Below are 72,089 nucleotides of genomic sequence, written 5' to 3'. Positions count from 1 at the left end.
TGTTATGTTTGTGGAAGATTTGGACACTTATCTAATCAATGTAGAACACACACCGGCATAGGATATGGAAAAGCTATTCAGAAAAACAATGTGACTTGTTATGCTTGCAACAAGATTGGACATATTGCAAAATTTTGTAGAAGTAAGACATCACTAGAAAATAACAAAGGACCTAGCTTGAAAGGTAAAGAAAAATTTGAAGAGGTAAAGCAAGAATTCTCAAAGCAATGGATCAGAAAGTTAGATTAGAATGTTGATGGGAATACTCCTCCACTAGCAGAATAGAGTATCACTCCACCGACAGGATACTCTTCATTTAACTGAAGGAAAATCCTTTGGGGGTTTGGAAAATAATTGAAAAACATGCTAATATACCCTCGGTTGATGGTGAGAAGTTAAATTACTTCTTTGCCGGCAGATGAGTAAGTTTGACTTAACCGACAGGCATTAAATGTGGTAGTTGAAGAAAATAACATTATAAAGTAAGTATTTTGGATCCTTTTTCCATTCATCAAGCATTCAAATCTTCGAGAGAACAAAAATTTCCTAGCGAAGGCATCCTTAGCAAAAAAGTGAAGCAGTTCATCCAAGCACTCATCCTAAAGGAAGATTGAGGTATTTATAACTATGGCTTCTTCATCTGCACCTGAATTTATTGCAAACCCTACTGTGATTGAGGTTATCAAGCGTCCTAGACTCGTATTCAAACTTATTCCCAAAATTGCGAAGAAGGATGATACCCTAGGAGCATTTTTCGAAAATACCTAAGGGAGTAGTTTATGCAAAGGATCCTAGAATATACATACATTGTCATATTGAGGAATTAGGAGATGATGAAATCAAGAACATATATAGGACTATAATCTGTGATGGAAATGGTAATATCAAATCAAAACACAAGGTAGTGGAAACCCTAGGTTTTGTGGATATTCTTAGAATTCCTAATTTTCTTGAAGATGTGATAAGAATAGTCCTAAGTAGAGTCCATGGTGAGTTCTTTTGGTTGGATTCCATCCATAAGATCACTAAAGAAGCAGTTAGGGCAGTAACAGGATTACCTTCCATTGGTAGCAGACTTGATAGAGCTAAGAAAGTTTCTAATGACACTGTGACAACCTTAACCGGCGCAACATTTGACAAAAGATCCCTAAGAGTCAATGATGTGAAGGACATCAATGTCAGATTTGTCAGTATGATTCTTGGCTATAAGGCTACACATGCAAATAGGTTAAACTCAGTATCCAACCTATGTATTAAAAGTGCATATGATATAGTGAATGACAATAAAAGAATAGATGTTTGTGAATGGCTTAAAGATGAATTGATAGACAACCTGAAGAAAATCAAAGGTGATAAGAAGGGAACTTTCAGATTTGGAAATTTGCTTGTATGTTTAATGCTATACATTACCAAGGAAGTACTCGGTATTGGTAAGAAATACTTTGGTTTTGATATACCGGTAGGAAAGCAACTGTTGGACACATTGAACAACATGGGAGATGACAGAGAGAAACATACAAATGAACATTTTCAAGAACTGAAGGCTCAAATGAAGACAAGAATAAGGCTATCTCAAGCAATTGTTGACAAATATCAAAAGGAGATATGCTTTGTAATTAAGAAAGATGAAATCTGGATGGAGGCATTTGTCCCTATAACTCTTTGGGTAATCGAGATGGGATATGAGACCGATGATAACATAATTGAGACCTATGCAAAAGCCCTCCTTGAAGCACCAAAAGAACCATCTGAGAAAGTTTTTGGCAATGCAAAAACAATTAAGAGTGGCATCCAATCTCAGAAAAGAGTCAAGAAAACTAAACAAATAGTGAAGAAAGGCACAAGACAAGCTAAAGCAATTAAAGAAGATGTACTTAACAAAACTAGTATCAAGGAAAGTGAGGTGGAAGGACTTCAACCAGAAGCTCATCTTTCACCAGTTGCAACTTCTTCTGAAAGTGATATACCGACTGAGTTCAAAAGGGTAGTAAGGAAAAGAAAACCCTCATTAGCACCATCACCTACACCCAGAAGAACAAGACAAAAGCAACAGGCAGTTAGGCCTCTAGCTAAGAAGTTAACTCCCAATAAAAAGAAGGTAAAAAAGGCTATTGCTCCACTGGACAAACTTCTAAATGAAATAACTGAGGATGGAAAATTGAAAAATATTAGCAAGCTGTATAACACACTTTCTAATGATGATAAAGAGAGCATAGAGAATATTGTAATTTTACACTTAGACATATACAAGATATACCCAATGATATACCACAGTATCAACACCACTGGCAATTCCAGGAGAAGCAGCAGAATCAACACTACTGATACTCCCCATATCGGATTCATTGATCCCCATAATCCTTCCTGCAGCACCAATAATTTCACCTCCAAAGGTACATCAACTGATCACACTTGTAGTGTTTAACTCAAAGGATATCCCCGTATGGTATAGAAATTGGATACTAGAAAGTGACGCATAAACTGAATCATATGTGTGCGAATTTGATTCCATACAACTTAATACTTTAGATGAGGAAGACACAACACCACCTCCACCCCGCAAAGACATCCCTATTTACGAAGAAGCACAGATAAAGACCTCTTGGGTTCTTGAGCTAGAAACATCTTCTACAGACCCTATGTCACATCCTATGCCTAATTATGATAGGGAGAGTACCATCAACAACCTTCACCACAATGTCTTAACCCTCACTGATACATCTAACCAACTTAACCTAATTGATGAGGTAATGCCCATTATCCATCCTGAACTCATCGAATGGAACCAACCTAATCCCCCATGTCTTGACCATTTCCAAAACAATGAGGCAATCATTGACTTTTTGGAACTACGGGATAACATACCAAGCGAGGATCACAAAGTTGGATTCGCCATAGAACTTAATAGTGCAACATACTTTGGGGCGGATGCCAAACCTTTCAGCTGCAAAAATATAACAATAAAACATGGATTTTCTAGTGAAAACCACACTGTGGCACTGTTTGATCCCACAAAAGTAAAAATAAAGAGCGTATCCAATGGTGAAAACCTCTTTGAGGCACCGGAGGATGAAAGGTTTGACATTCTCCCTTCTAGTACACAACAAAAATGATCAACAATTCTCATTGAGGAAACCAAAGAATACAATGTGGGGACTCCTGAAACTCCTCACCACATACATCTAGCATCTCTTTTAACTCCAGAGGAATAACCTAAGTTTGTAGAGTTCTTCCAGAAGCGTCAGATCAACTTTGCATGGTCTTATGCATACATGCCTGGGCTTGATCGTGATTTAGTCATGCATCACCTCACCATAGCAGAAGGAGCCAAACCTGTCAAGAAGAAGCTTCGCAAGGTGCATCCTCAGATTGTAGTACTAGTCAAAGTAGAACTTAAGAAACTCCTAGATGTTGGTTTTATCAGACCAATTGATTATGCAGAGTGGATATCCAATATTGTGCCTGTCGACAAACCAAATGGGGGCATCTGTATCTGTACTGACTTCAGAGATATAAACAAGGCATGTCCTAAAGATGACTTCCCCCTACCAAACATCAACATAATAGTGGACCTAACAATAGGACATGCCATGCTTTCACTCATGGATGGCTTTTCAAGATACAATCAGATAAAGATCGCACCACAAGATCAACATAAGATGACCTTCACATGTCCATGGGGAACATAGTGCAGGAATGTAATGCCTTTTGGTCTAAAGAATGCAGGAGCAACCTATCAATGAGCAATGACCACCATCTTCCATGACATGATGCATACCATAATGGAAGATTGTGTTGATGACTTACTGGCAAAATCACTCACAAGAGAAGGTCATCTGGAAATATTAGAGAAAATCTTTGATAGACTAGAACAATATCATGTGCGACTCAACCCAAAGAAATGTGTCTTTGGAGTAACCTCGGGGAAGCTTCTAGGATACATTGTCTCAAGCAAAGGCATTGAGGTCGACCCAGCAAAGTTCAAAGCAATCATGGACATGCCACCACCAAAGAACATCAGTCAGCTAAGGACATTGCAAGGACGACTTCAATCCATCTGAAGATTCATTGCACAACTGGTAGATAAGTGTCACCCATTTACACACTTATTACACAAGAACATCCACTTTCAGTGGGATACCAGATGCCAGTAAGCATTCTAGATGCTTAAAGATTATTTCATGAATATGCATTACTGATCCCACTAGAGCCAAGTAGGCCTTTATTACTCTATATATCAGCAACAAGTACAACATTGGGTGTACTATTGGCACAACACAATGTAGAAGGGAAAGAGTGTGTTGTTTACTACATCTCTCATACACTGGTTGGCTATGAACTCAATTACACACCTATTGAGCGAGCTTGCCTAGCAGTAATCTTGGCAGCCACTAAACTGAGGCACTATCTATTGACACATAAAGTACAACTCATTGCAAAGATCGATCCACTCAAATACTTACTCAGTAGAGAAGAATTGATAGGTCGCTTGGCCAAATGGGTGATGATTCTAAGTGAATTTGACATTGAGTATGTGGACCATGAAGCTATCAAAGCACAAGTCATTGCAGATCAGTTGGCCAATGCTCCCCTCATAGGCAATCATCCTCTCATTTCCAATTTTCTAGACGAAGAGATATTCATGGTCACAACAGCACAACCATGGAAACTATACTTTGATGGTTCATACACTAGGCATGGCTTGGGGGCAGGCATTCTATTTATCACACCTCAAGGTGACAACATCCCAAAGTCTTACAGGCTCACATTTCTGTGTACAAACAACATAGCTGAATATGAGGCCTTGATCACAGAACTCAGGCTAGCCATACAATGGAAGTTACAAGAACTACAAGTATATGGCGACTCCCAACTGGTCATTCAACAAGAAATAGATGAATATCAAACCAAGGATGACAAACTCATGATGTACAAACAAATGGTGGACAAATTAAAAACATCATTCACTACTATCACCTTTGAGTAGATACCCAGAGATCATAATCAAGCAGCTGACCCTATGGCGACCATTGCATCTCTTCTAGATCTTTCATAGAATTCAACACACTATGAGTTCTTGGTCGAATAGCTTTGGATTCCCGCTTATGATATCCCTGAATCCGAGATGATATGTCACCTTATTGGTTTTGAATCCCCATGGTACGGTGAGTTTTACACCTACCTCCACAATCACACACTTCCTCCTAACCAATCGAATAACTAACGTAAAACCTTCATTCGCCAAACCGCTCGATATACCACTATTGCTGAAACCCTATACCGACGCAGTCTTGATGGTACTCTCCTTCAATGTCTAGAATAGGATGAGATAACAAAGGCCTTGGAAGAGGTACATGAAGGAATTTTTGGAACTCATGCAAGCGGTCTATCACTAGCCAAGAAACTCCTACGTATTGGATACTATTGGCCATCCATGGAAAAAGACTCCTACTACTTTGTCAGAAAGTGTAAAAAATGCCAAGTTCATGGAGACCTGATACATGCACCAGCACAGGAATTGCAACCAATCACAACACCATGTCCTTTTTGTCAATCGGGACTTGACCTTGTGGGTAAAATCCATCCATCTTCATCCAACAACCACAAATTCATTATTACCGCCACCGAATTCTTCACAAAGTGGATCGAAGCTATTCCACTTACCCAAGTCACCGGGAAGAAGATTGCCTCATTCATCCTTTATTACATCATCTGCCGGTATGGTGTACCCATGTCCATCATCACAGATAACGGACTTCCTTTCAAAAATCAAGATGTTTGTGAGCTCTATGAGAAATTCCACATCCAGCATCACTTTTCCACTCCCTATTGCCCACAAGGTAATGGTTGGGCCGAAGCATCGAACAAGAATATATTAAGAATCCTCAAGAAGATAGTCAATGATGTTGCTCGTGATTGGCATGTTCAATTGAATCCAACACTATGGGCATACTGAACTAGCATTCAAACCCCCATAGGTGCAACTCCCTACTCACTAGTCTATGGCGTAGAAGCTATCTTACCTATTGAGGTTGAGATACCATCTCTATGAGTTTCCTTATACAATATCATAGATGATGAAGCATATAGAATATCCTATCTCCAAGATTTAGAGCTACTTTATGAGAAATGACAAGCTGCATACATTCACCTCAAGGCCTATCAGCACCGCATGAGCAGAAGCTATAATCATCGGGTTAGACCTCGTACATTCGAGGTAGGTGATCTTGTTCTTTGAGATAATTCTCGTAACCAACCAAACCAAGAACATCAGGGAAGTTTGAATCAAATTGGCTAGGTCCATATGTTATTACTATTGTATTTGGGTCTAGGGCATATTAGTTGGCTACTTCAGAAGGAGAACCGCTAGCAGATCCGATCAATAGCATGCACCTTAAAAAGTTTTATACATAAGTTGTACAGAGCATTAGGCTCCCATGCATATTAGGAAAAACACAAAAAAAAACAAAACATTCAGATAAACGTCCTGAAGAAAATACAAAAAAATCAAAATAGTAAAGAAAAATCATGCATCCAAATGGTGAACAACCACTCTGGTGGCACCTTGGGTAAGTGTGATGGTGAAAACCTGGCAAATAGGTGCCACTAGTAAAGGCCATGGCTCCATTATCTTTTAGATTTGTTGCGATCACATTCATTTTGTCCACTCATCCATCTATCCAAACCATGGCTTGTTATTGATCTGCAATCCAGGATAGTACTTTATGCATCTCGCATCCCACTTTTTCATTGTCATGTCTAAAAACTGGGGGCAATGCCCTTAATCTAGTTGATGGAAGTGGATTCTACATTATTTTGTGATTCATTGAGTTCTTCATTCAAAACTATCTCACAAAATCCAAAAAAATTCAAAACAATCACAAAAACTCCAAAAACATTCAAAACAATCACAAAAACTCCAAAAACATTCAAAACAATCACAAAAACTCCAAAAACATTCAAAACAATCATACAAAATACCAAAAATAGTAAAAAATTATCTTAGAAAATCCAAAAACATTCAAAACTATCTCACAAAATCCAAAAACATTCAAAACAATCACAAAACTCCAAAAACATTCAAAACAATCATACAAAATACCAAAAATAGTAAAAAATTATCTCAAAAAATACAAAAACATTGAAAAACTATCTCACAAAATCCAAAAATATCAAACAAACAAAAACATGGCAACACACTATACATACGTTTTTCAAAGCAGATACCAAACCAAACATTGTGAAATACTCCAACGATGACCACTTATCTGATTAACCAAACAATCAACATCAAACACACAAACTCTTAACAAGGATGTATCCTTCCTTACCAAAAACAAAGACAAATGACATTTTTCTTTGACAAGAAAATTTTGTTTAAGCTATCAAGTACTTGGTTGATTTGTAGGTTATTCATTCAGGTTCCTACAACATTGTTTGTGTATCTTCTGCAAATTATTCCGATGAAGTACTGGGGCATGTACTAATGGTGTCTACGTGGGAAGTTCACTAAGCTACGTGATCATAGGCAAAATACAATTATAGATCACTATGGCTTGCTGACTATAGTGTACACCTCGACCATATGAGCATGAACCATTATCGAGGGTCCATATTCTTTATTCTTTATATATGTTGTTTGCTTGTAGGTACCATGCACCATCCTTGATTCCTACCACCTCATCCAAAATGGTTTATCTTTGATTACAGTATGAACTTGTCTCAGGATATGATCGGCAAAAGATCAAGGAGGACGTTCCAAGTCATGCATGAAAGGAGATAATCCTTGTCTGTTCCGCAATTAATACTCAGGTCAACTTGATCCATTATATCAAGTTGCTTGTATTAACTTGCTATATCAAAATCCATGTAAGGAATACTCAAGTCATCTTGAATCATTATGTCAAGTTGCTTATATTTTTCTTACAACATTTCAAAGCTCAATGATGAAAAATAAAGCACTATGGATCGTCATTCCATCTCATCTGTATATATTGCATTTCGTTGCATTCCATCCATCCATACATTCATAAATAGCTGCATATCATTCATACATAGTAATGACAATGGATGCGTACTGTGGGATGCAAAATTCTTTCTTCTATTAAAAAGTAATCAATTAGAAACAAGGGAAATCATGAATCCCTTCTAATCAAAGAATTTAACAAACAATACAATGAAATAATACAACCAAGCAAAATAGGAATTATAAATGAAATCAATAAAAACTCCCTATTCTATAACTGCGTAGAAATTCCATTGCTCTTCTCCTTTTCGTGGTATGATGGCTCTCAGATATTGCGTTGGTAACCTGCAAGTGACACAAAGATTCAAAGTTCATGATTGTTGAAAATGGAGATTGGATGCTCAATTTATAGAAAATTGGAGAAGATTGATTGAAAGGTGGAACAGATTGATCAAGAGGTGTGAACTCAAGTGAGCTCAAATGAAAGTTGATAGTTGAACTGCTGATTATAGGAGTGAAACCCAATAGATTGAATAGATTAATTGAGTCAACTGATTGAGAAAAAGCTGATTGAAGGAAGAAAAAGAATGATTGGTGGAAATAAAGAAGATGACAAAGAAAGCTTAATTTAGAAAAAGCTAACTGAAAGATGGAAATATAAGTTGAAGAGATAAATGATTTAATTAATCTTGCATTTAGATTTAGATTATTAATTTAATCTTTGCATGAGATATTATTCAAATAATTGAATTTATTAATTCAATTTAGCATTTGAATATATTTAGAACTTAACTTTGATTTTCAATTTGGTTTTTGAAATCATGCACATGTAATTGAATTTGGAAGAATATGAAATTAAATGAAATTAGAATTTGGGGATTTGGAATTGAAGAATTAATTAGTTAATTAAATAATTTAAAGAAACTATTTAATTATGTAGAAATGGAATTTAATTAAATAATAAAGATTATTTAAATTAAAGGATTAAATCACAATTAATTAAATAATAAATATTTAATTAATATTTAGAAGAGGGTTGAATGATTAGATGATTAGAGATAGAAATTGAATAATTAGCAATTTATTTAAATAATAAAGATTATTTAAATTGGGGAATTAATCATAATTAATTAAATAATAAATATTTAATTAACATTAGAAAATGATTAAAATGATTAAATGATGATAGAATAGGAAAATAGAATAATTAGTAAGATGATGAAGAAATATGAAATTAGAAGAATAAGATTAATTAACTTAATTAAATAATTAAAGAATTATTTAATCAATTAGAGGAATAATTAGTACATGATCAATGAGACATTTTTAGGTGTCTACATTTTCCCCTCTTTGAGACAAAGTCAGAACGACATTGTTTCAAAGAAAACAAAAAATTCTGCCCCAGTATGCCTTGGTATTGCTGTATAGTGTAAATATGCCCCCTCGGAAAAGGTGGTCGAAAAATTCAAAAATTGAGACCATGTTTTCGATACTAGTTTAAAGAGCAAGCGTGTGAAATTTCGTGTCATTTTGAGATCGTTTGAGTAGGCTACAAGTTGTTTGAAGCTGGCGGGGACCACGGGCGTCAAGGTGTCTTAAAACCCTAATCTTGAGCTATAAATAGAGAATTCTAGATTTTCATTTGCTCATTTGTGATTTGGTAGTTCCTTGGTTTCTTTGCAATTTATGTGCTTGTTTCTGAGTATTTGATCATCATGGCTAGTTATAGAGCTCGATTGCACTTGTCAGACCGAGTACGTTCATTTCAGAGACCTCCTGGGACTGGCGGCATGGTATTTTTCATTGTTTTTCTAGATTTTTGCCTGTTTTTATGCCTGGTTTTCAAAAATTGTCCTTGATTATTTTTTGCTTTGCGTTACGCAATCAATTGTCGAATTTCATGCATTAGTGTTAAGTGTACCGCAAATGCTTTAAATGTTACGCATGCATCGTAAGTGTCACACATTAGCTTTAACATGCCGCATTTGTGTGTATCATTATGCATAAGTGTTTTTTGTCACACATGCACCCATTTTCTCATGCATTAGCTTTAATCATCATGCAAGAGTTATATTTATACCACATAAGTCATAACTGTTACGCATTTGTTGTATATGTAAGTTTTTATCATGCCTTTTAAAATATTTTAAGTTTATCTGGATCCGACATCTGATATTTTGATCATTTTCTTGGTGCAGGAGAACATTGGAGTGTTATACTGTCGACAGAGCAGACTTAGTGGACTTTATCTTCGAGCTGACCTACCGGATGATGAGATTGAGCATATTCATCAGCTTGGTCTTTACCATGTATTGCATTTGCCAGAGGTTACGGCCAACAGGGCCATGATTACAACTTTGATAGAGCGGTGGCACTCAGAGACGTGTTCATTTCATCTTCCGACTGGTGAGGCATCCATTACCTTAAAGGATGTATGGCGTATACTACATATTCCCATTCATGGTGAGAGAGTTATATATGACCATGATGATGGAATTGCTGGGCTATGTGCACTTTTTGAGTGTGAGATTCGGGATTTGCAGATCAGTGGCCGTTATGAGATCCCTTGGGCCTGATTAGACTATGATGACTTGACCATTATATTATGCAGTATTGTCGGTGGTTTACTGATACCTGATCGACGAGGTCATGGGTTTCCAGTTGGATGGGGCAGAGTGCTTCATGATATGATTATGCATCATCGACTGTATGCTTGGGGTCCTTGTCTACTTGCCATGTTGTACTATCAGATGCATGGTATTGTGTATCTCGGATACCATTCTATCAGTTGTGGTGTTACTTTGCTTTAGACATGGGCATGGGAGCACATTTCTATTTCTAGGCCTGTCATTCATGTAGACTTGCAGCTTGGTGAGCCTTATGCCTTCAGGTATACAGTAGGTATCAGACACAGGGGTTCGGGGAACACCTTGTACTGGAGACATCAATTGGATACATTGCAGCATTTCATTTGGAGACCTTACTTAGATTGCCTTGGTTGGCCTGATGATGTAGTGCACTTGTCTTTCTGCCGACAACAAAGATATCTTATTGGGAGGACCTTTGAGACTCAGTGGATTATAGAGATGTATCTTCCTAGGCGGGTTCTCAGATAGTTTGGTGAGGTACAGGTGACACCAGTGGTTACTGCATATTTTTCTCATGTATCGCGAGAGGTATCTAATTGGGGTATGTGTATTCAGCCACATGTTGCTTCTATTGAGTTTGATTCTTTGCAACCATTACTCTAGGGTTGGGGTAGAGGTGGAGTGGATCCAGGGATGACAGTGGAGTACGATGCATGGTTTTCTAGGCACGGGCCAGTGCCTTTGACTGATCCTGCTGTTCCTATTACAACACAACAGATTTGCCATCCTAGACAGTGGTTGAGGATAGATGCAAGGGAGAGAGCCAGAGGAGGAGAGGGTGGAGCTAAGGGAGGAGATGGTGGAGATGAGCGAGGAGATGGTGGAGATGATGGAGATGAGGATGTAGACATTGGTGGGGGCACCGAGTCTATTAGGAATGAGGATGATGATGATTCTTTTGATTCATCGAGCAGCAAGGATGGAGATGATGATGAGGATATGCCAGAGCTGGAGGATGTGCCTGGTGCTGAGGATGGGAGTGGAAAGGTTGACGATGAGTTGGAGACTCTCAGAGCCCGGGTTCAGAGTTTGGAGGACGAGGTCACCAGACGAGATATCGAGTGAGATTGTCTGCAAAGGGAGAGAGATGAGGCAGTGCATATATGTCAAATTACTATGGATGCCTTTGATCAACTTTTTAGAGAAGGTACAGATGCGCGTGACCAGGCAGATAGGTATTTCACTGCTACACAGGAGTCTATTTATTATCGGCAGGCATATGAGAGAGTCATCCCTGAGGGTCAGAGAGAGCCTAGCTTTAGTGCATACATGGGGAGGAGATTGAGTAGTTCTACTTCACAATGGACTAGCAGTGGTGGTGTTATGGGACCACCTTGACATCCTAGGGCAGGATCTAGTGGACAGGATCCATCTGCTGACAGAGGCAGTGTTGGTTGATCATGTTATCTGAGCCTTCGGGCTTATTTATTGTATTCACACACATTATCATTTTTGAGCTATATATATGGCATGCGGGTTTTTGGAAATGATCTATGTATATTATTTTCCATGTATGTTTTATATGATGTTATGAGTTGTATGATGCATATCTACTTGAATTCTATATGATTCTAAATGCAATGGTAGTACATGTATGTGGTAATGATGTAAATGAATTTAAATGAATCTATAATGAATGCAAATGAACACTATAATGATGAAATGCAAATGAACTCTATAATGAATGTAAATTAATCTATAATGAATGTATGTTTTTTGTATGATAATGGTCGAACCAATTTTAACTCAGATATAAATTGAAGAAATGTTAGATAGATTGATAGAGAGAAAAATTGATGATAGAAAGAATGTTAGAAAGAATGGGATTTAGATAGAAAATGAGAAATCAACAAACTATCAATAAGAAATTGAGATGAGAATAAGAATGAAATTGAATGAATCAGGAACCTGTGTCACATATTTTATTGCATCAATATATATTCATCACTGAGCCTTATTATTGAACAATGAAGCTTTAGCACATTAGGGCATAAGGAACCAAGATGTAAGGATATCTCATTGAAGAAACAAACACGTAGCAGAGAAGGAGTGAACCCTCCATTTTGGGAATTGCGTTAGGGGTTGAGGTATGTGTGGTGATTTCACTTTGATGTGAAGGCTCTTATCATAGACACCCACTAGAGAAATTTCCCTAGAATTTCATCGGTTCACACCACAAACAACAAACAAAGAAAAAGATAATGTCCATCATAGCTCCTCTAGTCACTTGTGGACATCCTTGAGTACCATAGGAACATTATCTGTCACCAAATGATAAAAAGATAAAGACTGTCCTAGACAAAATTCAGTAGCTATACTGACCTTGTGCCTTCGTTCTTAGTTGTTTGATGTGATGGTTGATAATGTCTGATCTCAAAAAGTTGTAGACCCCGTTTAAGACTGACTTGTCTGATTTTGAGTGTATCCTCTTCTGTTTAAGACAAGATAATGATCACGTTGATATGGATATGATACGATTGATAAGACAGTTTGATCAGTTGATTGCAGATGTTAGACTGGATAGTTGTATCCTTTGTTAACTTCGTGCGAAGTGTTTGCTGGATATCTGCTAGGGTATTTGTTTCTCGCAAGACATTTTATTGCAAGTTTTTCTGATTGATTGATTTTCAATTTTTAGTTCTTTTCCAAGAGCTTTTTCGATGTTTTTGGATTATGTAGGTTGATTTTTTCAGGATCGTATTTGAATGTTTTTGGTTGATCTTTTCAGGATTGTATTTGAATTTTTTTGGTTGTTCTTTTCAAGATTGTATTTGAATGTTTTTGGTATTTTTAGATTTTTCAATGTTTTTGGATATTTTTGAAGGATGTTATATGATTTTTAGGATTTTTTCAGGACTTTATCTGAATTTTTTTGGATTTTTTCCAGGACTTTATTTGATTTTTTTTTTTGATTTTTTCAAGACTTTATCTGATTTTTTGGATTTTTTCAGTTATGCCCCCACTGTGTAGACCTATATGACATGATGATCTACAGAATGCGTGTGGATACAAAGAATTTTTGACATGACCTATATGAATGCAATATGCAGAACGAAGATGCACTTCCTATTCGAACAAGGTTGAATGTCTTTGTATTTAGCATTTGTAATACACCAATTGAAAATGAAGGTGCAAAACATTTCATAGATAAGCAGTCAATAGATCTCTAAGGCCCTTCGTAACATTCATCTCAACACACTTAGTGACTAGGATTTACAAATGGAGACGCAGAAAAATTCCCCATTGGTTCTTGAAACTTTGATCTTCTTTTGCCCATGTGTGTGCGGATCAGTTAATTCCTGCTCTTGTGTTCACTAAAGATCCTTAGCATCCTATATGACTAGCTACATGGATTATTCTAACTTCAAAAGCATCTCGAATAGAGCCTCACTGCCAGCAAGCCTTGAGAGCTCTGATAAGGTTATAGACTATAATTTCTCAAATATTGCTCCATTGCCAGTAGGTGTTCATAGCCCTGATGGAGTTACTTGCATGTTCCCATAGTCAAGCTTTTTTATCGCATTTGTATACATGATATTTCAGTTATATATCATTGCTATTTTAAAAAAAAAAATTTGCCTTTAGATGGATATTTGGCATAGCTCTTTTTATTTTTATTTTCTTGACTTGACTTGTAAGTAATGAAACCTACTTGGGTGTGACAATTACAGCGGCGCTGAAGTAGAATTTTAGATTTTTCACTAGTCATATAATCAACTAGGTGTCTAGAATGAATTAGAGATCTTCTTAATGTGTGAGATATAGCAATTGATAGATTGTAGGTTAACAAGTCTCAAATAGTGCATTACCCAACCATAAGTAAAGCATCATCATAGGGTAATGTTGAGAATGAATGACTTTAGAACCTCAAAGACTTCATGTCCGAATATCTAAGAAAGGAAACGACCCTTGTTTTCCTCAGGATGCAAATGAATGATAAACTCGAATAATTGCCTTGTTTTATTTATGCTTCTATATGAGAATGCAGAACTTTAAGAATGCAATGCGTCTAAAAAGGAAACTACATGTAATATAGTGTTTTAAATGATATGATATGCAATGTAGAAAGTAAAACCTAAAATACACAACCCTTAGGTATAATATCGCTTAAGGTGCATGTTGTTCATAGGGTCAGAGATTGGATCTCCCTCCATGGTAGCCAAATTATAGGCTCCATTGCCTATGACCCTTGTTATAATGAAAGGACCTAGCCAATTAGGTTTGAATTTCCTTGGCCTTTCTCATTCTGCTAAGTTCCTTTGATTCTCCTTAATTACTAGATCTCCCACTTGAAAGGTTCGTGGGTGGACCCTTTTATTGTAACTTCGTCTCAGTCTGTTTTGATATCCTTGTAAATGATTGAATGTTGTTTGCCATTTTTCATCAAGGGTCTCTAGTTCTTGCAACCTTGCTACCCTGTAGTCTTCTTATGATATAATGTTCTGTAAGGATACTCTTAGAGACGGTATTTCTATTTCAATGAGGAGTATCACTTCTGTACCATAGACCAAGGAATATGGTGTTGCTCCTATAGGTTTGCATACTCCTGTTTTGTAGGCCCAAAGAGTGGGATTTAACTGGAGATGACAGTCCTGTCCTGTGTCAGTGACTACTTTCTTAAGAATTTTCAATATTGTTTAATTTGTAGCCTCTTCTTGCCCATTACTTTGTGGATAATATGGCATGGCAAATCTCTGTTGTATGTGGAATTTGTCATACAACTCTTTCACTTCCTGGTTTTTAAAAGGATGCCTGTTATCTGTAACACAACACATTGGAATTCCGTATCTACATATAATGTAGTTGAGCATGAATTTTGCTATCTGCTTTCCAGTGGTGTATGTTAAAGGAATCGCCTCAACCCATTTGGTAAAGTATTCTGTGGCTGTCAAGATAAACTTGTGCCCATTGGAAGAAGTAGGGTTGATTTTACCTACTAGATCTAATCCCCATTGTGAAAATGGCCATAGTGATGTGATGGGTTGAAGATCTTATGCTGGTGCATGAATAAGGTCTCCATGCATTTGGCATTGTTTACACTTCTGTACATACTTGTAAGCATCTTTTTCCATGGTTGGCCAGTAATACCCTATTCTCAGCAGTTTCTTTGACAATGGTGGACCGCTTTGGTGAGTCTCACAGGTTCCATCATGGACTTCTTTTAAAGAAAGGTGTGCTTCATTCTCATCCAGACATCGGAGAAGAGTTCCATCGAAACCCTTTCTATATAGAGTATTAGCTATAATGGTGTATCTAGATGCCTGCCAAATAAAGGTCTTCTTTTGGTTTCTGGACAAACCTCATGACATGTATTGGGTATGCAAATATGTATATATTTCATTGTACCAAGGTGACTCTAGACCCATAATTGCACATACATAGTCTAATAGGGGGGTCTCATATGCAGGTAGCATTAACTGTTCTATGATGAACTCAAACTGAGTTTCATTAACAAGCATATTAAGAAGAGATCCTATGGTTGCCATTGCATCTGCTACCTTGTTTTGTATTCTGGGGATTTGTTCGAAGGTAATTTTGCTAAAGTGCTCCTTGTAATCTTCGACCAACTTCTTATAAGGCACGAGTTTGTCATCCTTCGTATTGTAATCATCATTGACCTGGTTTACAATCAACTGCGAATCACCATAAACCTGTAACTCTTGTATTTTCCATTGCATAGTTGTACAAAGCCCTATGAGGAGAGCTTCATATTCTGCCATATTGTTGGTGCATGGGAAATTGATCCTAAATGACTTAGGTATAACATCCCCTTGAGGGGTAATGAAGAGAATACCTGCTCCAGATCCATGATTTGTATATGACCCATCAAAGTATAACTTCCACATTACTGAGGTAGTTAGTGTAAACACGGATTTGTCTAGAAAGTCTATCAGCAATGGGTGACTGTCTTGTATAGGAGCCTTTGCTAATTGATCTTCTATGATTTGTCCTTTGATAGCTTTTCTATCTATGTACTCTATATCAAACTCACTCAAAATCATAACCCACTTAGCCAATTGCCTGGTCAATGTTGCTCTGCTCAATAGGTATTTGAGTGGGTCAAATCATGCAATGAGTTGTACCTTATGACTCAACATGTAGTGTCTGAGATTTTGGGATGCAAAGATTACTGCTAAGCATGCTCTTTCTATGGGGGTATAATTAATCTCATAGCCGATCAGAGTCCTACTTATATAATAAATGGCTCTTTCTTTTCCATTTTTGTCATGTTGTGCCAATAGAGCTCCCAGAGCTGAGTTCGTTGCTGATATGTATAACAATAGAGGTTGTCCTAGAGTAGGAGATATTAACACTGGTGTGTTCAAAAGATAATCTTTAGAGCTTGGAAAGCTTCCTGGCATTGTTCTGTCCATTTAAAAGTAACTCCTTTCCTGAGTAAATGCTAGAATGGGTGACACTTATCTGCCAAATGTGCTATGAATCTCCTTATGGATTTCAATCTTCCTTGTAACCCTCTGAGCTATTTAAGTGTTGATGGAGGTTGCATATCAATGATTGCCTTGACCTTGGCAGGGTCTATTTCAATTCCTCTGTTTGATACTATAAACCCTAATAGTTTACCTATTGTTATGCCAAACATGCATTTCTTCAGATTTAATCTGACATTATACTATTCCAACCGATCAAATATCTATGTAAGAACTACAAGGTGACTTTCTCTGGTTTGTGATTTAGCCAATATGACATCCACGTAATCTTCCATTATGTTATGGATCATGTCATGAAATAATGTTGTCATGGCTCTTTGGTATGTTGCTTCGACATTTTTAAGACCAAATGGCATCACATTCCAACAGTACATTCCCCATGGGCATGTAAAGGCCATTTTATGTTGATCTTCTGGTGCAATTTTAATCTAGTTGTATCCTGAAAAACCATCCATTAAGGATAGCATCTCATTTTTAGTGGTTAGGTCAACTATCATGTCAATATTGGGTAGCGGGAAGTCATCTTTAGGGCAAGCTTTATTTAGATCTCAAAAATCGGTACAGATTCTGATGCCTTCTATGGGCTTAGTCATAGGTACTAGGTTTGATATCCATTCTGCATAGTCAATAAATCTAATAAAACCTACACCCAACAACTTTTGTAATTCTATTTTAACCAGTAATGCGATACTTGGATGCATTTTTCTCAATTTTTGCTTGTAAGGTTTAACTCCTGGTATCAATGGTAAGTGATGCAACACTAATTTAGAATCTAAGCTTGGCATGTCTGAGTAGGACCAAGCAAAGTTGATAGGTCTTTGTTTGAAAAAATGAATGAGTCTATCTTTTTCTTCTTTTCTTAGTGATTTTGCTAGATGGATGTTATGTACAACATCCCCTTTTGCTATATTTACTTCTTCTGTTTCCTCTATAAGTAATGCTGAACTTTCTCTTTCCATAGGAAGATTACCCAAGTCATTATGGGTAGTTTGATCCTTATCTTTTGTTTGAGAAGTACTTTCTTCTCCAAAGTATGTTGTTCTATTTAGGTCTATAGAAAACCCTTCTTTATGATCACCTTGCGGAAATCCCTCTCTGACTCCTAGAAATTCTGAAATTGCTTCGTCATTTTCAAACCAATCCAGCGTTGGTTTTCCTTCTTGCCCCCAATCAATCAAGTGTTAATGTACTAGGGGTAAATTAATATTCCCTTTTGTAGTAGAGTCTGATAACATGAAGACTTGATTGTTTGATATTACACTTTCTGGTGGGGTAGAATCATGGAGTGATAAGAATTCGTAGTCATGAGAATCTGTCTTACTGTCAATATATGTTTCATCATATGAGCTATCATCACTTATCTCTTCTTGTTCCTACCCCCAATTCTGTTGTAGATTGACTGGTCTTCTTTGTGCATTAGTGACCCCTCTTTAGCCAGGTATAAGCCTTTGCAATCTTTCTTCATCTGTTTCGTTAGGTTGAGCCTAAGTTGCTTCTCGTGGTAAAAGTAGTGACAATAACCATGGGTGGGAATCAGGTGGTGGGGGTAATCCTACATCTGTTGCCACATTATCCTGTACTGTTGTGTCAATAACTGCATCATTTTGTAACTTCGTGGTAGGTTCTTGTAAGAGTTGTCTCATGTCTTCTCCATCTGATTCTGTGCTTGGTGATGTAGGTACCTGATTGCTTGTTTGAGATGAAGATGGAAGAGCCTATGTGGACAAATTCCTTTGTGATATGTAATCTGATGGTTTTCTTGGTCGATTTAGTATATCAAGGGTATGCTGTCTGGCTTGTGTGATATGTTGTACATGCTTGTATCCTAATCCTTGATTTCCTAGATTATCATTAGGAACAACAGGTTCTAGTCTCCCTTGTTTTTGTAACCCAAGGCCTGTGGTACCATCATATCCATGTCTTTGGAGTATTTTGAATCCATTGCCATACTGATCTATGTGTATTCTAGGTGTTGTCATATGATCTTCTTCTCTATATGTCCAATGGTTAACATCTTCATTCAAGGATTCTTCCTCTAAGTCTCCCCATCTAATGAAAGAGCATGAGTCTGAGTATCTAAGAATTTCTTTTCCTTTGTCTTTCTTTTGTACTATAGTGTGAGGTTTCCCAAAGGACTTAGGAGAAAAAAAAATTGTTTCCCATTTAAAGTATTTGCAATAGAGTAATCTCCACAACCCATATCCTTTATTTGTAAGGAGGATGTCGTAGGAATATCTCTTTGTGTTTTTGTGATCTTTAATGTTTCCAACTATGTAGTAAGAGGTACAACCTGATTGATAGGTAACTGATTATCGACACTATCTTTTAGATAATTACAATGCTGGAACGGATTTAGATCACCCTTTATGGTGATTTTAATACCATTGTATGGGAATTTGACACACTGATGAAATGTGGATGGTACTACTTGCATGGTGTGAATCCATGGGCGGCCCAATAACATGTTATATCCCAACTCTCTGTCCAAGACTTGAAAAGTGACCTCTGTCGTTATTGGTCCTACTTGTATAGGTAATGTTACAATGCCTTTAGATGGACGTTCTTCATCATCATAAGCCTTGATGTTTATCCTTTTGGAAGAATCAATGTGAAGTTTAGAATATCCCAGTGCTTTGACCAACTTTAAAGTACAAATGTTTAGACCGGCTCCCCCATCTATAAGTACTCTTCTGATTCTTTTCTTGTGAATGTAAGCTTCCAGATGTAGTGGGTCATTATGAAGCAATTTATCACTAGGAATATCTTGTTCTATAAATGCAATATGTGTACCTTGTGTCAGATTTCCTACCATAGACTGGAAGGCACGTTCATCTATAGCTCTGTCCACTACTAAAACTTGAAGTGCTTTGTCCAGTATAGCTCTATGATTGGGTGAGATACGCAGTAGTTCAAATAATGATATCTGTACTAGAGTTTTCTTAAGTTACTCAGCTACATTGTAAGTCCCTACTGCTGGTGGTTGATTTTGTGGTATCCCTTGTAAGGTTACCTTTGACTTGCAAATAACCACTGCACAGTCTCTATCTTTGGGAGTAATTGTGATTGCAGTGATTGTATCATTTGTATCATAGGTTGTTTTATCTATATTTATATTAAATCCCTCTTCATAGTCCCAATGTGTATGTTTGACATCCATAATATGTTCAATGAGTTCATCTTAAAACCAATCTGGGTGAGATGGTTGATCCTGCCCCCAGTCTCTGAGACAAAGATTCGTATCATCATCGTACTTTGGTGCTTCGGATATCATGCAAATTTGGTTGTCATCTTTATGAGTGTCTTGATATTGGTCCTCCTGAGCAGGTATTTCTTCTAAATCATTGTTTGTTGTATGTCCTGAGCTAATGGCATGAATAGTGTAGTCGTATGAGACCTTCGTGTAGTTAGCCGTATTGTGTTGGGTACCTGATGTGGTAGCTTTTCCCTTGTCATGCTTAACAAAAGGATCTTTAAAAATTGTATGATTCATGTTTGTTGAGGTCTTATCTGTATCAATTGTGATGTCCCCTTGGTCTATCATATCTTGGACCAAGTTTTTCAATTTGTAGAAACTTGTCATTTTGTGACCTTTAGTCCTATGATAATCACAAAAATCATTGTCATTCCACCATGTGGGTTTGAAAGGACCTGGTTCATATACTCTTACTTTAGGTAGAGTGATCATGTTTGTTTGTATTAACTTTTTGAGCACTGACTCAATAGGTTCTCCTAAAGGTGTGTAATTTCTTCTTGGAGCGTTTACCCTGGGGTATCTTGTGTTTGTATTTTGCGTAGCATTTACATTGGTTGATGTTGTGTTATTCCCAGTATGTGGATTTGTTGATTGACTCGTTCCCAATGATAAAATGGGTTGAGTTCTATTTATTGTTCTCGCATCTACAACACCATCATTGGTCACTTTTTGTTTTTCGACCAAAACTTAGATTTGTCATTGGTGTTGGTGTTGCCATACTTAATAAGACCTTGTTCTACCAAACCCTTCTCACATTTGAGAGCCTTTTTTGTGATTTGTTTGAATGTGGTTAAACATTGCATTTGTATCGGATATTTAATCTTAGGAATCAAATTTTTGTAAACATATCCACTTGCTCTATTTCTGGGATAACTGTCTTGCATCTCCTATATAGAGCCCTCCATCGTTGTATGAAGGATGCAAATGTTTCATTCTTGTATTGCTTAGTAGTACATAAGTTCATCAAAGTAACCAAGGTGTCAATGTTGTGCAAGAAGTTTGCAATAGATTGTTCAGCTAATTCCCCCCATGACGTGATGGTTGGTGGTAGATGTGAAAACCACTCTAAAGCCGAACCTCCCAGACTTTTAGGGAATAGTCTCATTAGATAAGTATCTTCCGAGGAAACTTCTATACATGTCGTAAAAAGTTCTCTGATATGATCTCTAGGATCACCCTTCCCTTGATATCTATCAAATTTGGGCATTTCAAAATGTTGTGGGAAAGGTGGCATGTATAATGTGTGATCAAATGTATAAGGACGTAAGTCCTGCATTGTGTAGCTCTTTTTATCATTACCAGTTTGCATGGTCATCATCTATTGTTGCAGATTCTGTATTTGTTGTGTCAGAATATCTATTGATGTCAAAGGTATACCTTGTGTGTGTGTATGTCCCACAAAAGGATTCATGGTTGCATAACTAGGTGGTTGTTGGTAGGTACCAAGATTATAACCTTGTGTGTTGTGTGTTCCAGTAGGTACTATGAAATAGGTAATATGTGAACCCATGTTTGGTTGAGTTGTTCCTGTTGTATTGGTAATACCTAGATTTGCATTTTGATAACCATATGTGGATCCCATAGAATAGGAAACTGGAGGTTGGGTTACACTTCTTGCTTGCATTTGAATAGGTGCTGAGACACTTGACATTATCGGTATGCTCTGTGATGGTATACTAGCATTGATTGCTGAAGATGACATACTTGTTTGAAAGTTTGCATTTGTATTGACATTTGTTGGGATAGGTACGTTTTGAGGAAGACTGGAGGTCATTGCTTGTATTTGTGTCAATGGTGTTGTTTGACTGTTATCTTGACCTAAAGTGTTTCCTGGTGGTAAAATATTTGTGACATCAAAATCCTTGGGTAATTTTGCCCCGTTTTGTATTAACAACAAAAGATACTTGTTCCTATCGCTATGTATAAGTGCATCTAGGATCATGAGGACATGCGGGTCTTGCTGTGTGGACTCAATTTCCTCCTTTGTCAGATGTTGTTATAATTTGTTTATGGTGGACATTGTCTGTGTACCTGAGTGTTGACCTGTTGACATGTCCATGTTCCAAGTATGGTTTATAGACTATGTGTTGTTCGAGTCCATTATTCCTTTTGCTTTCTGGGACCTTGTGATGGGCATCTAAAATTTCCTATATGATGATGGTTCTATGCGAGATGATGACCTAACACTAGATAGTAGTCATAAATATGAGGTATGCAATACTATACTAGACGCTCTATTGAGGATTTTGATGTGAGACCTTTTTAGCTTTTCTATCTTTCTTTAATGCAAGTCTTTCCATTTGTTGACGAAGTTGTTCAGCTTCAATCTCTCTATCAATTGTATGGGCAATCCTAGACTCAATATCTATCTCATGTATGACTCCCATATATTGGGGTGCAGTTCTTCTTAAATCCCAAGATAAGTTAGCTAGACCATCAATGATTTCTTGTTGACCGTTGTTTGGAACTAGATTAGGTTGCTCGAAGGGGAGCAAACCATCACCTAGGAGACCCATGAAGGCACATGCTATGAACCTATAACTGATAATAGACTTAGACGTATATGATAAATGGTGGACTATGCAACTAATATGGTTGATAATGCAAAAGACTTAGGATGATAATGAGGACGCGAGTGGTACTATGCAAAAGACATAGGACGATAATGAGGACGTGAGTGGGACTATGCAAAAGACATAGGACGATAATGAGGACGTGAGTGGGACTATGTAAAAGACTATGTAAAAGACTGCCTAGGGTCACAAGTATGTAAGGACTTTTGAGTTTTGGTAACTTTGTGTGTAGGACAATGTTTTGCAGTTTTCCAAGTCTGAGAATAGTGGTTGGTAGGTATGTATAGCTGACTGACTCAATTTTCATACAATCTCAAAAAAATTCGGAGATACGTGGGATAGGGCTTGAAATAGCCCAAGGGACTGACTCAATACTGGTCTATCATAATGATGCATAAAAAAGCACGAAATACAATCTTAAGCTGGATATTGGACACCATTCAATGAGGCCCCCGTAGAAAAATACCAAAACAAGATGGACAGATAGAGAGTCTAGTAGCACTGGCTCCACTCCATGAAACACACTTCTCAGACATGCCAGTCTCTCTTACCCCAAAGATCCGAAGATCTGATCACCGAGGGATTTATGTCTCATAATGTAAGGTACATGAGGGGTATCTATGGGGTACGATCCGCACTCCCAGAACCACTGAACGTAAGATTTTTGGCAACTAATTTGGTTCTTAGTATTAGGTTTTGAGGGATCCCGATCCAATGATAGATTCTCAGAGCAAGCCACTTAAGGCTTTAGTTGAGCTTATCGATGTAGGGAAGGCCCCCACATACATCGAATTCACTCAACACTCTAGCTGCTTGACCAGTATACTTATATAGCGGCCCAAAAAACCTGCTCAAGAGTACACTGGGAGAGATGATATCCCCAACCCAGCCCAATTCGAAGTACCTCTGTGGGGTGATGAAATCCCCAATCAAAGATACCCCTCACTACATAGAACAAAAAGAAAATTTGGATGTCATTGTCACCTTCCTTCTTTCTCCCATGGGCCCGATGGTGGGTAGAAAGTCAGTTAGTGCAACAGTAGGTCCACCCCAAACACAATGAAAAGTTATTTTCCCTTAAGAAAATGAAAAATGATTTAATCTAATGCAGCCTGATTCATGTTCATTTTATAGCTCAAATTTAGGTGTTAGATCTGCATGTGCATGTCAATTTTAAACGCCAAATCCAAGAATGAAGGCATACATGTCAATTTTAACCATTTGTTTGGTTTTTAAGCACCAAAAACCAAGTGTAAGATGCATGCATGTCAATTTTAGCCCATGTTCATTTTAAGCACCAACAACGAAGTGTGAGATTATCCATGCATGCCAATTTTAACTATTGTTGATTTTAAGCACTAAAAATTGAAGTGTGAGATGTGCATGCAAAATTACTAGTCTAATCCTCTCTGTGAATCCGCCACAGGCTGTAAATAGAAGATTAGTAGCAAAATAAACCAACAAAAAACAAAAATTCAAAACTTGACAGAGGCAATTGCGTAATACTACCTTAGCGATTGCGTGATACTTATTGAGCGAATGCGTAAATCTGACAGAGTGAATGTGTGACGTTATCTGCTCAATTGTGTAGCACTAACAGGTCGATTGCGTGACAGAATGTAGACAACAAAAAAATTAGAAAAATACAAGAAAACTAAACCCGATTAGGAACCTGCAAAACCAATTGTGAAGCCCTAGCCAAATCCCTCATCATCCATTCAAAGTTGATTAGATCATATTTAACTATATAAGAAAGAACTAGGCTATTATATCTATCTAAGGCCAGTTGTTCTTCCGAATCCTGTATCAATTTTTCTACCTGGAGAACTTTTTGATATCGTTTGGCTTCTCTCCTTTGTTGTTTCATCCTTCTTGCACTCGAAATCTTGAACTAAACTTTTCTTGCCATAAACTGTGTTAAACAAATCCTAAAGTAAAGAAGTAATTTTGATCCTGGATTAACCAAATTTAAGATAGAATTATACAGAACTAATATCAGATAGAAGAAAAATTAAACAACAATTAACCCTGCGGATGCGTGACCCAGAAAGGGCGATTGCATGATCTGGACAGGGCGATTATGTGACCCTATCAGAGTGAATGCGTGACCCCGAAGGGTCGAATGTGTAATTCTATCTATGTGATTGTGTGACGATGTAAACTCAATTGCATGACGAAAAATCTTTTCTCAAAATTCGTGCAACCTACAAAATAAAGAAAAATCCGCACAATTTGCAAAAATCACACAGAACACAGAAAAAGGTTAAATTGTTGTTAGTTCACGTCGGGTTCACCAAAATGTGGGATGCAAAATTCATTCTTCTATTAATAAAGTAATCAATTAGAAACAAGGGAAATCATGAATCCCTTCTGTATATGGTGAAAATGGATAGCAATAAACAACAATATTGAAAGACTAAAATGGATTCAACCACCAAACCCTAGCCTAACAATGAACAAAGATCCACCATAACATATGAAGATAACCTAAGACAATGCAAAATAACTCAAAAATCACAAAGATTATACCATCACATGTCCACTAGGGTTTTGATCTCCATTCTTCCTATCTCCATTGATCTTGTTTGATATGCTTGCTCTCAGATTTTTGTAGGCACAAGAGCTCAACAAAGAACGGAATGTGGTTGCAAGTAGGATCGTAGTGTAGCCAAGTACTCCAAAATTAGTCATTCGGATTAGTCATTAGCATGTGTCATTAGGGTTTGGTAATGAAGAAAGCATCTCCTTAAATAGAAGACACAATAGAAAATGGAGGGTTAAGATTGAGAGGTGTAAAAAGAGAGGTCGGCTAGGATTAGAGGGTAGGTATAAGAAATACCAAAATAATGAAAGAGGTAGGTAGTGTAGGAAATAAGAGATGAATGACATGTGTCATGTGTAGAAAAAGATAATGAATTAATTAAATAAATAAAGATTTATTTAATTAATAGAAGAAGTAGGACAATTAAATAAATAAAATATTTATTTAATTTAGGAAAGGGATAATTTAAATAAATAAATGTATTTATTTAAATGAGAAATAAGGCTAGAAGAGGATAAATGAATTAATTAAATAAATAAAGATTTATTTAATTAATAGAAGAATTAGGCTAAGATAATTAAATAAATAAAATATTTATTTAATTAGACATGACAATTTTGGGTGTCTACATTTTGCCCCTCTTTGAGACAATGCGGCTTGTCGCGTTGTTTCAAAGAAGATAAGATGAACTGATACAGAGTTGCCCCAGGATGGGAATGATATGCCCCCTCGAGAGATTGGATGAAAAAGTCTGGAAAGATTGCAGACAATCTCTCGATAAGAAAGATGGGATAGAATGGACTGGTTGGATAAAGTGACAAAGTCACGGGATGAGGAAGACTGACTCGGGAAATGAGGGCGAGGGCTAGGGTAGGCTATAAGATAGACCACGGGCAAAAGACATCCTCATTGTCATTCACACCCTTACGAGATCATAGTGCAGAGCGAGAAAAGAGCAGCAGCAGTCAGCAGCGATGGCATTCGTTCATAGATTCGACCGTGTCCGCCGATTCCAGCGACCAGCCGATGCAGGAGAGCCAGTAAGTACCCGAAAACCTCCTCGTACTTTCACGCATTTCGAGTTTTGTCATAAATGCATGTTTAGGAGCAATAAATGCGCTAGAAATAGGGTAGTTTAAAAGTGCAAAAACGCGCAACCGCGTCTGTGTCAGCGCCAGGCGCGTCTGTGTCCAACAGGCGCGTCTGTGTCGGGTCCAGGCGCGTCTGTGCCTGGAACTGCGTTTGTGTGGAATGCGGACGCGTTTGTGAAATGTAGTAGCGTCTGTGCTTTTGAATAGCGTTTATGTCATGCAGGGACGTCTGTGTTCCTTGGTCGCGTTTGTGTCTGGCATAGGCACGTTTGTGTTTAGAAAGCGCGTCTGTGTTGCAGAGGCGCGTTTATGCAGTCTATAAGCGCGTTTATGAGTTAAAAGCGCGTGTGTGTTGAAAAAGTGCGTTTGTGTGTTTAAATGCATGGTTTTAGTCCTTTAGGTCAAATCGGCAGTTCTGTGATGAACATACGCTGTCGATTGGATAAGCTGCTGAGAGGATACACTCAAGCAGGTCCTCTAGGAAGATTAGGATAGATCAAGGCACTTTGTGATGAACAGGGAGCACCAGGATATGCAGCACTTTGTGATGAACAGGGAGTGCGAATGTGAGTGACACTTTGTGATGAACAGGGAATGTCACACACGTAGTACTTTGTGATGAACAGTGAGCACTACTAGGATAAATAGCAACACTTTGTGATGAACAGTGAGTGTCACTAGGGTAGATAGCCATATGCATTTGGGTAGCGAGTAGCATTTTGTGATAAACAGTGAATGCCACGATAACTGACAAGATTGATTTGCTTGACTGCAGGAGTATTTACCGATGTTGGAGTCACGGGAGAGATTCCCATCGACTCAGAGGTTGCGACCGGAGTTGTCTATCCAGGACATGATTTCCGTTGAGGAGATGGGCCTCACACATATGCTCTATGTGCCCGAGTTTCGGGCAAACATGGGGTTGCTGACTGCACTGGCCGAGAGATGGCACTCAGAGACATGCACGTTTCACCTGTCGATGGGTGAGATGACAGTGACACTGGAGGATGTATACAGGATATTACATGTCCCTATTGATGGAGAGTTGATCCCCTACGACCGTGACGGTGACAGGGAGGCCTTGAGACGGGTTTTTCAGGATCCCGGGTTGGAGATGCGGGCAGGTCATGTAGCCTGGGATACCATGACTGCCACAGGTTTAGCATTGCCGGCAGTTGTTGGGGGAGTTATCAGTGGATACCTGTGTCCAGACAGGGCCACACGAGGATTGGCAGTGGGCTGGGGAGGGGCCTTGGAGACGCTGATGGCAGAGCACACTAGGTATGCGTGGGGGCCATGTGTCCTAGCACATTTGTACTATGAGCTGCATCAGTTTGTATACCATGGATCAGTGGGTTTGGGCTGCGGTGTGACTCTCTTGCAGGTGTGGGCCTATGAGCACCTTCCCATCACACGGCCTATTCATTTCAGAGGCAGAGGACAGGGACAGAGTTTTGTGCACCTATATGCGATGATTACATCCCAGCCTCGGATTGGGAGATTGGAGCACTGGAGGAGAGTCATTGATGACATTGATATGGTGATCTGGAGGCCGTACCTGGGGTGCGAGGAGTGGGGGGACGATGCACTGGAGCTGCCCTAAACCTTCCGGAGTAGGTACCTGATTGGGCGGACGCCCTATATATTAGAGAGACAGCTAGTGGATAGGGTATGCAGGCAGTATGGCAGGATTCAGAGGATGCCGCGAGGCTCGGGCATGTATGCCCGTACAGTCAGAGATCAGGTGCAGTTTGGCCCACTGCTATCATATGATCAGGCAGTGATGCAGCTAGCGGAGATGATGCCGATGCCATGGGACATGTGGCCAGAAGTAGATGATGCAGGGATGGACGCAGAGTACTCTGCGTACTGGGCAGAGCATCCATTTCCGAGGTTGACAGATCCGGCAGAGCCAGTGGATGGAGAGGGTGGAGGAGATGATGATGAGGGAGGAGGGGATGCAGGTAGGGGCTGGCGGAGGCGGAGGGGAGTGGTGGGAGAGAGACGTGTAGCACCTCGGAGGGAGGGAGGTCAGGAGAGAGCAGCTCCAGTGGTGAGAGGACGGGGTGGACTGCCCCTACAGGTGCCAGCAGCACAGGGTCCCAGAGAGGGACAGAGACAGGTGCAGCCAGAGGGACAGAGACAGGTACAGCCACAGGTACCTATACAGGCACAGGGACAGGTGCAGGCAGAGGCACAGGGACAGGCACCTGTAGAGGAGGAGCCACAGGCAGGGACGGAGAGCGGAGACTCCGAGGAGGATGAGGTGGTGAGGCTGCGGGAGATCTGCCAGGGCCAGGCAGATGAGATTGAGGATTTGGTTCGAGAGAGGAACCACCTCAAGATCAGGGTCCGAGATACAGAGCGGGAGAGGGATCAGGCCATCCAGAGATATACCGAGGCCGAGACAGCTCTGAGGGCAGGTAGGCGGGCAGCAGAGGATGCAGGGGCAGGCTACGCCTATGTTTTGCGAGCTGGAGAGGAGATCGCCTACTGGAGGGATCTATATTATGCAGCCGTGCCAGCAGAGCAGCGGGCTAGGAGCTTCCAGAGGTCGTCGCGCACAGCGACGGCTACGGGAGGGAGCCGCAGGAGACAGGCATCCAGCGGTGGGGTTATGGGGCCTCCACCACCACCAGAGGGACAGGGGGATCCTGGGGCGGGTCCATCTATAGCTCAGACTCCGTCGAGGCGCGGCGGCTCCGAGGGAGGGAGTTCCTCATAGCTATAGTGGGCTCCCATTGTATCAGTAGATGTATCATTGTTGTATTGTAGACACCTGCGGGTGATTCTTTTGTAGCCATATGATTCTTTTGACATCATTGTATTATGACACATTTGATTGATTATATATATGAGATGATTCATCTTTTGCGGCAGCTATATGCATGTGTACCTTATGTGATGAGATGTTCTTATGTGATGCATGTTTTATGATATGGATGCTTATATGATGCAATGCCATATATTTTTGTTCTTTTATGTTGTATATGTGATGCCTGATGCAAATGAAAATGTATGTGATGCAAATGAATATGATAATGCAAATGATTATTTACATAATGAAAATGTGAGATGTGCTAACATGTGTTGTATGCAGGATGTGATGCAATTATAATATCTATATGTATGAAATGCTTATATGTGGTGATGCAGGTGCAACTATATGAAATGCAAATGTTTTTGGTGTGTCATTATACTCAGTCATGTGATAGCGGGCTACGCGGACTCGAGAAGGACAATGAAAGTCAATCAAGAAAGGGGGATGGAAGACAGAAGATATGAACGTGAAAGAGCTTCTTGTGCGTTATCATCATTGAGCTTTATTATGGCAGAATAGGTTATGACAATCAAGGCATATGTTCGGCCCAGAAAGTCATTGTACCTGTTTGCATGGAGATAAGACAGTCACAAACAAGGAATGCCCCAGTTCACACTAGACTCACAGTGTCCTCATATCCTTGGACAAGTCATAGCATTACTAAAAGACAATCCACAGACAGCAAATGCAAATAGGTGACGATACCCCATCCTCGCCTTTCTAGTCAAAGACATCCTGGAGATAGAATCTCTAGTCAAAGACATCCTGGAAAAGCTAAAAGACATGCCACCAAAAAGATAAAACCAAAAGAAAACCAAGACTCGACACCAACATCCACTGTAGTCCTCAAGTTTGTGTCTCTTGTCACTTGTATAAGTCAAATTTTGATTGTGGTCACAATGTTCACTTTCACAAAAAGGATAGATAGCACTGAACCATATGTTGTCTGAGTCTGTTGAAAGATTTGATTTTGTTGAAGCCCATTGTTGCTGCTGTATCTCCTTGGAAACTGACTGAATCCATGAAACTGATACCTTATTGCGGAGAAGACAAAACTTTATTGCGGATCTGCGATGCAAAATGTTGCTTTATTGCGAATTGTGCGCGGATAGACTGAAGAGAGCTGAAAGAAACTGTACTCCTCGAAACATGTGATGTTCTCAGTTCCACACCCATTACTAGACGTAGGAATTGGCCGTAGTCACAGATAGGATCTGATTCATTATGGATGGAAAGAGAGTGAAAAGGGAGGGTTTATTATGAATGGCTAACCAATCTTGGGTAGATCAATAACAAGCCATGATGGGAATGGGTAAGTTTATTGTGAGTGAATTGGTCGTGAGTGTGTGCGAAGTGAAAGAATGAAAGGGAATCCTGAAGGAGGGAGGAGCGAAGTCCCTACGCATGGCGCTGGTGACCCAGTTTTCACCATGGTACTTGCCCAGGGCGCCACCGAAGTGGTTTTCACCGTTGGACGAAATTATTTTTCTTTACTTTTTTGGATTTTGCAATTTTTTTGTTGTCACAAGGCGCCTGTTTGCCAGGTTTTCACCAAGTAACGATTTTTTTGTTTTATAAATTTTTTTGTATTTTTGAAATTTTTTGATTTTTTTGTATTTTTGCATTAGGATACTCAAAAAGAGCTTATGTGTAGAACCTGTGAAGGTGCATGCTGTTGATAGGATCCTCCAAAGATTCCCCTTCTGTAGTTGAGAGTTGATATGCCCCAGATCCATATACTGCTGTAATGATGTAAGGACCAAGCCAGTTGGGTTCAAATTTGCCCTTCTTTTCTCTATCTTGCTGATTCTTGGGGTTCTCTCTGAGGACTAAGTCACCTACCTCAAATGTGCGAGGCTTGACCTTGTGATTGTAACTGCGACTCATTCGTTGTTGGTAAGCCTTGAGATGATTAAAAGCAGTGTGTCGTCGTTCCTCCAGCAGTTCTAGTTCTTGTAAGCGAGAGACCCTGTAGTCTTCATCGTTGATTATGTTTCTCAAGGAGACCCGTAAAGAAGGTAACTCGACCTCAATAGGCAAGATGGCTTCAGCACCATAGACAAGTGAGTAAGGTGTAGCTCCTGTAGGTGTGCGGACACTGGTACGATAGGCCCAAAGTGCGGGATTGAGTTGGACATGCCAGTTACGGCCAGCGTCGTCGACTGTCTTTTTAAGTATTTTGAGAATTGTTTTGTTAGATGCCTCAGCTTGGCCATTACCTTGGGGGTAATATGGTGTGGAGAAACGATGAGAGATATGGAATCGCTCACAGAGTTCACGAACATCCTGGTTCTTGAAAGGACGCCCGTTGTCGGTAATAATGGAAGTAGGAATCTCGTATCGGCAAATGATGTAGTTCAGGATGAAAGTAGCGATTTGTTTCCCAGTAACTTGCGTGAGAGGCACGACTTCAATCCACTTTGTGAAATACTCTGTGGCTGTGATAATGAATTTATGTCCGTTGGAAGAAGGAGGGTGAATCTTGCCTATGAGATCGAGTCCCCACTGACAAAAGGGCCAAGGAGATGCAAGTGGCTGTAGTTCTTGTGCTGGTGCGTGTATGAGGTCTCCATGAATTTGACACTGCTTACACTTCTTGACAAACTGATATGCATCTTTTTCCATAGTAGGCCAGTAGTATCCAGTCCTGATGAGTTTCTTGGCCAAGGTTGGACCACTAGTATGCGGACCACATATCCCTTCGTGTACTTCTCGTAACGCAATCTGAGCTTCGTCACTCTCTAAACATCTAAGGAGGGTGCCATCTAGACCTCGTCGGTATAGGATATCAGCTAGGATAACGTATCGGGAGGATTGGCGGATGAAAGTGCGGCGTTGGTTGTTCGATAAATCGGGAGGTAAGATGTCGTTGCGAAGGTATGTGAATATGGAACCATATAACTGGGATTCAGGACCAACAACACATATCATTTCCGTAAGAGTGATCTCATATGACGGAATCAGTAGGTTGTCAACCAGGAACTCATAACAGGTCTCATTTTGCGGTAGGTCAATGAGTGAAGCAATTGTAGCCATGGCATCAGCAGCGCGATTCTGTTCTCTTGGTATCTGCTCAAACTCTATCTTTGCAAAGTGTTGTTTCAGATCATCTACCAGTTGTTTGTAAGGCATTAGCTTTTCATCTTTTGTTTGGTAATCATCAGTTGCTTGACGGATGACAAGTTGAGAATCGCCAAAAACACGAAGTTCCTGGATCTTCCACTGAACTGCAATTCTTAACCCCGTTGTTAATGCCTCGTATTCCGCTATATTGTTGGTGCAAGGAAATGATAAGCGGTATGACTTTGGTATAGAATCGCCTTGGGGAGTTATAAAGAGTATACCCGCTCCTGCCCCGTGCTGTGTGTATGAGCCATCAAAGTATAGTTGCCATGGCTTTGCAGGTGATATTGTTAGAATGGACTCATCTGGAAATTCTGACTGTAAAGGAACATCATCTATCATGGGAGCATCTGCCAGTTGATCTGCGATGGCTTGTCCTTTGATTGCTTTTCTGTCCACGTATTCAATGTCGAATTCACTCAAAATCATTACCCACTTGGCCAGTCGCCCAGTAAGTGTAGCTTTGTTGAGCAGATATTTTAGTGGATCAATTCTGGCAATCAACTTGGTCTTGTGAGTGAGCATATAATGTCGTAATTTTTGTGAAGCGAAGACCACAGCGAGACATGCATGCTCAATTGGTGTGTAGTTGAGCTCATATCCCACCAATGTGCGACTGATATAGTAGACTGCTTTTTCCTTGCCGTCAGGTATTTGCTGTGCTAGTAGTGCCCCCAGTGCTGTTGGAGTAGCTGATATGTAAAGTAGCAATGGTTGATTCGGAATTGGTGGCATCAAAACTGGCGGGTTCAAAAGATAGTCTTTAAGTGCCTGAAAAGCCTGTTGACAGTTCTCGTCCCATTTGAACTTAATGTTTTTGTGTAGCAGGTGCTGGAAAGGATTACACTTATCTGCAAGTTGTGCTATGAATCTTCGTATGGACTAGAGTCTCCCTTGTAAAGACTGAAGTTGACTGATATTCTTGGGTGGCGGCATGTCCAAGATAGCCTTGACTTTTGCTGGATCCGCTTTTATTCCTCTTTTAGACACAATGAATCCTAGGAGCTTCCCGGAGGTTACTCCAAAGACACATTTCTTTGGGTTTAATCTTACCTTGTATTTTTCCAGCCTATCAAAAGCAACTGAAAGTATGTCCAAGTGTGTATTTCTGTCTATTGATTTAACCAAAAGGTCGTCGACATAATCTTCCACCTTTACATGCATGAGATCATGGAAGATAGTAGTCATGGCTCGTTGATATGTGGCACCTGCATTTCTCAGCCCAAAGGGCATGACATTCTAGCAGAAGGTTCCCCATGGACAAGTGAATGATGTTTTATGTTGATCTTCAGGTGCAATCCTGATCTGATTATATCCAGAGAATCCGTCCATTAAAGATAACATCTCATGGCCTGCTGTGAGATCAACAATTAAATCAATGTTTGGTAATGGGAAATCGTCCTTCGGACAAGCCCTGTTGATATCCCTGAAGTCTGTACATATTCGGATGCTGCGATCTGGTTTGATAACAGGTACTAAGTTGGAAATCCATTCAGGATAATCAATTGGGCGTATGAATCCGACATCTAGTAATTTCTCCAGCTCTGCCTTGACTAGCAATGCCACCTGTGGATGCATTTTTCTCAATTTCTGTTTTACTGGTTTTGCCCCCGGTTTGACTGTTAAATGATGCATTACTAAGTCGGGGTCTAGTCCAGGCATATCAGCATAAGACCATGCGAAGTTGACTTGTCGTTCCTTAAAGAAGCTTATGAACCTTGCTTTCTCGGCCTCTGTCAATGATTGAGCCAAAAATATGTTGTGTGGAACCTCTGCTGTACCAATGTTTGTCTTTATAGTCTCCTCTACCAACATGGATGATTTTTCCTCGTATGATGCTGGGAGAATGTCAAGCCTTCCATCTTCGGGCGCCTCAGAGAGGTTTTCACCCTCAGATACATCCTTTCTTTTTACTTTTTTAGAGTCAGAGAGCGCCACAGTGTGGTTTTCGCCATAAGACCCTTGTTTTGTCTTTATTTTCACATTTTTGCGACTAGAAGGCCCGACACCCTCACCAAAGTATGCCATGTTATTTAGCTCTATGGCGTATCCTGCTTTATGGTCTCCAAGAGGAAGATCTTCGCGAATGCCGAGATAATCAACAATAGCTTCGTCATTTTGAAATGTATCAATCTGTGGTGGTCCATCCTGATCCCAGTCAATGAGTTGGGGGTGAACGAGGGGAAGGTCTTTAATGTCTTTAGAGTCCGCAAGGCTAATAGTGAAGATGTGGTTATATTCAGGTATGTCAAGGTAGTCATCGAGGTCGTCAATGGCACTCTCCTCATCAGTTTCGATCGTGAGTGAGTCCAAATTATCATCACTAGTAGCACCCTCAGGGACAGGTGTCCTCATCCTATGTGATCCTGACCTAGGGCCCTGAAACGAAGCTTGTGCGGGATCCTTATGGGTCGGTTCTTGACCAACTCTGAATTTTTTGTAAAACTCCTCCTCCTCTGTAGGTTCATCTGGCTCTCTAAATGTCTCATTAAGTTCATAATCGCTGGAGGATTTGTCTGAACCCCATTCCCACTCATTGGAGTCTGTGGAATAATTATCCTCTTGTTGAACTTCAGCCAGTTTGACTCGCCATATCTATTTTGTTCTCTTGTGTTGAATCTTGGGGTTTAGAAAACCAAGCCCCTTAGAGCGTTCCCTTCTTGTAGTTAGCTCAGGTTGTAGAGGCTCCATGACACCTTCTTTGCGTAGTCCGAGAGGACTTTTTCCATCATACCCGAATCTCTGCAGAATTTTGAAACCTTTACCATAGTTTTCACAGGGTATTATAATTTGATCATGTGTATCATCTTCAGCGTCCTTATATAGCATTTTATATAAACTTTCTTCCTCTAGTTCGCCCCATTTTTGAAAGACGGTAGGATCCCATTTGAGGAGCATGATGGAGATTTGCTTATTAGGATGTGGTCTCCCATATTCCTTGGGGGAGTTCATGACTTGTCGTAAGAACATTGTTTGATTCAGAGTGTATTCTCCCATGCCTTTGTCTTGAAACCTGGCTCTAAGTTCACCTTGTTTGGATGTCGAGGGCTTTAATGACTCAGGATCAATATATGCTGAAGAAGGAGTAGCCTCACGATTGCTGGGAATGATAATCTCAGTATGTGATCTCAAGTTATTGCAATATATGAATGGATTTGGATCACCATTGACCGTTACCTCGACTCCATTATGAGGAAATTTTATGCACTGATGGTATGTTGATGGGACCGCTCTCATTTCATGAATCCACGGACGTCCTAGCAATATGTTATACGTGAGGTCTAGATCCAGGACTTGACAAATCACGTCCTTTGTTACTGGCCCTATTCTGAGTGGTAAGATGACCGTGCCCTTGGACGAGCGCTCTTCATCATCATAAGCCTTAATAGTGATTTGGTTTGTAGCATTCACAGCTTTGTCAGAATATCCCAATTGTCTGATGGTGCTTAATGTACAAATATTAAGACCTGCTCCTCCATCTATCAGGACTCGTTTTATTCGGTGTTTATGTATGAAGGCTTCAATATGTAGAGGTGCATTGTGAGGCTGACTTATGGAGGCGTCATCGGCTTCTGTAAATGTGAGGGAGTGTGGAACGGATAGGTATCCCACCATGGCTTGAAACTGATCCACGTTTAGATCCGTAGGGACAGCAGTATCTCTCAAGGTTTTTTCAAGGACAGCTTTATGTGCAGGAGATATACGTAAGAGCTCAAGAATAGAGATGAGTGCGGGTGTTTTCCCTAATTGCTCCACAAGATCGTACTCAGGCTTAGTTGACGGAAGATTGGTATTCTTAGAAGAGGTTCCTGGCAATGTGATCTTACCTCGACGGGTTGTAACATGACATTCAGAGGTAGCTTCGGATGAAGATCCCACACCTTTTAGGACAATTTTAGGTCGCTGAGGAGGGTTCTCAGGATTTTTATTTTTGATAGTAATGGTAGAAATATGATTGTCCATTGAGATGTGATTAATAGTGGAATCATAATTGTAAGATGTTCTGGTGTAATTGGCTTGATCATCTGTGACTTTGCCTTTTCCCTTGTCATGTTTTGGGAATGGTTCCTTAAACACCTCATGCTCTTGGTTAGATGAATGTCCCTCAATCTCAATATCTCCTCTGTCAATGAGATCTTGTACAATGTTTTTCAATCGATGGCAATTACTTGTCTTGTGACCCTTGCTCTTATGAAATTCACAATATTCATCATCATTCCACCAATTCGGTTTTACCTTTGGTTCATATGGAGGAAAATCTGGGACCGTGATCACTTTGTTTGCTACAAGCTTTTTGAATACTGATTCAAGTGGTTCTCCCAATGGAGTGTACTTCCTTCGTGGTCTAGCAGCTGTTTGATTGTTCACTTGATTGTTGGTAGAACTTGATCCAGAAAAGACGAACTTTGGTCTCACTGTGTTGGCATCAACAACACCATCATTAACTGTGTTCTTGTTCTTGTTCCAAAACTTTGGTTTGTCCTTTCCTTTGAAGTCCTCTTTGTTTTCTTTGAATAGTTTGATAACTCCTTGTTCAATTAAGACTCTTTCTGTTGCTAGGCCCTTTTCAATGACATCCTTGAATGTAGACAAACAAGCTTTTCTGAGATCATAACCAATAGCCTTGTTAACATTTTGTGTGAACATTTCCACCATTTGTTTTTGCGGGATTTCACAAGAGCATCTGCTAGCTAAGTTTCTCCATCTTTGTAAAAATGACGCAAAAGATTCTCCTTCTTTTTGTTTCGTATTGCACAAGGTAGTAACTGAGACATCTGTTTCAATGTTGTAAGAGAAATGTTGAATGAATGCCTCTGCCAAGTCGCCCCATGACTTAATACCGGGAGGTAATTGAGAAAACCATTCCATCGCTTGATCTCCTAAGCTCTGTGGGAACAACCTCATTAAGTATGTTTCTTCTGCCGCTACCTCAATGCAAGCTGTGAAGAATTGTCTTATGTGTGCCTTGGGATCTCCTCTCCCTCTATATTTGTCAAATTTCGGTGTTGCAAAGTGCGGAGGAAATGGAGGCATTGGAATGCTCTTATCAAAGGGATAAGGGCATATATCTCTCATAGTATATGTGGGTTTTGATGTGCCCATGTTTTCCACTTTCTTTTGTAGATCTCTAATTTGTTGCTCCAAATTATTTTTGGGAGGAGATGGATTTCTTGTAGCATATCCCATGTTTGAAACACCCATTTGAGGAGGAGCTTGTTGCATGTATGGATGATACTGATCGTAGACATGTCCATATGGAGGTCGATATTGTTGCGACATGTATGGAGCACTTGGCATAATTTCTTGTTGAGGAACCCCATATCTGTTTTGTGTATATAAACCATATTCAATAGGCCTTTCATTTTCCATTGTGTTGCCCCCAATTTTGGCATGAGGTCTCCTTGTGTCAAAATTTTGAGGAAGTCCTTGAGTATCCATTTGTCTTGGTTGACCCATATCTTGAGTATGTGTTTGAACATAAGGCCTCCATGATAGTCTTTGAGTGTAAGTATCGTGCATTTGAGCTTGTGTATGTGGGATTGCTGGTTTCTGAAGCAAAACTGATGGTGACTCCGGCATCATATTATTTGGTCCTCCACTATTTGGTTGAGTTTGTTGTGAAGGTCTACTTTCCATAAGTTGAGATAAGTCAAAATCATGTGGTATCTTAGCTCCACTTTGTGCCATCATGTTTAGAAAGTATTGACGATCTCTCCTCATTATCTCTTCAACCAATCTATTGAATTGAGGATCCATTATAGATTCTTGTATGTCTGCTGATAGTATTGAAGAATTGTCCACATTATCATTGTGTGTAGCGTTGTGTATAGCGTTTGCGCTTTCCATATTTGGATTGTGTCTATAAACATTCATGTCTGGTAATGTAGTGTGCTCAGGATTGTAGAAGACATCATTGTCATACTCATAAGAACTCATGTTTACGGGCCCTTGAGCTTCTTTAGCTTTTCTCCTAGATTTTTGAAGACGGGTTTCAACCATGAACTAGGTGTTAGACCAATATGTGAGAGACTTAGACGAAAATGACAAGGGTATGTAAGACCAAGAGTTGTATGGAGTGTAAATGAATCTGAAGTTTACTTGCAATGTCCAAAGTGTAAGACCAAATATGTATGTTGTAGAGTAGGTGTGACTTCCAAAGAGAGGATAGTTTCTCTTGATGAGGTAAGCTGACCTTGACTCTAAGTAAGACCAAATGAGACCCAAAGGTAAGAAACCTTGGTGAGGGACCACTTAGCAAAGTGTAGTAGTATGTAGTGTGTTGACAAAGTATAGTGAGGACAAGCAAGTGACCTTTTGACTCAAGTTTAGACAAGTATGAATGTAAAATGAGGTATGAAGCAATGATGGACTGTGTAAGACCTTAGAACAGGCTGAATGCTAGATGAAACCTGAAGAGATAACCTAGGAAGCTCAAGTGTACCGAAACTGATTTCTTTGTTTTCTTGACTGTTAAACTTTTTTAAATCCTGACACAGACGCCTCTGTATACTTCACAGACGCGGTTCTAAGACACAGACGCTATTCTATTTGACACAAACATGATTCTGAGATTTCCTGCTGATGTTTGCTAAGACTGACAGATTTTTTTGCAATTGTGGACACAGACGCGCCTGTATACTTCACAGACGCTATTTCCAGACACAGACGTGTCTCTGTTCGACACAAACGCTGGTAAAAACACAGACGCTATTCTGTACTTCACAGACGCGTTTATCAGACACAGACGCGGTTTTAACAGACACAGACGCGTTTCTGTAACCTTAGTGCAATCTTTCCTATCTGTGAATTTGTTTTGCTGTGACCAAATCTGATTTTTCGACTGTTTTTCGTGACAAGAGGACACAGTGTTGATGACCCAATGTTTGCAGACTGTTTAGACTCCAAAAAGTGTGTTGTTTGATGTAAAAAGTTTTTGCATACACTTGAAGACACAAAAGACACAATGTTTTGCTGTTTTGTCTTGATTGTTTGAGTGTTTATCATAAGTCAAGCACAATTCTTATGGCTGGCCAGGACAATAATTGTTGATCCCACATGGGGTTTTACCCCCGAGGCTACGCTATTCAGAGCGGATACTTAGATGCTTGACCTCACTGGCTCCACCCTCGGCACTCACTTCTCGGGTCAGCCAAGCATCAGTCCCCATGAAAACTCCCCATGGCGAACTTTGTATCTCTACTAAGAACCGTATGTGTGTGGGCCGCTACCAGAGGTCCGACCTCCTGCCTCAACAACTAGAAGGATTTGGGCATCTAAAACAATGAGGTACTAGTAAGGGCATCCGCTCGTGTGGCCATACATGCGGCACTTTCAGCTCTGTAAATACAGAAGGCTCCCAGCCGGTAGGGGTTACGCCCTACAAATGATCAAATAAATTTGATCAAATGGGTTTATGGGGAGACATAGTGTCGGTATGAACTAATCAGCACACGTTATTCATAGTTTTCACCATGAATACATTTGATTATAGTGGTTTGGATGAGGTGGGTTTTCCTCGCTACCACTTGGGTCGTTCTCTTCTCACTAGTAGTCCTAATGACCACACGGGAAGACAGGCCCTCTAAAGAATAAACAAAAAGAGCCTATTGCTCAAGACACAAAAGACAATGGTTCAATTTTAGTGCACCAATTGAAGTGTTTGCTAAGCTATGAAGACAAGGCACACAAATAAAATTACAAAACCCTAGCTAAGGCCCTGCAACAAAATTGTTAGTAGTTTGGGTTGTTTCAAATGATAACCCCTTCCTGCAAGCACACAAGTTAGGTAAATTTTAAGAAAACCCAAAAAGACTTTGTGAAAAGGGGCCTTCAACAAAAACGTGTTTGCCTCCAAAGCAAGCTGCACAAACCAGGTTAGCTAGATCTGCAAAGGTTAGCCAAAAATAAGCCAGATCTGAAAACCCTAAGTACAAAATCCGAAAAGCCGAATCGAAAAACTTGAAAAAAAAATTTGCAAAACAGAATGCACAGACGCTGTTATACCAGACACAGACGCGTCTGTCCGACACAGACGCGGTTATGTGATTCGCAGACGTGATTTCAGAACACAGACGCCTTTTTATTCTGCAGACGCGATCAGATGGTTCACAGACGCGATTAGGGATCACAGGCGCGACTCGGGATCACAGACGCGACTTTCGGAAACCTGCAAAAATAGAAAATGACAGAAACACAGACGCGATAAAAGATGTCACAGACGCCTCTGAAATACAAAAACGCGATCCGAACACTCGCAGACGCGGAAAAAACCTAAAATGTCGTCGAAATCGTCCGATCTGCAACTTCAAAAAATGCAAAATCTGCAACAAAATGTTAAATGCAAAGGGACAAGAGTCCCACCGGGCGTGCCAAAATGTATATGGTGAAAATGGATAGCAATAAACAACAATATTGAAAGACTAAAATGGATTCAACCACCAAACCCTAGCCTAACAATGAACAAAGATCCACCATAACATATGAAGATAACCTAAGACAATGCAAAATAACTCAAAAATCACAAAGATTATACCATCACATGTCCACTAGGGTTTTGATCTCCATTCTTCCTATCTCCATTGATCTTGTTTGATATGCTTGCTCTCAGATTTTTGTAGGCACAAGAGCTCAACAAAGAACGGAATGTGGTTGCAAGTAGGATCGTAGTGTAGCCAAGTACTCCAAAATTAGTTATTCGGATTAGTCATTAGCATGTGTCATTAGGGTTTGGTAATGAAGAAAGCATCTCCTTAAATAGAAGACACAATAGAAAATGGAGGGTTAAGATTGAGAGGTGTAAAAAGAGAGGTCGGCTAGGATTAAAGGGTAGGTATAAGAAATACCAAAATAATGAAAGAGGTAGGTAGTGTAGGAAATAAGAGATGAATGACATGTGTCATGTGTAGAAAAAGATAATGAATTAATTAAATAAATAAAGATTTATTTAATTAATAGAAGAAGTAGGACAATTAAATAAATAAAATATTTATTTAATTTAGGAAAGGGATAATTTAAATAAATAAATGTATTTATTTAAATGAGAAATAAGGCTAGAAGGGGATAAATGAATTAATTAAATAAATAAAGATTTATTTAATTAATAGAAGAATTAGGCTTAGATAATTAAATAAATAAAATATTTATTTAATTAGACATGACAATTTTGGGTGTCTACATTTTGCCCCTCTTTGAGACAATGCGGCTTGTCGCGTTGTTTCAAAGAAGATAAGATGAACTGATACAAAGTTGCCCCAGGATGGGAATGATATGCCCCCTCGAAAGATTGGATGAAAAAGTCTGGAAAGATTGCAGACAATCTCTCGATAAGAAAGATGGGATAGAATGGACTGGTTGGATAAAGTGACAAAGTCACGGGATGAGGAAGACTGACTCGGGAAATGAGGGCGAGGGCTAGGGTAGGCTATAAGATAGACCACGGGCAAAAGACATCCTCATTGTCATTCACACCCTTACGAGATCACAGTGCAGAGCGAGAAAAGAGCAGCAGCAGTCAGCAGCGATGGCATTCGTTCATAGATTCGACCGTGTCCGCCGATTCCAGCGACCAGCCGATGCAGGAGAGCCAGTAAGTACCCGAAAACCTCCTCGTACTTTCACGCATTTCGAGTTTTGTCATAAATGCATGTTTAGGAGCAATAAATGCGCTAGAAATAGGGTAGTTTAAAAGTGCAAAAACGCGCAACCGCGTCTGTGTCAGCGCCAGGCGCGTCTGTGTCCAACAGGCGCGTCTGTGTCGGGTCCAGGCGCGTCTGTGCCTGGAACCGCGTTTGTGTGGAATGCGGACGCGTTTGTGAAATGTAGTAGCGTCTGTGCTTTTGAATAGCGTTTATGTCATGCAGGGACGTCTGTGTTCCTTGGTCGCGTTTGTGTCTGGCATAGGCACGTTTGTGTTTAGAAAGCGCGTCTGTGTTGCAGAGGCGCGTTTATGCAGTCTATAAGCGCGTTTATGAGTTAAAAGCGCGTGTGTGTTGAAAAAGTGCGTTTGTGTGTTTAAATGCATGGTTTTAGTCCTTTAGGTCAAATCGGCAGTTCTGTGATGAACATACGCTGTCGATTGGATAAGCTGCTGAGAGGATACACTCAAGCAGGTCCTCTAGGAAGATTAGGATAGATCAAGGCACTTTGTGATGAACAAGGAGCACCAGGATATGCAGCACTTTGTGATGAACAGGGAGTGCGAATGTGAGTGACACTTTGTGATGAACAGGGAATGTCACACACGTAGTACTTTGTGATGAACAGTGAGCACTACTAGGATAAATAGCAACACTTTGTGATGAACAGTGAGTGTCACTAGGGTAGATAGCCATATGCATTTGGGTAGCGAGTAGCATTTTGTGATAAACAGTGAATGCCACGATAACTGACAAGATTGATTTGCTTGACTGCAGGAGTATTTACCGATGTTGGAGTCACGGGAGAGATTCCCATCGACTCAGAGGTTGCGACCAGAGTTGTCTATCCAGGACATGATTTCCGTTGAGGAGATGGGCCTCACACATATGCTCTATGTGCCCGAGTTTCGGGCAAACATGGGGTTGCTGACTGCACTGGCCGAGAGATGGCACTCAGAGACATGCACGTTTCACCTGTCGATGGGTGAGATGACAGTGACACTGGAGGATGTATACAGGATATTACATGTCCCTATTGATGGAGAGTTGATCCCCTACGACCGTGACGGTGACAGGGAGGCCTTGAGACGGGTTTTTCAGGATCCCGGGTTGGAGATGCGGGCAGGTCATGTAGCCTGGGATACCATGACTGCCACAGGTTTAGCATTGCCGGCAGTTGTTGGGGGAGTTATCAGTGGATACCTGTGTCCAGACAGGGCCACACGAGGATTGGCAGTGGGCTGGGGAGGGGCCTTGGAGACGCTGATGGCAGAGCACACTAGGTATGCGTGGGGGCCATGTGTCCTAGCACATTTGTACTATGAGCTGCATCAGTTTGTATACCATGGATCAGTGGGTTTGGGCTGCGGTGTGACTCTCTTGCAGGTGTGGGCCTATGAGCACCTTCCCATCACACGGCCTATTCATTTCAGAGGCAAAGGACAGGGACAGAGTTTTGTGCACCTATATGCGATGATTACATCCCAGCCTCGGATTGGGAGATTGGAGCACTGGAGGAGAGTCATTGATGACATTGATATGGTGATCTGGAGGCCGTACCTGGGGTGCGAGGAGTGGGGGGACGATGCACTGGAGCTGCCCTACACCTTCCGGAGTAGGTACCTGATTGGGCGGACGCCCTATATATTAGAGAGACAGCTGGTGGATAGGGTATGCAGGCAGTATGGCAGGATTCAGAGGATGCCGCGAGGCTCGGGCATGTATGCCCGTACAGTCAGAGATCAGGTGCAGTTTGGCCCACTGCTATCATATGATCAGGCAGTGATGCAGCTAGCGGAGATGATGCCGATGCCATGGGACATGTGGCCAGAAGTAGATGATGCAGGGATGGACGCAGAGTACTCTGCGTACTGGGCAGAGCATCCATTTCCGAGGTTGACAGATCCGGCAGAGCCAGTGGATGGAGAGGGTGGAGGAGATGATGATGAGGGAGGAGGGGATGCAGGTAGGGGCTGGCGGAGGCGGAGGGGAGTGGTGGGAGAGAGACGTGTAGCACCTCGGAGGGAGGGAGGTCAGGAGAGAGCAGCTCCAGTGGTGAGAGGACGGGGTGGACTGCCCCTACAGGTGCCAGCAGCACAGGGTCCCAGAGAGGGACAGAGATAGGTGCAGCCAGAGGGACAGAGACAGGTACAGCCACAGGTACCTATACAGGCACAGGGACAGGTGCAGGCAGAGGCACAGGGACAGGCACCTGTAGAGGAGGAGCCACAGGCAGGGACGGAGAGCGGAGACTCCGAGGAGGATGAGGTGGTGAGGCTGCGGGAGATCTGCCAGGGCCAGGCAGATGAGATTGAGGATTTGGTTCGAGAGAGGAACCACCTCAAGATCAGGGTCCGAGATACAGAGCGGGAGAGGGATCAGGCCATCCAGAGATATACCGAGGCCGAGACAGCTCTGAGGGCAGGTAGGCGGGCAGCAGAGGATGCAGGGGCAGGCTACGCCTATGTTTTGCGAGCTGGAGAGGAGATCGCCTACTGGAGGGATCTATATTATGCAGCCGTGCCAGCAGAGCAGCGGGCTAGGAGCTTCCAGAGGTCGTCGCGCACAGCGACGGCTACGGGAGGGAGCCGCAGGAGACAGGCATCCAGCGGTGGGGTTATGGGGCCTCCACCACCACCAGAGGGACAGGGGGATCCTGGGGCGGGTCCATCTATAGCTCAGACTCCGTCGAGGCGCGGCGGCTCCGAGGGAGGGAGTTCCTCATAGCTATAGTGGGCTCCCATTGTATCAGTAGATGTATCATTGTTGTATTGTAGACACCTGCGGGTGATTCTTTTGTAGCCATATGATTCTTTTGACATCATTGTATTATGACACATTTGATTGATTATATATATGAGATGATTCATCTTTTGCGGCAGCTATATGCATGTGTACCTTATGTGATGAGATGTTCTTATGTGATGCATGTTTTATGATATGGATGCTTATATGATGCAATGCCATATATTTTTGTTCTTTTATGTTGTATATGTGATGCCTGATGCAAATGAAAATGTATGTGATGCTTATATGATCCAAACCACTTATGGCTCTTACATGACCATTTATGGTTAACCCCTAACTCAACCCTCGTGTGACTCATGTGTCTCCTCAAGCATTTATTGCTTTGACCATGGTTATCCCTTTTACCTTTGCACAAGAGTTTATCCATTGGATAAAGGCTTTATTCTTTGAATAAAGAATTTATTCACTCAACCCAACCTTGAACTTGACTCCCAAGTTAACCTTTAGGTCATATCAAGCATTTAATGCTTATTCCCTCTCCTCTCAACCTATCTCATATTGACACTTGTCATCCTGGGATTGGGTTGAAAGCCCTCACATGGATTGAATATCATTCAATTCCGACCCTTGTTGAGATTACTCAATCTTAACCATCCATTGCTCCTTTTTTCCTATAAATAGAGCCCATTTCTTCATAATCCAGATGTTGAAAACTTGTATGCATTTAATCTATAGTGAATTTTAGAGAGAGCATTTAGCATAAATCACATATATTGTCATTTTGGACTAAAATAAATCTTAGTTCATTTCATAACATGTCTAATTAGTTTGTTTTACACTTCAATAGCATGGTTAAAACATTCCAATCTTGAACCTCCATAAGCATCCATAGTGCAAAAAGCTACTAAGAGCTACACTAATTTGGAACTTGGAGAGGAGAGGAACAAGGGAGAAGGAGCTAAGAGCATGGTAGAAGGCATTTGGAGATATCTTGTTGTATTTGCTTCCATAGTTAAATCTTTTATCATGTTTTTAGTGTCTCTTTTGATATGCCTTCTTAGATTAGTTTTTGGTTGATTAACACTAACGGTTTCTTGTGTTTTTGTGTGTTATACGACCACAAACTTTAATCTAACACTTGTCCATTTTGCAGAGCATCATTTGGTGAACCCGACGTGAATTGAACAAACAACAACAATCCTTTTTACAAAAACTAACTTTTTTTGACTATTTAGCTTGACACACAGGTCGCACTTTGGTGCTTTTGATCGCGTTTTAGCACTATTGTAATTTGATATTTTAGTGCTATTGTCTTTACAATAGCGCTATTGTCTCAAATTTAGCGCTACTGTCAGTATATTAGCGCTTTTGAGTCTTAACTAGCGCTTTTGTCCATGTTGTAGCGCACTTGTTATTGTTGTTTAAAATTTTTAGTTTAGCACATTTGTGTTAAGTAGCGCTTCTGTTGTCACACAGAGTAGCGCTATTGTAACAAAACGTTGTAAAAAAGGCCATGTAACCAATAAAATAAATTTTCTGAGGCTTGTGGAAGCCCCCCATTTGGTCGGATTTTATTAACCTTTCGCTTCATGTGCAGGTTTTAAAACTAACCCTGTTTTGTTATTTAAAAATCAAAAACACTTCTTTTGGTGCTTTTAAAATCAACAAAAAAAAAACAAATTTGCTTTCATTGCAAGTTAGGGATACACTCTATTTTGGTGCTTAAAACAAGACAAGACAAATTTTATTTCTTGCATCAAACTAAAATTCACAATCAACACTTCATTTTTGGTGCAAGTTAAAAAGAATCCCAAATTTGTCAAAGTTGTTCTCAAAATGATTTTACTTCATGCATACATGTTTCAATTTCAGTTGACCAGGATTTTTTATTCTAGTTTACTCAAACATTTTGCCTTTGAAGTTAAAAAGAACACCATGGTTGTTGGAGCAACATCTCCAAATTAGATAGAACATCCTGGGATTAGGTTGAAAGTCCTCACATGGATTGAATATCATTCAATCCCGACCCTTGTTGAGATTACTCAATCTTAACCATTCAGTGCTCCATTTTTCCTATAAATAGAGCCCATTTCTTCATAATCCAGATCCTGAAAACTTGTATGCATTTAATCTATAGTGAATTTTAGAGAGAGCATTTAGCATAAATCACATATATTGTCATTTTGGACTAAAATAAATTTTAGTTCATTTCATAATATGTCTAATTAGTTTGTTTTACACTTGCATAGCATGGTTAAAACATTCCAATCTTGAACCTCTATAAGCATCCATAGTGCAAAAAGCTACTGAGAGCTACACTAATTTGGAACTTGGAGAGGAGAGGAACAAGGGAGAAGGAGCTAAGAGCATGGTAGAAGGCATTTGGAGATGCCTTGTTGTATTTGCTTCCATAGTTAAATCTTTTATCATGTTTTTAGTGTCTCTTTTGATATGCCTTCTTAGATTAGTTTTTGGTTGATTAACACTAATGGTTTCTTATATTTTTGTGTGTTATATGACCACAAACTTTAATCTAACACTTGTCCATTTCACAAAGCATCAATTTCCATTAAGAAAATCACATAGTGTAGTGCACAAACATATAAGGTTATTGATGATACAATTCCTATTCTAAAATTAATAGCACCCAAGTGCAATGTGGAAAATAAAGATTCTTTAAATCAACTAGACACATTATCTAAGTATATCACCGATAACATTGTGACAGTTGATCAGATCAATGAGGAGACATTTAAAGAGAAAATGGATAAAGAAAAATATAAATTCTTCAATGAGAAAATAAAGAAGTGTATGGGACACATTGATACCCTTTTACAAGAACTAAGCAAAACAATAAAGGAGTTCAAGGAGTTGTATAGAGACACATGTAAAACTAATATTTTGACAGTAGATATAGATAAGGAGATCAGTAGGGTACAGAAAGAAATAAATGATACAACTGACAATTTCATTGATTCATCTGAACCATTATTAGTTATAGAGCAGGAAATAGCAGGTTTTGAGGAGAAACTTGAAAAATTGGAAAAAGAGAAGGAAAGAATAAAAGGAAAGGAAAAAGATCTTAAATGCAAACTTAGTCCCAAAATTGGACTACCTCATCTCTTTGAGAAAAGAGATCTCAGAGGAACTTGTTCAAGGAATGAAGACACCGGAAGAGAAAATGCATCACCTCACCGGTACAATTCAAAGAGCAGAGGACACATTGAAGGACAGTGAAAGGTTCACTGAGAGCCTGAATTTTGTATTGGCATACCTTTTCCAGATTGTAACCAACCGGTTACAAGGATCAAGTTGAAACTGCACTCAGTTGACACTTTGAAAACCTTTGTCATTGATGTCAAAGGGGGAGTAGTGGAACTAAGAAAAATGATCAGAAGAAAGACATCATCAGCTCAGGGGGAGCGCACATTTTGATAACATAGTTCTGGTAAGACAATTTTGGCAAATTATTTTTCACGAGTGTTCCCATCAATGCCAAAGGGGGAGATTGTTGGCAAATTCACACTCCAATGAGAAATTGTAGGTGATTTAAGGTATTTTCATTGATGTCAACCTTACAATCATATGATACCGGCAGGCACCGACACTGATAGACTTTACACCAGCATACAGTTCACCGACACCGAAAAGAAAGATTACCGACACCATGGCCGACAAGAATATTGTTTAATTGTATTTTGTATTTAATTGTAAAATCTTTTTGTAAGCCGACATGGTGGATTGTAATAAGACTCATATAAGTATGAGATCTTAGAGACCATTTTTAAAAAGGTTATAGGAAGTAAATATGGAGGGATTATTGCAGACCTAATATGCAAATTGTAGGGTAGATTTTGGATAAGGGTTATGAATATTGCAGAGCTTAAACTGGTACTGAACTTGGCATAGCAGATGCTGATCTGAAGCAGTACATGACATTAGATTTGTATAATCCATTTTTGTAAGTCAGTGTGACTTCTTTTGTAACTGAGCAGTGAGCTCTAGGCACTTGGCCTTCTTGCATGTGCAAGCCCCTATTGTAAATATTAATATTCACTTATTGGCCAGTAAGTGAATATTGTGGGTCACAAATCCCACCGAGGTTTTTCCCACACCAGGTTTCCTCATTAAAATATTGTGTTATGGTGTGTCTTTCATGTTGTACTTATTGTTCTTATTTGCTGCATTATTTTTGGTTTACCGGTACACAATTTTGAAATGCTTTTCATGTTATAATTCAAGAAAGTTCATATACTGGTCAGATACTGATTCACCCCCCCCTCAGTATCTTTGGGAATCCTAACAGTGTATCCTATCTTAAATCAATCTCTCCCAATAAGGCGCGTGCGATTTCTTTTATGTGGGGGAATACACTTCGCTCATACTTTTCTTCTTGTGATACTTAGAATTACTTAGTGAACTTTGTTGTTGCTTTGCGATCTTTAGTATCTTTGATTTCATGACTCATAGTGAAGGGAAATTTTCTACTTGTAGTCATGGTTCTCCCCTTCTTGATCTTCCATTTTACTTTATCAATCTAAGTCGTAAGATCCTAAGTCCACAGGGGGCTTGGTGCATCTTGCCTCCTTGACATGGTAAAAGTCTTTCAATCTTGTTTCCTTGTACTTTACCGACAATATTGGCATACATTTATACTCCCACTAAAGTGGGGGCTAAATGTAGTGTCATAAAATTGTGACCCTAGCAATTTTCAACTACATTAGGGTCCTCACGCATGTGAACTTGAATCCTCTAGCTTGATTGGAGACTGGAGATTGCTCGGCTTGCAGAAACAACTTCTTCCTTGGCCTCTGCATCACCTCGACTGCATTCTACCCTAGAGAAAGGGGTAGGATAGGGGCATGGCACCACTATCCCCCCTTGGACAAGGTCATGGTGCCCTTGTCCTCCTAGGAAAGGGGTGTGGCACCCTTGTCTCTACCCTAGTTTGGGACAAGACCCTTCCTAGAGCATGCATTGTGGATTGTGCCTCGAGCAGGAAACTCCCCCGATGTTGACCCATGACAAAATTCAAATCCACCAACATGTATTTAAGGGGGCATTCACTCTCTCATTTGAAAAACAAGGTTAATAAGTCGAAGTTGGATAAGATTGGAGTGTGCACAAGTGATCAAGCATTCAAGAGCATTCAAACATTCTTTTCCAACATTGAGCATTCTCAAGTCTCCATTCAAGGCTAGCTATTGTATTCAAGTAAAGGATTTAACCATTGAAGAGGAGATTGATTCCATCATTAAATTCCACACAAGAATTTCTATCAACATTGCTACTACAACCTCCCTTGAGGTGATTTACATTTCAGTCTTTCATTTACATGTACTTGCAAGTACTTTCTTTCATTACTTGGTTAATTCCAAAACTGGGGTTTGACCTAAAGGAAAACCCCCAATCCCAACCCATTTTCCTCTCTTTTCTCTGTGTAGGTTGTAGGTGTGCATATGTACTTTCAAATTTGGGCTTCATTTGTAGAGGCAGAAAAACCCTTTTCATTTTGCGGTTTTTTCGGAGGACCGTGTACATTCCCACCACGGTCTGGGCAACGTTTCCTCAAATTCATAGGGTGACTTCATCTTGACATTTTACTACTAGATCTAGGTGCATAGCTTCATCCCATATTCTGATCTCAAGTTATAATCAATTCTTTGTCAGTTTTGCACTACATAATTTAATCAATTTCCTTTCTAAATCAAACAAGGAAGAGGGGATCAACTTAGCATTTCCAATTCATTCAGAATTCAATCTATCATCTTTGTGTGGAGAGATTGAATCTAGTGAATTATCCTTCTCCCCCTTCCTAATGTAATGATGAAAAGTACTTGAATGGTAATCAATAGCGAAACTCTCATCTCTCTTTGAGGGAAAGGGTAGTTTTCCTTCTTGATTTATTATTCACCATTTTCCCACAGTTACAAGATCGATGTGTGGTGATGTGTTATGTTCATTCAACGGTTGTAATTATCTTGAAATTTGTTGTAATTATCTGTAATGATTTGTACTGATCTGATATGATCTATGATGTAAATTCATTATTAGTTAGGGTTATGTAACCAATCTAGTTGAAAAGTGTATTTAGGTTGAGTTTGAGAAGAGATTTTGTGTTAGTGATCGGAGAAGGAGAGTGTGCCAAACCAGATTGAGATGTTTGCATGTGTGAAGTAGATTGGAGCTAAAATGGACCTGCATTGGAAAGGAGAGAGTGCTATGATCTAATCATTTACTTGTTGTTCCCTAATAGTTACAATAGTATTAAAATCCCTTAACCGGGTATGTCCTAACAAGATTGATATTGTAAATCCCTTCATGAGGTGGCTCATTAACTTGAGTTTAAATCATTTAGAAAGGTTACTCCTAATAGGGTAGAGCTCCTAATAGGGCTGAGGTTAAAATCCCTTCATCGGGTGACTCCTAACAGGGTCTGCTCTTAACCAGGCATTATTGTAAAGCTCCGGGATAGGCCTTTAACATGGTGCGTTCCGAAAGAGTACAAATTTTGTGGGTACCAATTACCACTGTGGTTTTTCCCATTTGGGTTTCCACGTGAAAAATATCAGTGTTCATATGGTGGTTGATTTGTTTATGTGTGGATTTGATATCATTACATTGCTTAAATGTTGATGAACACATGAATGAGTAGTTTGGTAAATCTACTTTAAGTGATTGATTGAGTAGTTAATGGTACTAGTTATGAATTGTTTTTGAGAAGTATTTTCAGATTGATAAAATATTTTAGTTTATTGTTATTACTAATTCACCCCCCTCTCAGTAATAATCGGATCCTCACAATAACAATTGGTATCAGAGCACTAGGTCCTCTTTGTGTAGAAGCTTAACCTCTTGAGGTAAAGATAATTAAGGATAAAATGGGGGAAGGTTCAATGAGCAAACAAGAGCTTTCACAAAAGCTTGCATAATCTGAAGAAGCCTATGATGAGCTAAAGGTAAAATACAAAGCTTCATTGGCTATGAGAAGAGAGCTGGCTAAGCAGTTGATGAAACTTATTGAAAATAATTCATCTAAAGAAGAAAACATTGATGCCTTAGTTAATGAGGTGGAAAAGTTGAATGATGATAAGAAAAATCTAAGGAGAGAGCTAGAATCCCTTACCGTCAGGATGAGCCAAGAGTTGGAAGCTAGGAGAATAGCTAAAGACACAATAAGAGATAAGGATCATGAGATCTTAAAGTTGAACCGAGTGGTTACTACCTTTCATGCACAACTTCTTGAGGAAAAAGAGGAAATACAAGCTGATCTAGACATGGCTATGTCTCTTAAAGAAAGTCTTACAAAGAAAAATGAGGAACTTATCAAGGAGCTGGCTGATGCTAATGAGATACTAGCTAAATTCAACAAGAGTAATGCTATGCTTGATGAAAAGATTTAGTCATAAAGGCAGAATGGAGATACACATAGCTTGGGATTCACAACCTTTGAACAAGGAGAGCCATCTAGTACCAAGGACACCGTGCATGAAGCCAAATCTTCACCAAAGACCAAAAAAGAAGAACACCGGTAAGAGAACCTACAAACCAGTATGTTTTAACTGTCATAAGGTAGGTCATACTGCTAATATTTGTAGAAGTAGATACATTAATTTTGATGGATATAAATCTAATGCATATGAAGGATATAAACCTAGAACATTTAATGGATATTGCTTCAATTTCAATAAGTATGGGCATAGAAATGTTAGGTGTAGGTCAGGAGTGAACAATATGAGATCTTACATGGGTCAGAGGTCTAATGGTATTTGGAAGAGATCTTTCAATGACCGGATGATCCCTACTTGGCAGAGACCTTATGTGAACCAGCCTAGTCCATATGAAATGGAGAATAGATGGAATGTGATATGTTTAATCCATCACAAATATGGTCATGTAGCTATGAATTGCCGAAGAAGACCTAGTAGAGACAATGCTGGACCCTGGAGCGCATCTGGAATGACATGTTTCCATTGTCACAAATCGGGATACCTTGCAAAGTTTTGCAGAGCTAGAATGAACAAGCTAGTTAATCAATCTATTGACTAGAAAGGAAAGAAGAAAGTAGATGTGGAAGAAACCAAAAATAAGATGAACAAGATATGGAAGAAGAAAAGTGAGGAGAAACCATCAGAGGACTCCAATTCTTCACCTAGTGTGGAGAACCCCTCACTGGTAAACTAAGCAATGATGAAGCTTAGGGGGAACATATTGTCAGATCCATTTGCGGACCCCCTATATGGTGTGCAATAAGTCAAACCTACATATTTTAATGCAATATGATGTTAAAAAGTGATTTTAAGATATATTTGATAAATTGAATGTGATATGTGTGTCTGTATCAAGTTTTAGAGTTGAATGGTGATTAGGGTTGTTCAACCAGTATGATAAAAGGCAAATAAAAGGTGTTTTATAGTTTCATTTTTCATTTAGTATTTTTGAGAGCACATCTGGAGAACGACAAAAACATAGAAGAAATTTTTGTTAGGATTCCCAAAGATACTGAGAGGGGGGGGGGGTGAATCAGTATCTGAACGATTTATAAACTTACTTGACTTAAAACATGAAAAGCATATTAAAATTGTGTATCGGTAAACCAGAAATAATGCAGTAAACAAGAATAACAACAACCACATGAGAAGACCACCATAACATAGTATTTTAATGAGGAAACCTAGTGTGGGAAAAACCTTGGTGGGATTTGAGACCCACAATATTCGCTTATTGGCCAATAAGGGAATATTACTCTTACAATAGGGGCATGCACATGCAGGAAAGCCAAGTGCCTAGAGCTCACTGCTCAATTACAAAAGAAGTCACACTGACTTAGAAAAATGGATTATACTAATCCAATGTCTTGTACTGCTTCAGATCAGCATCTGCTATGCTAGATTCAGTACCAGTTTAAGCTCTGCTACAACATAAATCCTTAACCAATAATTCACATATTAGGTCTGCTTATCTAGCATCCTCTTTCACACATTTTCTAATTACAAAATGATCTCATACATATATGAGTCATATTTACAACTCTCCATGTTGGCTTACAATGATTTTACAATTAATTACAAAATACATTTCAAACAAAATTGAAGTCGGCCAAGGTGCTGGTATCCTTCCTTTCACTGCCAATGTTTTGTGTGTCGGTGTAGAGTCTATCTGTCAGTGTCAGTTTCTTTGTCTTGATGGTATCATATGATTGCAAGATTTCCATCAATGACAAAACCTTCAATCACCTACAATTTCTCATTGGAGTGTGCATTCTCCAACAATCTCCCCCTTTGGCATTGATGGTAAGACTCATGAGAAAAATCAAAAAGTGTCCAAAATGATATCCAAAAATAGTCTACCAAAACTGTCTTACAAAAACTGTATGCTCCCTCTGAGCAGATGATGTCCTTTCTTCTGATCATTTTTCTCATCCCACTACTCCCCCTTTGACATCAATGACAAAGGTTGTCATTCAGTGTCAGTGGAGTCTTGCCTGGATTCTTGTAACCAATGGGTTACAATATGAAAGATATCTGTCAAAACTAAATTTATGCTATTGCTGAAAGTTTTGCTATCTTTTATTGCCTTTTGTGTTCTCTGCAATGTATCGGTGAGTATGTGCATTTTCTCTTCCGGTGTCTTCAGTCTGGGAACTAGAGCTTCAGATATTTCTTTTCTCAAATAAATAAGATACTCTAGTCTTGGACTAAGTCTGCATTTTAAGTCGTTTGCCTTATCCTTTATTCCCTGTTTGTCTTTCTCCAATTTTTTGATTTTCTCTTCCTGTTCTGCAATCTTCTTCTCTAACTCCAAAAATGAATTTGATGTTCCAATCAAATTGTCAGCAATATTATTTATCTTTTCTTGAGCTTTACTGATCGCCTTATCAAGATCTTCTGTTAATACATTCGTTTTGCAAGTATCCCTGTACAATTTCTTGAAGTCATAGATTATTTCTCCAAATTCCGGTAAAAGGGTGTCCATTTCTTCCTTGTTCTCCTTTACAATATCCTCAAATAATTTCTCTTTTTCTTTTATCATTCTCTCCTTAAATGTATTCTCATTTATTTGATCAATAGTTAGTAGGTTTCCGGTAATGAACTTAGATAATATGTCTAGTTGACCTAAAGAATCTTTATTTTCAACACTGCACTTTGGTGCTATCAATTTAAGAATTGGTATTGTATCATCAATAGCCTTATAGGCTTGTGCATTGCATTCTGTGATCTTCTTTATTGAATCTAATAGAACCTTTGTTACATTAGTAGGTCTAAATTCTATCATAGTTGTACCAGATGTTTGTCCAATAGACTTTATAATAGCCATGCTACCGGTTGTGGTAATTTCCTTGCTTGATTTGACCTCTGGTAGGTTTGTCTGTGTTTGCATTTCACAAACAAAGGTTTATGATTTTCAGTTTGGGCCAGTGGCACTGTGTCTGTCTGAACCTGTGCTTCAACTTGTACCAGTTTTGGTTTCTCTATCTGTGTCTCAGAGGGTTTCTTTGAGCTTTTAACTGCTGGTTTCTCAGATGTAATCTCAGTTTGTACCTCTAAACTTTCTTTAGCTAGTTTTTCAGATGGTTTATCTGTTGTTTCTACCAGTTTCTCAGTGGTATCCGCTCTGTCTGTGCTGGTTGTTCTGTGTTCTCAACCTCTACAGCTGGTGACTAAGTAGTCACATTTTTCTCTTTTTCTTCAGTGGTTTCTTTGTCAACCACAACATTAACTTCCTGAGTGTCTATATTTATTGTATACAAAATTTCTGATTTAGGGTTTGTATCTTCTACCAGAGTCTTCATACTCTCAGTGGCTAGTTGATTTTTAGTAGTGTCTACTGATGGAGTATCTGGAAGAGGTGGGGGCACATTGTCAGTTATTTTCAGGCTTGGTGGTCCACCTACCTTACCTTTCCCCTTATCTCAGTCCTTTTGATATACTTTGATAGGCTTAGGTCTAAGTAATTCTTCCTCTTTTTCTTTTTCCACAAAGAATATATCCCATCCATCTGTTGTTTCCTCAAATACTTCAGTCACTCCACCAACCATTAGTGCTACATGTCGGTGAGCAGTAGAAAATACTATCCGATTAGCCTCACTGATTAATTTGTCTATTTTGTCAGGTGAGTTAACTGAATGCACTGCCAATAGTTTTTCAATCTTAATCTTTTATCCAATTCAAAAATGGCTAATCTTCTAGCTTCTAATCTCCTATACAAGTCATTTGGAATTTCATCAACAATTTGCATCAAAAATTTCTTGTATATATCTAAGTGTAGAATTACACTGTTTTCTATGCTTTCCTTATCATCAGCTGATAGTGTGTTGTATATTTTATTGATGTTTTTCAGCTTACCATCCTCTATGATTTCACTAAGAAGTTTGTCTAGAGGAGCAATAGTCTGTTTCACCTTCTTCTTCTTCTTAGGAGTCATTTTCTTCGTTGGAGGCCTTACTGCCTGTTGTTTCTGTCTTGTCATTTTTGGTGTAGGAGAAGGTACCAGTGAGGGTTTTCTTTTCCTTTCAACCCTTTTAAATACAACAGGTATATCACTCTTAGAAGAAGTTCCAACTAGTGAAAGATGAGTTACCGGTTGAGGTGCTTCCAACTCACTTTCACTTATACCAGTTTGTCTCAAAACATCTTCCTTGATTGCCTTTGCCTACCGGGTTCCTTTTCTTACAGTTGCTTCAACTTTCTTAACCCTTTTTCTAGATTGAATAGTACTTTCTATTGTTTCAGCACTACCAAACACTTTCTCTTTTGGTTCCTTTGGAGCTTCAAGGAGGGCTTTTGCATAAGTTTCTATGATGTTGTCATCTATTTCATAGCCCATTTTAGTAACCCAAATAGTTCTAGGGATAACTTCCTCCATCCAAATTTCATCTTTCTTGATCACAAAATAGATTTCCTTTTGATACTTATCCACAATAGCTTGTGATAGTCTTACTCTAGTCTTCATTCGAGCTTTCAATGCTTGAAAATTCTCATTTATGTTTTTCTCCCCGTTCTCTCCCATATTGTTCAATAGATCTAACATTTGTTTTCCTACCAGGATGTCAAAGCTAAACTCTCTAGCACCAATACCGGGTACTTGTTTAGTTATATACAACATCAAACAAACAAGTAAGTTTCTGAATCTGAATGTTCCTTTCTTATCTCCTTTAATCTTTCCCAAATTGTCTATCAACTCATCTTTAAGCCATTCGCATATGTCTATCCTTGCATTATCATTTACCATATCATAGGCACTCTTGATACATAGGCTAGAAACTAAGTTTAACCTATTTGCATGTGTAGCCTTATAACCTAAGATCATACTAATAAATCTAACATTTATATCCTTCACATCGTTTATCGTTAGAGATCTCTTATCAAATGTTGCATCAGTAAGGTTTGTCACTGTGTCATTTGAGACCTTCTTTGTTTTGTCCAGTTTATTACCGGTGGAGGGTAACCCTATTACACCTTTTACTACTTCTTTTGTGATTTTATGAATTGAGTCTAACTAGAAAAATTCACCATGTACTCTGCTTAACACAATCCTTATGATATCCTTGGGAAAATCTGGGATACTAAGAATTTCAGTGAAACCTAGGGTTTCTACTATCTTATGTTCAGGTTTGACATTTCTGGATTCATCACAAATCATAGTTTTAAACATGTTCTTGATCTCATCATCACCTAATTCATCAATATGACAATGTACATACATCCTAGGGTCTTCAGCATATACTACTCCTTTAGGGATTTGAGAAAATGCACCCATGCTATCATCTTTCTTTGCAATTTCGGGAACCAGTTTGAAAATGGGTCTAGGGCACTTAATAACTTCAACAACAGTAGGGTTTGCAATAAATTCAGGAGTGGATGAAGATGCCATAGATATAAATACCTCAATCTGCCTTAAGGATGGATGATTTTATGGATTGCTTCACTTCTTCACTTAGAATGCCTTCGCTCAGGAATTTTCATGCTCTCGAGGATTTGAATGCTTAGTGAATGAAAAAGGAGCCAAAACACTTTCTTTATAATATTATTTTTGCCAATTACCACATTTAATGCTTGCTGATTAAGTCACAACTTAAGTCATCTGCCAGTATAGAAGCAATTTCAACTTCTCACCATTAACCGAGGGAATAATAGAAAGTTTTTCATTTTGTTGCTAAACCCCCAAAGGATTTTTCTTCAGTTAGATGAAGAGTTTCCTGCCGGTGGAGTGTTACTCTATTCTACCAGTGGAGGAGTATTCCCATCAACATTCAGATCTAACTTTTTGGTCCATTGTTTTGAGAATTCTTGCTTTACCTCTTCAACTTTTTCTTTACCTTTCAAACTAGGACCTTTGTTATTTTCCGGTGATGCCTTACTTCTACAAAATTTTGCAATATGTCCAATTTTGTTACAGGCATAACAAGTCACATTGTTCTTCTGAATAGCTTTCCCACATCCTATGCCGATACATGTTCTGCATTGATTAGATAAGTGTCCAAATCTTCCACAAATATAACTTCTTACATTCATTCTGCAATTCTCTGAATTATGACCAACTTTGTTGCATTTAGAACATTGACCGGTGGGTGTATTAGTATTCTGATAATTTCTAGATCTACATTGATTTTCTCTATGACCATACTTGTTACAGTTAAAGCATTTCCCATTGAATTTGTAAGCATTAGGTTGTCTTACCGGTTTGCTATGATCATGAGTGTTTGCAGTACTAGAGTTTTCACTAGTTTCAAAGCCAAGGCCATTTGTATCACCATTAGGTTTCTGATTCTTTAGCATGTCACCAAGTTCTTCTGAACTTTTCTTGAATTTCTCCTTGTGTTGATTTGTAGTAGTCAGTTCATTCTCCAAGATTCCTTTCTATCTTATGAGTTCAGTTCTGTCATTTTGTGTGTGCATAAGATCTATCTTCAACATATCATTTTCATGACTGAGTCTTGTGTTTTCATTTCTAGCATCATTTAGTCATCTAACCAAGTCTTCTTCATTCTTCTTTCTATCTTCAATTTCTTTACAAAATCTCATAGTCATATCTTGCATCTCATTCTTTGTTGTACCGATCTCTTGTCTTAGCTTGTTTACTAGATCATTAAGAGTTTCCTTTTCATTTTCCTCATTCTACATTTGTTCACAAATTTCTCTTCTCTCGTTCCTTGCAATAGTAAAATTTTCTTGAAGTGCTTGAATAATATCCTGACCAACCTTTAGATCATCTTCAATTTTGATATTCTTCACCTTTTTTGCATAGTCTGCAAGAGCTGTTTCTAATTGTTTTCTCAAATTTTCCATCTCTACCGGTGATAAGATCTTCCTCAAACTGTTAGGCTTTTGAAAATTGAAGACCAGGCTCTGATACCAATTGTTAGGATTCCCAAAGATACTGAGAGGGGGGGGGGGGTGAATCAGTATCTGACCGGTTTATAAACTTACTTGACTTAAAACATGAAAAGCATATTAAAATTGTGTACCAGTAAACCAAAAATAATGCAGTAAACAAGAATAACAACAACCACATGAGAAGCACACCATAACACAATATTTTAACAAGGAAACCTAGTGTGGGAAAAACCTCGGTGGGATTTGAGACCCACAATATTCGCTTACTGGCCAGTAAGAGAATATTTCTCTTACAATAGGGACCTGCACATGCAGGAAAGCCAAGTGCCTAGAGCTCACTGCTCAATTAAAAAAGAAGTCACACTGACTTACAAAAATGGATTATACTAATCCAATGCCTTGTACTACTTCAGATCAGCATCTGCTATTCCAGATTCAGTACCGGTTTAAGCTCTGCTACAACATAAATCCTTAACCAATATTTTGCATATTAGGTCTTCTTATCTCGCATCCTCTTTCACATATTTTCTAATTACAAAATGATATCATACATATATGATTCATATTTACAACTCGCCATGTCGGCTTACGATGATTTCACAATTAATTACAAAATACATTTCAAACAAAATTGAAGTCAGCCAAGGTGCCAGTATCCTTCCTTTCACTGCCGGTGTTCTGTGTGCCGGTGTAGAGTCTATCTGTCAGTGTCAGTTTCTTTGTCTTGCCGGTATCATATGATTCCAAGGTTTCCATCAATGACAAAACCTTCAATCACCTACAATTTCTCATTGGAGTGTGCATTTGCCAACAATTTTGATTGCTACTTTGGCAAAGTTAATAGGGGATTGTGGAGATTGTGGAAGAGCATTCAGATCGGAAGCCCTAGTTGCAATGAAATCTAATGATACCAACAAATCAGATGTAGTTGAGGAACAAAAGCTAGTGATTATCGAACCAGAGATTCAGATTGATGTTGAGTAGAACAAAGTGGAGGATACTTCTCAACTGGTAGATGAAGAAGATGAAGAACAAGTAGAAACTTCTTTACCAAAATTGGTTATACCTAGATATATGAAGTTGAATTACTCTACAGATCAGATAATTGGAGACAAGAATGATGAAGTACAGACAAGGAGAAAAATCAAAGAAACTGCATGTCTTATTTCCACAGTTGAACAAACGACAGTGAGAGAAGCTCTTAAGGATGATGATTGGTTAAAGGAAATGAATGAAGAGCTTGATCAAATTGAGAAAAAATTACACTTGGTCACTTGTTCCTAGACTTGATGATAAAAATGTGATTGGTACAAAGTGGGTATTTAGAAACAAGCTGAATGCAAAAGGAGAAGTTGTTAGAAACAAGGCAAGACTATTTTGCAAAGGGTATGCACAAGAAGAAGGTGAATATTATGGAGAGACCTTCGCACCAGTTGCTAGGCTTGAAGGAGTTAGAATGCTACTTGCATTTGCAGCTTTTAAAGGCTTCAAAGTTTATCAAATGGATGTAAAGTCAACATTTCTAAATGGTGATCTTTAAAAGAGGTGTATATTGAACAACCAGATGGGTTTGCATTGTCAGAAGATAAGGATATGGGATGCAAATTGCATAAAGCATTATATGGATTAAAGAAAACACCAAGGGCATGGTATGAAATACTTCATGCACATCTAATAAAGATAGGATTTCAGAGAACCAGTAAGGACAACGATATTTATTTGAAGACTAAAGGAGACAAGATGTTGATTGTAGAATTATTTGTTGATAATATCATATTTGGAGGAAATGATGATATGTGTATAATTTTTGCAGATGAGATGAAGGAAGAGTTTGAAATGTCTCTGATAGGTGAGATAAAAAATTTCATTGGTTTGCAGGTCCAACTGCTCAAAGGTGAAATTTTTATTAGTCAGTCTAAGTATGTGAAGGAAGTGTTAAAAACCTTTGGAATGGAAGATTGTAAACCGGTTGGAACACCTATGGTTACAGGTTGCAAATTGTCAAAGAAGATGATTCACCCTCCGTGGATGAGAAGGAATACAAATCTATGATTGGGAAACTTCATTATGTTGTTCATAGTAGACCTGATATTGCCCATGCAGTTGGTTTAGTAGAAATATTTCAAAAGAGCCCTAAGGAGACACATATGATAGAAGTGAAGAGAATATTCAGATATCTTAGAGGAATAATTGACTATGGATTATGGTATCCATACAGAGGAAATAATTCTTTGCAGGTATTCGCTGATGCAGATTGGGCCGGAAATATGGATGACTAGAAAATCATAATAGGTGGAGCATTCTTTCTAGGTGGTAGACTGGTATCTTGGACTAGTAAGAAACAAAGTTATATATCTCAGTCTACAACAAAAGTAGAGTATGTGGTTGCATCCATGAATTGTACGCAAGCTATATGGATGAGACATGTCTTGGAAGGATTCAAGGAGGATATGATAGAACCGGTAGTCATACATTGTGATAACACTAGTGCTATAAACATTTCAAAGAACATGGTATTGCATGCTAGGACTAAACATATTGAATTGAAGTATCACTTTCTAAGAGAAAGAGTGCAGGAAAAGAAAATGATATTGGAGCATGTGTCAAGTAAGGAGCAGTTGGCAGATATATTCACTAAGCCATTACCTAAGGCAAAATTTGAATATCTCAGAGGCAAGCTAGGGGTTATAACCCTACATGAGATCAACTAGGATGCTAGTGATGCATCAATCCAGTGGAATTCTTGAATATCTTTCACTATGGATTGATGAGAAGTGGGCTACTCCTTAGGGGGAGAAGCAAAGATGAAGCAGTAGAAATGAAGATAGAAGATACCTTTGCACCTTTGTGATTGTTATCAAAGGGGGAGAAGAACAATGATAGGGAGAAGTAATGCAAAGGATGAGAAGATCAAGTGAAGCACAAATCAACATGATTACAAGTGCAATTGCCATTGCACCAAAAGATGAACCTGTTAATCCTCGATACAACCACTAGACTTATAGAATCTAAAGGAGGTGGTTAAGCCTTGTCACAAACCCAAGTGTTGTACTCCACAACACAAGGAGACCAAGGTTGCACACCTTGCAACGATCCCACCAACGCAAGCGAGGGGTTTGAACCTATGACCAAGCTCTGATACCACTTGTTACAAGTGCAGTTGTCATTGCACCAAAAGATCGACCTGCTAAAGCCTGATACAACCACTAGACTTATAGAATCTATAGGAGGTGGTTAAGCCATGTCACAAACCTGAGTGCTATGCTGCACAACACAAGGAGACCAAGGGCGCACACCTTGAAATAGGTACAACATAGAATATTGACTTCCTAGTATTTGTCATCAGTTGATTGTTTTGGTGTTGCATTCTTTATATTTCCATCAATGCCAAAGGGGGAAATTGTCGGCATGTTGGCATAACTGATAGAGATGATGATGTACCGATAAAGGATGATGATGATATACTAATGGAATGTTGGTGATGATATAATTATGATATGATGCTTTATGATTAGTTATTTGTGTTGTCATTGATGGAAACCATGTTTGTTTATGTTTAGTATATCATCTAAGTTATCTAAGTTATCTAAACCTAATCGGTAATAGAATTATTGCTAAGTTGATAGTGAAGTGGTAAGCATGAACATGGAAGGAGATGGTTGCGGTAGAGATCCATGTTGAGTTAGGTGTTGTGGTTTGGAATGTATTCTTATGACATTATAATGAGTCTATGACTGGAACTGCATCATGTTTGGAGAGCTGAAAGTCATGTTTGTAATTGACTGTTGTATATTCAGCGTAGAGTTTGAGAACTGGTGACAAGATCTTTAATCGATGATGTTTTATGGTTTGGAGGTGGATCTTTTCATGATCTTTTCATGATCTTGGGAAATAGAAAAGTGCTTAGTAGAATGTGATAAGGGTATGACAACTTATTAGATCGATGTGTGGTGAGGTGTTATGATCATTCAACGGTTGTAATTATCTTGAAATATATTGTAATTATTTGTAATGATTTGTAATGATATGAAATGATCTATGATGTAAATTCATTATTAGTTAAGGTTATGTAACCAACCTAGTTGAAAACTATATTTAGGTCGAGTTTGAGAAGAGATTTTGTGTCAGTGAATAGAGAAGGAGAGTGTGCTAAACTAGATTGAGATGTTTGCATGTGTGAAGCTGATTGGAGCTGAAATAGATCTGTATTAGCAAGCAAAGAGTGTTATGATTAGCTCATTTACCTGTTGTTCCCTAATAGCTACAATAGTATTAAAATCCCTTAACCAGGTAGGTCCTAACATGGCTGATATTGTAATCCTTTCATTGGGTGGCTCATTAACCTAAGTTTAAATCCTTTAGAAAGGTTACTCCTAACAGGGCTAAGGTTAAAATCCATTCACCAGGTGACTCCTAATAGGGTCTGCTCTTAACCGGGCATTATTGTAAAGCTCTAGGCTAGGCCTTTAATAGGGCACATTCTGAAAGATTACAAATTTTGTGGGTACCAATTCTCACTGTGGTTTTTCCTATTGGGGTTTCCACATGAAAAATATCAGTGTTCATATGGTGGTTGATTTGTTTATGTGTGGATTTGATATTATTACATTTCTTACATGTTGATGAACACATGAATGAGTAGTTTGGTAAATCTACTTTAAGTTGTTGGCATTATGTGAACTGGTATATGGACATAATGACATTGTATGTTGTCATTGATGTCAATATGTTGAAGAGGTATGAACCAACATATGTGAGAACCGGTATAACACTATGAACTGTCATTTGTGCCAAAGTGAAGCGGTGTTCTTGTTCAAGGTGAACCGACATATGGTTATGGGAACCGACACATGGAAGTGTTGTATGACTACCGGTTGGTAGTCTTAACTTCAGGGTTTCCGGTTGAAGTGCTTCAAGCCTATATGGCTCAACCAGTGACATTGAGTGATGAGTTAGCATTGTAATGAAGAACAGATCATGTTGCCACGTCAGCCTTGTGCGTGTGAAGGATCTTGCATAAAGGAGATTGTTCCTATCTACCTCGGGAATGTGCGAAGTCTGTAAATGGTGATAACGTGTGATGGGTTATTAGCTGCCATGAAATCGGTGGAAAATGAACGATGGAGAATGTCTTGAGATTGGATCAAGACTGTTGCATTCAATATAGTATGATCAATGGTCAGGATTGAACTGTTTGAATTCCTTAACCTAATGGGTCTAGGGTTTAGGGTTTATGCTACCGACCTGTCTGTTGTCCTATAAGGTCGATGTTGTGATTCTTTCAGAGGTTGTTGGAAAAATTTGTGTGTGTGTATCTAAGAGAAGAGATACATGATTCTTTCCAGACCAGAGGAGAGAAGTTATATCTACAGAGTGTAAGTGTAGAAGGTGAAGAAGAGCTTAAGCGGATCTGCATTGGCATTGAGTGCTATTATCAGGTCATTGATATACCTGTTGATCTTTAACCACTTCAACAGTTGTGAAATCCCTTAATAGGGTAGCCTTAACCGGCTTGTTGAAAATCCTCTAACAGGGTAACTCAAAGCTACTGAGTCATTGATATCCTTTAGCTATTGAGTTCTTGAAATCCTCTAACAAGGTACCCTTAACCAGGTATTGTAGCCATCCCTTAACCGGGTGATCCCTAACAGGATCGGTTCCTAACAAAACCTATTGTAGTTGTCTTTAACCGGACAAGGCTCCTAATAGAGTAGACTTCCAAAGAGTTCAAAAACAAGCTTGTGGGTATTCATCCCCACCGTGGTTTTTCCCAGTTGTGTTTCCACGTGAAAAATATCTATGTCATGTGTGATGCTTTCTTCATGTGATGTTATGATTGTTTTCTGATTAAGTGGTGATGCATGTTGATCTTGTTGTAATATATACATCTTTGATGGTAGATTTCCTGTTCATGCATTAGGGTGAAATGGGAATGAAGAGTTAGATTATATGAGAAGATAAGTGTCAACCGGTCTTTGCTTGTCTCAGTTACACTGGGTTTTTCCAGTTGAACTCTGTTGAAGGACCGGTGTTGTTGTTTGTCTGTCAGTGCATAAGTGTTAGTTGACAAACTGGTTTAAGGTCATGTTTTTGCCTGTACTGATTCACCCCCCCTCTTAGTACCAGTTTGGTACTATTCCTTCATCATTAAGTTATCAATTGGTATTAGAGCATCCTCCAGGTCCTCTATGTTATAAGCTTAACCACTTGAGGTAAATATCCCAATCAAATGATGAAGAGGGAAGGTCCAAAGGTTAACAGGAAAAATGTCGGTATATGGAAAGATAGGATGAAGATATTCATCAGAAGCATGGGTGCTCAACACTGGAGCTATGTTGAGAATGTCTATGTTGCCCCTACTGGTACTCTCACCGATGACCAAAAGAGAGAGATACAAGAAAATGGGCAAGTCATGGAAGCCCTTATTAGTAGTCTATCTGACATTGAGTTTATTGATGTTCAGGACAAGGTAAATCCCAAAGAGGTATGGGATGCCCATGAAAATATCTATGGTGGTGATGAACATGTAAAACAGGCTAAGGAAGAAAGCCTAAGAGGGAAGTTTGAAGATATGCAGATGGTTGAAGGTGAGACCATTTAGCAGTATGGAATAAGAATCAAAACAGTTGTTGGAGATATCAAGAGTGCAGGTGGTAAAATAGAAGATTCCACTATGGTAAGCAAAGTCCTGAGATCTTTATTGCTGGTCTATGCAATAAGGGTTGCTGCTATTCAGGAGCTGAGATCAATAGACAAGACTAAGCTATCCTTGGACTCCATCATAGCCAAGTTGATAGCCTATGAGCTAAATAGTTTTGATGGCAGTGTTCAAAAGACTTAATCAGCTTTTAAAGCCTCTTCTATACCATCCAGAAAAGGAAAAGAAGCTAGCACTAGTGGTGAACCTAGACAGAGCAGAGAAATGGATGATGAGGAGATTCTAATGGCATTTGAAGCTCTCCTTGCCAGGAAGTTTCCTAAAGGAACCGGTAAATACAAAGGTAAGCTACCTTTGAAATGCTTTTCTTGTAATCGGATAGGACATATTGCTATAAACTATCCTAATGGCGATAATAAGGACAAACCAAAAAGGTTCAGGAAATTCAAAGGAGGAAACCGAAGAAACTGTTTTGTGGCAGTTGATGAAGGTGTCACAAATGAAGAATCAGAGGATGAAGAAAATGAAGATATTGTGTTTGTTGCTGTCAAAGAAGATGTGTTAGACAAGAAGGCTCTTGTCTCCCGGTTTGATAATTCCAAAGAGTGGATCATTGATAGTGGCTGTTCTCACCATATGACTGGTGACCAGAGCAAGTTTCTATCCTTGGAGGAGTATGATGGTGGTGTGGTTCGCTTTGGGAATGATGCACCAAGCATGGTCAAAGGAAAAGGGTCCATCTCTTTGAATGGAAAGAGTAGTGCTGACAATGTGTATTGGGTTGATGGTCTTAGACACAACCTTCTGACTATTGCCTAGCTAAATGACAATGGCCTCACTTTGGAATTCAAGAATGGAGTTTGCAGAATCAAAGGAAAAGATGGTGAGTTGGTGGCCACCGACATGTAGACCAAAGTTAACCTATTTCATCTGAATGCAAATATAAGTACATGTCTTATGGCTAAATATGATGATAGCTGGATATGGCATATGAGTCTCTACCATGTAAACTTTGATAACATTGTAGAGGCCAGTAAGATCAAGGTAGTTAGAGGGTTATTGGTGCTAAGAAAACCGGATAATACCTTGTGCAAAGAATGTCAATTGGGGAAAATGTCTTCCTCAACCTTTAAAGGTAAATCTTTCACTGCTGACAACTTGCTTGATCTTGTGCATACTGATTTGTGTGGTCCTATGAAAACTAGAAGTGTGCAGGGTGATAGGTACTTGATGATTATCACTGATGACTGCTCAAGAATGATGTGGGTCACATTCTTGAAAGACAAGTCTGAAGCCTTTGTGAAGTTCAAAGCTTTCAGAGCATTAGCAGAGAAGGAAAGTGGTAAAAGGATCAAGTGCCTCAGAACTGATCAAGGAGGGGAATTCACTTCCGGTGAATTCAACAAGTATTGTGAAGAATTTGGCATCAAGAGGCAACTGTCTGCCCCTGGACTCCATAGCATAATGGTCTAGTAGAGAGGAATAATCGGACTGTGGTTGAAGAAGCTAGAACCATGTTGATTCAAGGAAAGGTAGCTCACAACTTTTGGAGAGAAGCAGTAAGCACTGCAGTCTACACAATGAACCGGGTACTCATCAAGAAAGGTAAGGATAAAACTCCTTATGAGTATTGGACCGGTAAGACACCTATGGTTAGCTACTTTAGAATGTTTGGTAGCAAATGTTACATCAAGAGAAGTGAACACCAGAGAAAACTTGATGCGAAATGTGATGAGGGAATATTCCAAGGATATTCCACCAAGAGTAAAGCTCTCAAGTTTTTCAACAATAGGACTCAGAGAATTATGGAAAGGATCAATGTGAGAGTTGATGAAACCTCTGAGAAACCAGAGGAAACTGACAGTGAGAAAGCTATAAATGAGTTGGTTGCAACCTTCTGGGAACCGGTTGTCAGTCAACCAAGTACCAGTAACAGTGTTCTTGAACTGGTTGTCAGTCAGCCAAGTACCAGTCAAGACTATTCCTTAGTATGTCAAGCTAAATCATGATCCTAAGCAGATCATAAGAGATAAGGATGCAGGAATCCTTACAAGAAGAAAAATCAGAGAAAACTCATGTATGATCTTTGAATTTGAGCCTAAATCATTCAAAGAGGCTCATAAAGATGAAGACTGGATCAAGGAAATGGAAGAGGAACTTAACCGGATAGAGAAAAATGGTACATGGTCCTTGGTACCCAGACCGGAGCACAAAAATGTCATTGGTACCAAATGGGTCTTCACAAATAAGCTGAATGAGGATGACACAGTGATTAGAAACAAAGCCATACTAGTGTGCAAAGGATATGCCCAAGAAGAAGGAGAAGACTATGGAGAAACCCTTGCTCCTGTAACCAGATTGGAAGGAGTTCGTATGGTTCTTGCATATGCAGCTTTTAAAGGCTTCAAAGTATATCAAATGGATGTAAAATCTGCATTCCTAAATGGTGTACTTGAAGAAGAGGTGTATATTGAGCAACCAGATAAGTTTTCCCTATCTGAAGATAGTGATATGGCGTGTAGGCTACATAAAGCCTTATATGGTCTAAAGTAGGTACCTAGAGCATGGTATGAACATCTACATTCCCATCTTGTGAAGATTGGATTTGAGAGAACAAGTGAAGATAGCAATATCTACTTGAAATCAGAAGGAGATCAGATCCTAATCTATGAAGTTTTTGTTGATGACATTATCTTTGGTGGAGATGACAAGATGAGTCATGAGTTTGCTAATGAGATGAAGGAAGAATTTGAGATGTCACTCATAGGGGAGATTAAGTTCTTCATTGGACTACAGATCCAGCAGATGAAAGATGGAATCTTTATCACTCAGTCCAAATATGTCAAAGAGGTGCTGAAGACCTTTGGCATGGAAGATAGCAAACCGGTTGGTACACCGATGGTGACTGGTTGCAAATTATCAAAAGAAGATGATTCCGCATTGGTTGATGAGAAGGAATACCGATCGATGATTGGTAAGTTTCATTATGTAGTGCATAGCAGACCAGATATTGCACATGCAGTTGCCATTACTACAAGGTTCCAGAAAAGTCCAAGAGAATCCCACTTGGTTGCAGTCAAGCAGATTCTTAGGTATCTGAAGGGAACAGTTGACTATGGATTGTGGTACCCATACAACAATGATTTCAACCTAAAATTATTCACAGATGCTGATTGGGCAGGTAATGTGGATGATCAGAAAAGCACAACTGGTGGTGCATTCTTTCTCGGTGGTAGACTGGTCTCATGGATGAGTAAGAAGTAGAGCTGTATCTCTCAGTCTACAGCGGAAGCGGAGTATGTTGCAACTTTCATGAACTAGACTCAGATGATCTGGATGAAGCATGTATTAGATGGCTTGAAAATCCCTGTATCTAAATTGGTAAGTATATTCTGTGATAACACAAGTGCTATCAATATTTCAAAGAATCCGTTTTTACATTCTAGAACCAAGCACTTTGAGCTTAAGTATCATTTCTTGAGGGAAAAGGTTCAGAACAAAGAGATTGCACTGGAGCATGTGTCCAGTAAGGAGTAGTTAGCAGACATATTCACCAAGCCTCTCCCAAAGACTACATTTACACACTTAAGAGGTGAATTAGGGGTACTGCCCCTTAAGGAGGTGAACTAAAGGTATATGCTCCACATCAATCATGTATTGCATAGTCAAATCTTTCTTCAGGATTGATGTGTTGAAGGATGCTACTCCTCAGGGGGAGCAACATAATGGAATAGGGAAGCTTGTGCCTCCACTTTGGCATTGTTGTCAAAGGGGGAGAAGATGTAAAGCAGAGAAGATATCTGCAAAAAATGGGGGAGAAGATGTGAAGCAGAGAGATATCTTTGTATATTTCCATCAATGGCAAAGGGGGAGATTGTTGGCATTATGTGAACCGGTATATGGACATAATGACATTGTATGTTGTCATTGATGTCAATATGTTGAAGAGGTATGAACCGACATATGTGAGAACCGGTATAACACTGTGAACCAACATTTGTGCCAAAGTGAAGTTGTGTGCTTGTTCAAGGTGAACTGGCATATGGTTATGGGAACCGGTACATGGAAGCGTTGTATGACTACCAGTTGGTAGTCTCAACTTTAGGGTTTCTAGTTGAAGTGCATCAAGCCTGTATGGCTCAACTGGTGACATTGAGTGATGAGTTAGCATTGTAATGAAGAACAGATCATGTTGCCATGTCAGCCTTGTGCCCGTGAAAGATCTTGCATAAAGGAGATTGTTCCTATCTACCTCAAGAATGTGCGAAGTCTGTAAACGGTGATAACGTGTGATGGCTTATCAGCCGCCATGAAATCAGTGGAAAATGAACGATGGAGAATGTCTTGAGATTGGATCAAGATTGTTGCATTCAATACAGCATGATTAATGGTCATGATTGAACCATTTGAATTCCTTAACCTAACAGGTCTAGGGTTTAGGGTTTATGCTACCGACCTGTCTATTGTCCTATAAGGTCGATGTTGTGATTCTTTCAGAGGTTGTTGGAAAAAGTTGTGTGTGTGTATCTAAGAGAAGAGATACGTGATTCTTGCCAGACTAGAGGAGAGAAGTTATATCTACAGAGTGTAAGTGTAGAAGGTGAAGAGGAGCTTAAGAGGATCTGCATTGGCATTGAGTGCTATTATCAAGTCATTGATATACCTGTTGATCTTTTGCCAGACTAGAGGAGAGAAGTTATATCTGCAGAGTGTAAGTGTAGAAGGTGAAGAGGAGCTTAAGCGGATCTGCATTGGCATTGAGTGCTATTATCAGGTCATTGATATACCTGTTGATCTTTAACTGCTTCAATAGTTGTGAAATCCCCTAATAGGGTAGCCTTAACCGACTTGTTGAAAATCCTCTAACAGGGTAACTTGAAGCTACTGAGTCATTGATATCCTTTAGCTATTGACTTCTTGAAATCCTCTAACAAGGTACCCTTAACCAAGTGATCCCTAATAGGATCGGTTCCTAATAGAACCTATTGTATATGTCTTTAACCAAACAAGGCTTCTAATAGAGCGAACTTCCAAAGAGTTCAAAAACAAGCTTGTGGGTATTCATCCCCAACGTGGTTTTTCCCAATTGGGTTTCCACGTGAAAAATATGTGTGTCATGTGTGATGCTTTCTTCATGTGATGTTATGATTATTTTCTGATTAAGTGGTGATGCATGTTGATCTTGCTGTAATATATACATCTTTGATGGTAGATTGTCTGTTCATGCATTAGGGTGAAATGGGAATGAAGAGTTAGATTATATGAGAAGATAAGTGTCAACCAGTCTTTGCTTGTCTCAGTTACACTGGGTTTTGCCGATTGAACTCTATTGAAGGACCGGTGCTATTGTTTGTCTGTCAGTGCATAAGTGTTAGTTGACAAACCGGTTTGAGGTTGTGTTTTTGCCTATACTAATTCACCCCCCCCTCTCAGTACCAGTTTGGTACTATTCATTCATCATTAAGTTATGATAAGTGATTGAGTAGTTACCGGTACTGGTTATGAACTATTTTTGAGAAGTATTTTCAGATTGATAAAAGATATTAGTTTATTGTTATTGTTGATTCGTCCCCCCCCTCTTAGTAATAACCGGATCCTCATAATAACAATTGCCACACTTTTTCATAAGTGATTTTTCAAGCTCATAAAATTGAATTTTACTTATCACACACATAACTTGGGATTTTAAGCTTGATTTACCTTGGGAATATCAAGTTACTATGAGATTTTTGGAAACCCTAATGGTCTCAAATGCATCATTTTTAGGAGATTGTTCAAATAAATATTAACGAGATGGTTGATCAAATTACACTTTCATAAGACTGATGTTTTTTCCTATCATAATGTTACCATTGTACAAATGACAGAAGCTTCTCCAAGTGAGAAGTTGATGAAGTTTAAAAATCAAGACCCCATTCTGGTCTTCCTGCCCTCTTTAGTCACATCAAATATAAATCAGATAAGGGATACAAAAATAGGTCATGTTGACCTATTTGAGTTTCTAAAGATAATTGAGAAACCTGCTTCCTGTAGAAAAATAGAATTTATTATCAAGAGTGGAATCCATCTAGTGGTAGCTTTCCCCATGTCTGCTAAAGATATTGAGTTCATCATGGTGGTTGCAAACCACTTTGATCTAGCTAGTAATAGTGTAAAAGATGAAACCAAAAAGAAGTTGATTAGGCTGGACAAGGACTTCTTCGTCAATATTTTCAAGTGTCCCAATATTGAAAAATATTCAGATGT

The sequence above is a fragment of the Cryptomeria japonica genome, chromosome 5 (assembly GCF_030272615.1).
Source record: "Cryptomeria japonica chromosome 5, Sugi_1.0, whole genome shotgun sequence".
Classification (NCBI taxonomy): Eukaryota; Viridiplantae; Streptophyta; class Pinopsida; order Cupressales; family Cupressaceae; genus Cryptomeria; species Cryptomeria japonica.
The sequence above is the reverse complement of the archived record's forward strand: the minus strand, read 5'-3'. Positions refer to the sequence as shown.